The sequence below is a fragment of the Mya arenaria genome, chromosome 10 (genome assembly GCF_026914265.1).
Source record: "Mya arenaria isolate MELC-2E11 chromosome 10, ASM2691426v1".
In the NCBI taxonomy this organism is placed as follows: domain Eukaryota; kingdom Metazoa; phylum Mollusca; class Bivalvia; order Myida; family Myidae; genus Mya; species Mya arenaria.
The window spans coordinates 63,783,712-63,855,800 of record NC_069131.1 but is presented as its reverse complement, the minus strand read 5'-3'; the positions used below and the strand labels follow the sequence as shown (position 1 = coordinate 63,855,800).

At 34.2% G+C, this 72,089-nt stretch overlaps 5 protein-coding genes across 10 annotated transcripts; all 5 read left to right on the top strand.

Moving 5' to 3' along the window:
• The first annotated feature begins 11,788 nt into the window (after positions 1–11,788).
• On the top strand, positions 11,789–16,082 carry LOC128204067 (uncharacterized). Its single transcript, XM_052905404.1, has 7 exons — positions 11,789–12,264; positions 13,196–13,531; positions 13,796–14,128; positions 14,263–14,370; positions 14,867–14,917; positions 15,163–15,202; positions 15,314–16,082. Exons 1-7 carry the CDS (start codon positions 11,880–11,882, stop codon positions 15,411–15,413), a joined length of 1,353 nt encoding a protein of 450 aa, XP_052761364.1. The 5' UTR covers positions 11,789–11,879; the 3' UTR covers positions 15,414–16,082.
• Positions 16,083–23,442: 7,360 nt separating this feature from the next.
• LOC128204908 (uncharacterized) lies at positions 23,443–29,100 on the top strand. The gene is made up of 3 exons (XM_052906309.1): positions 23,443–24,126; positions 28,163–28,498; positions 28,739–29,100. The coding sequence occupies exons 1-3, from the start codon at positions 23,742–23,744 to the stop codon at positions 29,098–29,100; spliced, it is 1,083 nt and encodes a 360-aa protein (XP_052762269.1). The 5' UTR covers positions 23,443–23,741.
• A 125-nt stretch (positions 29,101–29,225) lies between these two features.
• Positions 29,226–31,263, top strand: LOC128206949 (uncharacterized). The gene is made up of 4 exons (XM_052909694.1): positions 29,226–29,360; positions 29,826–29,876; positions 30,111–30,150; positions 30,273–31,263. The coding sequence occupies exons 1-4, from the start codon at positions 29,234–29,236 to the stop codon at positions 30,370–30,372; spliced, it is 318 nt and encodes a 105-aa protein (XP_052765654.1). The 5' UTR covers positions 29,226–29,233; the 3' UTR covers positions 30,373–31,263.
• Positions 31,264–46,765: 15,502 nt separating this feature from the next.
• LOC128206136 (failed axon connections homolog) lies at positions 46,766–61,260 on the top strand. 2 transcript variants are annotated; one of them, XM_052908409.1, is made up of 7 exons: positions 46,766–47,064; positions 48,597–48,686; positions 52,957–53,089; positions 57,289–57,485; positions 58,072–58,268; positions 58,915–59,034; positions 60,074–61,260. In XM_052908409.1, the coding sequence occupies exons 2-7, from the start codon at positions 48,601–48,603 to the stop codon at positions 60,178–60,180; spliced, it is 840 nt and encodes a 279-aa protein (XP_052764369.1). In that variant the 5' UTR covers positions 46,766–47,064; positions 48,597–48,600; the 3' UTR covers positions 60,181–61,260. The 2 variants fall into 2 exon arrangements, with proteins under 2 accessions (XP_052764369.1, XP_052764370.1); XM_052908410.1 differs by lacking the exons at positions 46,766–47,064; positions 48,597–48,686 and adding an exon at positions 51,800–51,952.
• Positions 61,261–62,896: 1,636 nt separating this feature from the next.
• Positions 62,897–68,674, top strand: LOC128206135 (failed axon connections homolog). Of its 5 annotated transcripts, none has more exons than XM_052908406.1 (8): positions 62,897–63,004; positions 63,464–63,696; positions 65,398–65,530; positions 66,266–66,379; positions 66,748–66,830; positions 67,559–67,755; positions 67,960–68,079; positions 68,309–68,674. In XM_052908406.1, exons 2-8 carry the CDS (start codon positions 63,578–63,580, stop codon positions 68,398–68,400), a joined length of 858 nt encoding a protein of 285 aa, XP_052764366.1. In that variant the 5' UTR covers positions 62,897–63,004; positions 63,464–63,577; the 3' UTR covers positions 68,401–68,674. The 5 variants fall into 5 exon arrangements, with proteins under 5 accessions (XP_052764366.1, XP_052764365.1, XP_052764368.1 ...); XM_052908405.1 differs by having other exon boundaries at positions 62,975–63,000; positions 63,231–63,696; XM_052908408.1 differs by lacking the exon at positions 62,897–63,004 and adding an exon at positions 63,056–63,105 and having other exon boundaries at positions 63,460–63,696.
• Positions 68,675–72,089: the final 3,415 nt, after the last annotated feature.

Here is a 72,089-nt window from a genome sequence, read left to right as displayed (position 1 = left end):
TATAAAATCATTAAACGGGATAAGTAAAAACAATTCCTGCGCATACTTGTAAGGCTAGTTTTATCAAATGTCCTAAAACTTGTGAAACTTTTAGGTCTTGCATTGAAAACAAAAACGGCTCAAAAATGTCAAAAGGGCGTTTCTTCCGTGCGTATTGTGACTAATAAACAATCCCGCAGTAAGGTGGGGCAGAGGAATTTGGGGTTCGAAATTTTAAACTACCTTCACTCTTTAATTTTTGTGATACCAAATATTATTATTTTTTATTTTTTTCCCAGCCATTATTCAAAGCACTGAAAGTACTGCAGGGGTGGTTGGCAGGAAGGCTAAGGTCTTGTCATATTGTGTGGAATGGCAGACTCATGCGTTTCCATGGTAGTGAGAATAATTTAGAAATGACCTTGTTATGATACGGCGCAGACTACGATAATTTTTGTTCGGATTCATCCGGAAACAAACTATCTTTCTCTATAGGTTTTCACTCTCATCAACAGCTTTAAATATTGTGTTAACATAATCTCTATGTTTTCATATACATAAATATTACAGATATGTCAGTATTTAAACAACATTATGTCTATTATATTTACTAATGTAAAAAATGTATACAAAAGTTAATAAAAAAAAGCATCATAAATAACGCTAAAATGTTAGTAAAAAATTCGTAATGAGCAAGGACAGGTACCGGAAAAAAATAATAGATTTTAACAACGAGTCAATCCTAAAGAGTCAATAAAATAACACAATTGTTGCACGGCGCAAGTGTGCCTTCTGTCTATAATGGCGAAATACGGCATCAGTATGCCCCCTGTCTATAATGGTAAAACGAAATGGTGATGAAAACTCTCATCCCCCTCTCACATATCCAACCCCTTGCCCACAACGGCTGCAAGGTCATAAAACTAGCTGAATTATACGAACAAAAACTGTTTTAATGTAGTAGAACACGAGGGACCATACCATATCAACGAATACGTTACGTTAAATAAATCCTGATTCATGTTGCAGACGACAAACTGGATGTACTGTGATAATAATAGTTTATTGTTATTAATGGTTATCATTCTAAACCCCGTTCTGTACGCTTCATTTGCAATTGAAAATACATATTTGGACATGAATAAGGTCAAATATTTGTAAATTAGTTTTCACCCTCTGTTAACTTTTCTTTTCGCTGACCGTTCCACGTCGGTTACCCGAACTCTAATCAATATTTTAATGCATGCATGTGCAGTCTGTATTAATGGAGTTTCTGAAGTGACAAAGACACCATTTTCTTTAAAAAAAACAAAATTATCATAGTAACAATTAGCATAACAGAAATAACTTATTATTTAAATTATTTAATCTCTATTTTTTGGTAAATTTTGATAGAACGTTATCTTTGGACATGATGATAAATATTCAATGTATAATAATCAGGTCTTAAAAAATAGCATTATGGCTCTTTATTATATGACTGTTCATTGTACGAGTTTATGCTTGTTTTAGAGTACTTTTGTTACAAATTCATACTTGTTTGTCATACTGAGTTTTTTTTGTATTTAAATGAAATTAACATACATAATATTCGTGATATTATACCTTTTATATGCTTCAAAGTATCACTTAACCTACTTTCTAAAGGTTTAGGTGAGTAATCTTAAAATTAAAAGTAAAGTCAAATTAACGCATTTTAATTTCGAAAGCTATGTTGTTTTTACTATATCAACAAGGCCTTTTGCAGTATGTTAAATAACTTGCTTTCATGCACCGTACGTGGTAACATTACGTTACTTCACCCACTTTGTATGAACATTCAGCGAGGAGATCAATTTTTGTATACTGTTTAACACTAGGGTTTTTTGTAGTAATGGTTGAGTAACATATTTTGAAGCTTACCTTACAATAAGTAGCGTGTATTGAAATATCGTTGTAATTTGTCAGCTACTTATTGCATTATAAGGCGTTCGGCTTATACTACTTTTTGCACGGTAAAATCTCTGCCAACGCTACTTATTTCATTGCAAAAAGCTCTGCCTACGCTACTTTTTGCACGGTAAGAACTATGGCGTCGCTACTTATATCACGGTTATTTTTACCGTAAATGAGTTATGCATAAGCTACTCAATGTATGATAACAGTTCTAACTACTCTACTTATAACATGGAATAACGCTCTGCCTACGCTACTTATTGCATAATGAAAGCTGGGCTCATTCTAGTTAATACACGGTAAGAACTCTGCCTACGCTACTTATTACATTGTTAATAGCTCTGCTTACGTAACTTATTGCACTGTAAATAGCTTTGCTTACGCTCTCTATTGCACGGTGAATACCTATTCTTATGCTACTTATTGCACAGTAAATAGCTCCTCCTATACCCCTTATTGAACGGTAAAGAGCTCGGACTAATTATTGCACTGCTAAGAACTCTGCCTACGCTACTTAATGTAAGGTAAATTGCTTTTCCAGTACTACGAATAGCAGGGAAAAGAGCTCTGCCTTTGCTACTTATAGCACGGTAAAGAGTTATGCCTACCTACTTATTGCACGGTTAAGTGCTCAGCCTCCGCTACTAATTGCACAGAAAATATTGATGCCTACGCTACTTATTGCACGGTATAAAGCTCTCCCTACTATACTTATTGCACGGTAAAAAACTCTGCCTACGCTACTTATTGCACGGTAAGGAGCACTGCATATGCTACATATTGCACGGTAAGGAGCTCTGCCCACGCTACTTATTGCACGGTAAGGAGCTCTGCCTAAGCTACCTATTGCACGGTAAGGGGCTCTGCCTACGCTACTTATTGCACGGTAAGGAGCTCTGCCTAAGCTACGTATTGTACGGTAAGAATCTCTGCCTACGCTACTTATTGCACAGCAAGGAGCTCTGCCTAAGCTACCTATTGCACGGTAAGGAGTTCTGCCTACGCTACTTGTTGCACGGTAAGGAGCTCTGCCTAAGCTACATATTGCATGGTAAGGAGCTCTGCCTAAGCTACCTATTGCACGGTAAGGAGTTCTGCCTACACTACTTATTGCACGGTAAGGAAGTCTGCCTACGATACCTATTGCAAGGTTAAGAACTATGCCTATGCTATTTATTACACGGTAAAGAGCTACGCCTTCGCTAAGTATTACACGGTAAAAGCCCTGGAAATAATGATGATTGTCTCGTTAATAATGCTGGATTGAGATGGATGCATTGTTTTCAGGTAGTATCAGCAGTCTTGGAGCGTTCAAGGTTTTCTTGTAAAAAAAGGGATACATTTCATCATAACATAATGCTATAATTTTAAAAGACAAGTTTTTGGGGTGCGTATATGCTAAGATTCTTTGCAACACTGATGTTGCATTCATTCAGAAAAAAATGAATTATGAAGGTCTCTAAACAGGCTATAAAACCTTTAAACGAAGAAAATAGAACAATAAAAATAAAAAGAGATATGGTTAGAGTGAGAGGGAATTTATCCGGCTTGTACTTTCTTTTTAAAGTTCTTCTTAAGGGATCGTCTGATGAATTGTCGGGATGGTTTTCGGAGAGCATTAAATATTTATAAAGCTGAATAATAAATATGTGATATGTTCCACCCCGTTTAAGTAAATAAGTTTATTTTAATAGCAAACATTATCTTTCTCCAAAGATATAAATCTTGTTTCAAAACAATTCGCGATCATAAACGAGATTGTTTGTTTTTTCCACTGTCAAAAGGATTATCTGTTCAACGTAAGGCGTGATTACTGATAAGGAAAGAAGGAAGTGAAATTGCATCCAGATATCCAGGAATATATCTTTATGTGAAAATGAACTGATGCATTGTTTGTGTCAGTTTTGTTGTTATATCAATAGCCAATGGTCTTTCAAATGATTTGGTGCAATATGTCTTCATTAAAATCATTAGTATTGCTTTTTTGCTTACTCAGCATAAAAGGAAAGGAGCTTGTATTACGGAAATCTCAAGAAGAGGTGAACGAGTTTCAACCTTTGACACTGATATGCGATCTAGCAAGGCCTAAAATTAGGATGATAGACTGGATAAGCAACGGGAAAACTGAATTTAGCATGGAACGTCACTGCTCAACGGAGATTTATTCAACGAAGGACTACAACATAAGTTGTTTATCGAATCGGCAATATAACTTGACTATCAACAACGTTACAAGGATGAATCATGGTGATATATGGTACTGCCGTGAAGATCGTTACTTGAATGCTCAAAGCAACAATGTAGAAATTCAAGTCGAAGGTTTGTTGTATAAAACTTATTTTAAAATAAAACAACAACAAAATATTGCTTTCAATATCAGTTTCACCACTATCCATCAAATAGGTATGCATGGCTGTTAAGCTTTATTTAATATACTGTTGAAGGCATTGCCTGTAGGTTATAAAAAAGGTTAAAATATGTTAAGAACAATTGTGTTTTTTAATTAAATGGTGTGTTCTAGTTTAGTGTAGGAAGCACATGTTTAAAACGAAACAATTGACCAGAAAAATATAAAATAACAGAAAGAGGGATAGCTGCATATGCACGTATATTTTTTTGTTTAACATAACACTTTACATGAAGTCATCTATAAACCGAGTTGAAGGTGGCGTCTTTTGAATATTTAAATCGTATAAAACTCATAATATCACGGGGTACCTACTATGATATAAGAGCAATGGTTGAATGATGCGTTTGTGTCACGGAAGCTTGTAGATAGTGACTCAGATACAAGCGAGTACACTACAAAAAACAGATTATAACTGCATCAAACTGGTCAATGAACTAAGGTGCTGCTTTAAAGAGTCACTTTAGGGAGTTGATCTAATATAACACTGTTTTAATGTGAACAAAAAACTGTAAGTGATTATTCTTATGTTCACTGTACATGCAACTAAAACAAGCCCCAATTTAATATGATTTTGTAGTTCACATATTAATATTATATAAAAACAAACGATTAAAAAAGTTACCTGACAATATGCCAGAAATTAACCAACATAAAAAAGAAGTAGTGAGAACAAAATCTAAATGACATCCCAAACAATGCTCGGCAGTATTCTGAGACACTCCCTACATGCAGCTGTGATACTAACTCGCCATAAGACTTGTTCTCGTGTTACGGTGTTGGAACTTCGTGATTATTAATATCATATACATCTTCCTCTCTGTGCTCTCGTTTTTTTTAAGATAATGAATGGAGATATAACATCTGAACATTATTCCCTGAATAAATAAAACAGCCTTTAACTTTTCTCATTTCAGTTCCTATTTCCAACATCAGTCTATTTACCGAAAAACAATTTGTTGCAGTATCTGAAAATAGAAGTGCGTTAGTTCAATGTGTGAGTCACGGAGGGATCCCGGCTGGACAAATCACGTGTTTTATGACAACGGAACACCGGATGACGTCAGTGATGATGTCATTCTAACTGAGATGAACAATGAAACAATAACACAAACGGATAACACAGTAACAACACAGAGTTACGTGGTCCTCAAAGCAGCCACTGCGCTTATTGGAACTTCATTATACTGCAAGGCAACCAATGATAATGTCAACTGGCTTTTCAGTAATGGCACACTCATTGCCGTTTTATGTACGATTTTAAAGCATTTTTCTCGCATTTTCTAAATTGTTAAATTCTTCATTTAAAATAGTTAATACCTACATACATATGTTATTAAATGTAGTCCTGAAGCTAATTATTAAGTTAAAGTTACTTGTTATGCTGCTTATGCAACTAAATAGAAAACAAACATTTTACATACATGTTTACTTTATTCTATTATCTTATGATGCTTTCTTCAGAATTTGTACCGAAATTGTTTTTGTTTTGTTTCCATTTTCAGTATTACCATCTTACGTTGATGTAACGCACCCACGAACACAGTTTGTAACTGCTTACGAAGACAAAAGCGTGTACTTTGAATGCGTTACGTCACCTGGATACCCTGCGTCATCTATCACATGGTACAAGCTGACCAATGGAAGTGAGGTTATTATAAGCGCAGACGGTTCTTCAACTACAGAGATGAATGACCGGACAATCGTAACGAGAAGTTGGTTATCACTGACCTTCAGTATTTTAGACGATTGGACATTCATGTACTGCACAGCAAATAACATTGCTGGAACTTTGACTCCGAGAAATCGAGCTGCTGTTCATATTCATAAAGTGACAGGTTAGTGTAATAAAACATTAAAATGTATCAAATCTTCTTCTTTTTAAGAAATATCATTGTTTTATGCAAAATAATATAATATTGCGTTGTTGCCATGGATGTAAATATAATTACATTGGAATATTTAGCTATTCTTCATGTTCAGAAAACTTTAAAATGGACAGCAGTCATGACTATTCCACCTTAGCAAAGGCTGCAATTGGGCTGTCATCTATTACGGGAACAGCATTAGTCTTTGTTATTATCGGATGTTTAATATTCATGAAACTGCGTTCATCAAAAGGTAAGAAATAAGGCTATTTATTATTATCGATGTCATAGGATAACAATGATATCCGTTTTGCAAAACTTTACTTTTCAGAACTAGTTACTTTGTATTTGTCATTTAAACATTATGCTTGTATATAATTTTTATGTTTCGAGTGTCTTATCTCGCCGTATTAGCCATTTGCCTAGGTTAACGTTTGTTTGATAATATTTAAAATCTATTTGCATTGCATTATGATCAGTGGTAAACACTTTGAAGTGTTCAATATTGAATACTTATACTTATGTTTATAATATACAATCTTTTTAAGCTATGAATGCAATCTTAGATATGAATGCAAACTTTCGTTGATGCTTATATCGTTCATTTGTCGATTAAGGGTTTATAACGTTTATACTTTTACACGTTTGATAATACAGAAATGTAAAATTCCAGCAAATCCACGAGAGAATACACATGATTCAGGACACGTGAATGAATTAAATGGTAACAATTTTGTTCAAATAAAACAACTTTAAAGTGTTAAAACTAACGATTTTTTATATTTATCTGTTTCCTTGTAATTTCTGAAACAAAAATAAATATTAATATACAAGTTCAGTTATTTACATGAAAAGAGCATGTTTTCTGTGTAAGGTAATAATTACTGAATTTGAATTGATTAAAACAAAGTGTTGATGTGGTTTTTTTTTATAAATTTCTGTTTTTGATGTTTTTTCAGACCAAGGAAAAGAAAATATCAGTAGCAGAGTTAATTGGAAGTAAGTTTTGATAATCTTTTTCTTCATAGATGAAATGTTCAATTGTGTTTCTAACGGTTTATTTGATGATGTAATACCAGTTTTCTCTTGTGGCATTAAAAAATATACCGATATGATCAAAGCTGTTGATTTTAGGGCCAGCGCAGAAATCAGCAACTACACCACGTTACAAATGTATGAGAACACAACGCTAAGAGAGCCATACGAACCTATACAGATGGCGGGACATTTTTAAGCATGTAATATGAAGTCATTCATTTTAGTTGTTCAAAAGTGCTTCAAGAATAAGATTCTTCAGCTTCACAATGTTTCATGAAGGAACTTTTTCAACAAACTCCGAATTTCGCTCAGTTTCAGGATTATTTTTTTTAAAAACTAGGTCCATATCGGTATTAGTTTTAATAACAATGTACACAGAGGCATAAACTGAAATAATCTGAGTAATGCAATATATTTTAAAAACTGATAGATTGATACATAGATGCATTAACTTTTATCTTAAAAATGTACCTACACCAGCAGCCTCCCCCACCCTTACTCCAAAACATTGTATAATGAGGTGAATATAAACATCAATGCAATAACCTTTGGTTTATAGATGTAGAAAGATGGAAATATTTTTCACATTTGGCAAGTTTTCTCACAAAAACAGACAATTTCAAAAGAATCTATAAAATATTGTTTTTAAATAGTTGATTATAAATAAGAGTATGCATACGGAAGAGGAAGAGGGAAATGTTTTTGTTTCAATCAACATTGCGTGTTGTAGACATTTATTTCATTTACATTATTCATCATGTGTCAATGTATGTGTATTATAAACGACGTAAATGATATGTTTATAGCGGTAGATCAGTATTGTTATTCAAATTGGTTGTTTTGTTCCATGTTTCACTATAAAGAATACACAACTTTGCTTAAAGTGGAACGTTTTTTATCTTTAGACATACCTTACAAACAGAAATAAGCTTTTAGCAAATTTAGATGTTCAAATCATAAATTGCTAATTGAAACTGGTAGGCACAATTGTATCCCAAGAAAAGAACGTGTTTTCGGATTTGTCTAGATAATATTAACATTTTTGTTTTAGACTGTGAATACCATTCTTTCTTTATATGTTGTAAATATAATGATATACGAAGGCAAGATTTATTTAATTGGTATTTTAATGGTTCTGAGTTAGAAGATTTTTATAGGTTATTAATCAAAAATCAATCTGAACATTTGCAAAAACCAGTTTATTATGTATACCATCTCCTTCTGAACATTAATGGTTAAGATTTCATTATTTTTATTTACACTTTGGTTGAATCGATTAATTACTCTGGCACAACTCATGCCTTTCTTGTATGTTATGTATTTTGGGCCAGTGGCCTTTAATTACACAATACACTGTTGACTTGACTTGAAACAACTTTAGGCAATATTTGTAAAGTAAGTATCTTTTGTGAGTCCGGCAATGCCTTCATTGTACGCGTGTATATACTAATAAATTTCTCAAACAAATCGTTTTTACCTTGTAATTTAAGGGACAAATGATAGTTGTACAATTCCCATACTAAATATTACCGTTGATTTCCATCTATTTGAAGTAGTGCTGCTACTGTCCACTTAAAGATATCCCTGTTTTACACTCAAGAACCTTCAGAAATGAAAACTGAAGGGAACATGCCACCCTAAAGAAGACTACACGTCTCAAACCCACTTAGAGAAACGTCTCACTCGAGAAACTTTATGTCACGTGTTGCATCAAGGCTTCTAGGTCTAAGGTCAACGTCACAATCATTAGTACCGCTAATATCATTTCCGCTCTGTGACTGCAACCAAAGTCAATATAATTTGACACTTATATACGATATAACTTGACCCTGAAGTTTAATAAAGAAAACAGCAATTTTGTTGGAACAACGTTTTACGGTACTAAACGATATTTTGTCCCTGAAATCAGTTTTCGAGAGATATAAGCATATAAACGCAATTTATTAACATGATGCTTATTTGTACATTCCTTTAATATTATCCTGGACGAAAATGCTAGCATTGTTCCAGCATCTATCCTTCCCGGCTACTGATATATAAATATGCCAATGCTTTTTGTAAAGAATGATTGATAGTTAACCAAAAGGGAATTATTTTCACATCAGACTTCTTTTTGTCTACTTTATTATAGCTGGCCAGGTCAAGCGATGAATTAAAACAATATGATGCAAAATAAACAATGAACTTAGCTAGGATCGATAAAAAAGCACATTGGTCAGATCACGAGAGTCGAGTGTTGTCGTTCAATCTTATTTTCATAAGGACCGATGTTATGTTAAATAGCTCTTTCGGATTTCGGTCTTAAACAACGGCGATTGGAGGGGTTACAACGGTGAAAGAAATGGAATCGCCAGCAATTAGTTGTTATCAGCTGTTCATCGATAGAAACAACTCATTTGTCGATACAAACTCAAACCCCCAACAACGGACGACGCACTGCTCAAGTGTACGCCTTTGAATGTGCCTGGTGTACGTGATAACGCATCTAGCAGGGGTTGTTCAAGAGATGTGCATCCAGCAGGGATGGTGCAAGTGTTGTGCATCAAGCAGGGGTGGTGCAAGAGATGTGCATCTAGCAGGGATGGTACAAGAGATGTGCATCTAGCTGGTGTGGTGCAATATATTAGCGCATGACTGGGATGGTGAAAGAGATGTGTGCATGGCAGGGTAGTAGAAAGAGATGTGAGTCTAGCATGTGTGGTGAAAGAAATGTGCATCTAGCTGGTGTGGTGCAAGAGATGTGCGTCTAGCTGGTGCAGTGCAAGAGATGTGCATGTAGCACCGTTGGTCCAAGAAATGTTCGTCTACTAAGTGTTGTGCAAGAGGTGTGCTTCTAGCATTTGTAGAGCAAGAGATGTGCTTGTAGCAGGGTAGATGCAAGAGTTGTGCTTATAAAAGGGGTTGTGCAAGACATGTGCGTCTAGCAAGTGTGGTTCAAGAGATGTTCGTAAATCACCGTTCGTGCAGGGAATGCGCTTCTAGCAGCGTTGGTGCTAGGGACATGGACTTAAAAATGTGTGTGACCGTATGAGCCTATACTTGTGTTTGTGACCTTGACCTTGAAACTACCAGGTACAGGTGTCGGTTTTAAAGCTAAACATGATACGTATGTTACCTTTTCAGAATCGTTAGGGTGAAATATAATATCAGAACCAAATGTGTCACTATTGGACAATAATTACATAATGAAATACAGATTTGATTTAGAATGAAATTCTTGCACTGATACAATATGACTTTGCAATGAAATGGTGGATATAAGGTGGACTTTGTGATACCAATTATATGTACTTTATTAAATGCCAGGTGATAGCTTATATGATATCAAGTTTTTGCTTTATGATTTATTCCCTTCAGAATAATGCTGGCTCTGATCAAATTGAGTTTTCGATTTTAGACTTGATGATAATTGATGACGATATCTCGGTTGTGTTATTTAATGTGTTGTCTGTCTTGTAGATATGTGGCTTTTGCTTTATGTTAATATTTATATTCATTTACCTTGCCTTTACAACGCATCTGGGCTATTGGGAGTGTCCCTGTAGTTTCATTTGTTATTCAAATTACCATATAAATACTTGTTCTGCAAGTATGCATTTCCATGAATTTACTGAGTATGGGTGGGAGGGAGGCAGTAAGAGAGAGAGAGAGAGGGAGCGAGGGAGGGAGGGAATTCTGTAGCGGGCGAGGCAGTGAGTGAGGGAGGGAAGGGGCGGGGAAGTTAGTAAGTTAGTATATAGGTTAATTAATTGGTCAGTAAGTTAGTAAGTGAATTATTTCATAAGTTAATTAGTTAGTTAGCAAGTTTGTTAGTTAGGTTGTTAGGTAGTTAATTCGGTCGGTCGGTCGGTCGGTCGGTCGGTCGGTCGGTCAGTCAGTCAGTTAGTCATATAATAGGTTTATGTTAATGGTTTAATATATTATGGAATGTGAAGTTCACAAACACTAAAAGGCCAATGCTTGGTTGTGAACGATTAATCGTGTTAAGGTTGTCTTAAAACAGTCTCAAAGCGGTGTGAGGTCATCTTGTGAAAAAGGGTGTATATCAATTAATATGCTAACATTTTTAAAAGATATTAAAGTTCTTGAGGTTCTTATATACTATGATTCTTTGCTAAACTGATGTTGCACTTATTCAGAAAAAGACGACTCATAAAGGTATCTAAACAGGTTATGCAGCTTTATATACGAACGAAGAAGATGGAATAATAAACATGAAAAAACAAAATAATTCAAGATACTATGTAAGTTTATTCAGCTTGCTACGAAAGCAATCTTGGTGCGCTAAGGATCGCCAATATTTGGGTTCTCGCTCGCCAGATAAACACACTCCTCGTCGACACAAAACTATAAACATGTAATATTTTCAACCCTATTTATATTAGGGAAACACATAAAGCACATGAAGTTTAAATGATTACTTAACTTTACCCTAATTCCATTGATATAAACCTTGTTTTGAAACAAAAGTTTCTTTGTCACACTGACAAAAGGATGTTTTCAATGTAATGCTTAATGAATGATAAAGGAAGTAGGAAGTGAAAATAAATGCAGATGGGAATATATATTTTTGTTTAAACGTCTAAATTAATAGTTTGTATTAGGCAATTGTAGCAGTAATGTTGTAATATCAATATTAAATATTCTATCAAATGAAATGGTACAACATGTCTTCATTAAAATCATTGGTATTTCTTTTTTGCCTATTAAGCATAAAAGGAATGGATGTTGTATTACGGATGTCACAACAAGTGGTTAACGAATTTCAACCTTTGACGCTGATTTGCGATCTAGTGGTGCTGCATCCATTTTTAAGGATACACTGGATCAGCAACGGAAAAACTGAATTACGCATGGGACGTTACTGCTCATCGGAAATTGATTCCACAAAGGACTACAACATGAGTTGTCGAACGCATCGGCAATATAACTTGACTATCAACAACGTTACTAGGAAGAATCATGGTGATATATGGTACTGCAGTGAAGATCATTTCTTGGAAGCCCAAAGCAACGATGTAAAAGTTAAAGTCAAAGGTTTGTGAGATAGTTTTTGTTTTACAAAAAACAACAACGCCAGCGTATTACTCTCAAGATCAGTTACACCACATTCCATATTAAAGTGTGCATGGCTGTCGAGCTTAAAGATTATATTTCGAGATTTCGCCTGCATGTTCTATAATCAAAGGTAGAAACAGGTCACTAACAAATAAGATCTTCTTTTAACAAATTAGTTTTATTGGAAGGTTTTCATTGTACAAAACTGAACAGATGGATCATTTGTACATTATTTTAAGGAAACAGTTCCAATGGTTTAGAATGTTTTAATGATTTGTAAAGGATTACTTTACAAACGTATCAGCTATTTCCTGTAATTACCAAAATAACTTGAAACTACTTTTAAAAAACGTCAATAATTTGCCCGGTACATGGACAATGCTCGGCAGAATTCTGAGACACTATCTACACGCATACGTGACACAAACTTGTTATAGGATTTACTTTTTACGTTTTTACTTTATTCTGGATTGTTGGGATAGAATGAGGCATGTGCATGTAAACTGGTTTAAACCCTCAATAAATTTACATTTTACTGACCGTTCTAAGGCGGTACCTAACAATCTCTGGATAAACATACCTATATTTTATATAGTATATATGCACTGGGTTGTTTGTTGAGTTTTGTGCTGTTGTTCCATGTTTTTTGTTTGTGATTTTTTTTGAGTGTTCTATGCCTTTGGCGTTTACCCTGTGCCATTAAACAGGGTTCGTGATCAAACTTTTGGCTACTAAACTTGTTTCGGTATGAATATTATTCTCGTGTTACAGAGTTGGAACTCCGTGAATATATGTATTATAAACAGTTTCCTCTCTTTGCTCTCGTTTTTAAAAGGATTTGAATTATCATATCATATCTGAACAATATTCATTGAATTTATAAAACAGCTTTTAACTTTTCTCATTTCAGTTCCTATTTCCAACATCAGTCTATTTACTGAGAAACAACTCGTTACAGTATCTGTAAAAGTAAGTGCGTTAGTTCAATGTTTGTGTCACGGAGGGATTCCGGCTGGACAAATCACGTGGTTTTATGACAAAGGAACACCGGATGACGTCAGTGATGATGTCATTCTAACAGAGACGAAAAATGAAACAATCACACAATTGGATAACACAGTAACAACACAGAGTTACGTGGCCATCAAAGCAGTCACAGCGCTTATTGGAACTTCATTATACTGCAAAGCCACCAATGATAATGTCCACTGGCATATCAGTAATGGCACACTCATTGCCGTTTTATGTACGACTTTAAAGTATTTTCCTGCATTTACTAAATTGTAAAATCCTGCACTTAAAATAGTTAATACCTAAATGCATAAGTAATCGAAACATACCTTACCAAATGCAGTTCTGATGCGAATAAATACGGAACAGTTACTTTAGTTTCTGCTTATGCAACTGCATTAAAACAAAACATTGTATTGACACGTTTACTTTATTTTCTTATCTCATGATGCTACCTTCAGAATGGCTACAGAAATTATTTTTTGTTTTCATTTTTTAGTTTTACCATCTTTTGTCGAAGTAACGCACCCACGTACACAGTTTGTAACTGCTTACGAAGACAAAATCGTTTACTTTGAATGCGTTACGTCACCTGGATATCCTGCGTCATCTATCACATGGTATAAACTGACCAATGGAAGTGAGGTCATTACAAGCGCAGACGCTTCTTTAACTACAGAGATGAAGGACAGGACAATCGTAACAAGAAGTTGGGTATCACTATCATTCAGTATTTCAGACGATTGGACATTCGTGTACTGCACAGCAAATAACTCTGCTGAAACGTTGACTTCGAGAAATCGAGCTGCTGTTCATGTTCATCAAATAACAGGTTAGCGTAAATCATATCAAAATATTCTCCTTATATCATTGTTTTATGCAAAAGTATGTAATAATGAGTAGTGGCTATGGATGTTAATATAACAACAAAATATAATATATGAATATTAAGCTTTTCTGTTTCAGATTCCACCTTAGCAAAGGTTGCGATCGGGCTGTCATCTATAACTAGAACAGCATTAGTCTTTTTTATTCTCGGATGTTTTATATTCATGAAACTGCGTTCATCCAAAGGTAAGAAATAAGGCTATGTCATCATCGATGTCATAGAATAACTGATGTTTGTCTAAAATTGTCATCCATTTTGCTTTACTTGATTTGACTGAACTGTTAACTTCGGGACATATAATTGTCATCATAGCATTGTATTCGCATAACATTTCTATATTTCGAGTGTTTTCTCTCACTGTTACAGTCATTTGCTTAGGTGTGCGTTTTCTAGTGTTTTATAATATTTACAATATATTTTCGTTACATTATAATCAGTGGCAAACACTATAAAGTGTTCAATAATGATTGCTTTTTGTTTCTTCCGTTTAGTTATTTTTTGTAAACTTATAATCGCCATTTAAATATGTTTATTTTGTACAATCTTCATTTTAGACACGAATACAATCTAAGATATTAATTCAATCTGTTGTTACTGCTAGTATTGTTCATTTGTCGTTTAAGTATTTATTTCGGTACCTAATATAAATGTTTGATAATACATAAATAATGTATATTTCAGCCAATCCACGAGAGAATGCACATGATTCAGAACACGTGAATCAAGCAAACGGTAACTATTTTGTTCGAATAAAATAGCCTTGAAGTGTTTGATTTGACAAATTAACAAAATATTTTGTCTATTTACCTGTTTCCTTGTAGTTACTGAAAATTTAAATATTGATTGATATACATCGACAGTAATTTACGTCCAAAATCGTTTAAAATGTAGTGTAAGGTCATACATACTATATGTGAATTAATTAAAACAATATGTTGTTATTGTTTATTTATTTCTGTTTTTGTTTTGTTTTTCAGACCAAGGAAATGACAACCCCAGTTGCAGAGTTAATTTTAAGTAAGTATTAATCAAACTTTTTGTTCATAATAAAATGTTATATTGTGTCTCTAAAGGTCACTCACGTGACATTAACAATTATACCGATAAGATCATAGCTGTTGATTGTAGGGCCAGCGCAGAAAACAGCAGCTATTCGATGTTACAAATGTATCAGACCACAACGCTAAGAGAGCCATACGAACCTCTGCAGATGGCGAGAGATTTTTAAGCATGTACTTTGTAGCCATTGCTTTTAGTTGTTCAAATGTGTTGCAAACATATGTGTGTTCAGCTTCACTATGTTTCATGGTGAAACTTTTTCAACAAATTCTGAATCTTCCTCAGTTTCAGTTTTTTATTAAACAAACTAAGCCCATATTGTATTAGTTGTAAAGTAATGCAATATATTATATAAATTTTGGTTTACATATATAGAAAGATGGAAATAATTTACGCGTTGGACACGTTTTATCACAAAAACAGACGATTTCAAAAAGATTTCTGAAAGATTAGGATTTTAAATAATTTATTAAAATTTAGTGTATGCATACGTGAGAGGAAATGAGAATTGTATTTGTTTCAATCAACACATGGAAAACATAATGATAGCGATATCCCAAGAATTGTATATTGTTGGAAAGGGCTCTCATAAGTTGTTCATCTTCTCCAGCCCAATTCTTTAAATAATTATATTGTATTCTATTGCATATATTTGCTGTTTTGAAATAAAATATGTTTAAAACACGAAACGGACTTTGAATACGAGTATTTGGGTGTAATTGTCATCTATTCTCCTTGAGTAATTCATCATGTATCAATAAACGGATATTGTAAAATATATAAATGATATGTATATAGCGGTAGATTATTTCTTGTTACTCAAGTTGGTTGTCATGTTCCATACAACTAAAGGCAAAAGTTGTTTATAGAAGTAAATAGTCGGACAATGCCTTCATTTTACGCATGTTTATACAAATAAATTACTCAAATAAATCGCTTTTGCGTTGTGATTGAAGATAAAATGGATAATCGTACAATTTCCATAATAACAAATACCGTTGATTTCCATTTATTCAAAGTGGTCCCTGTTTTGTACTAAACAACCTTCAGAAATGTGAACTGAAGTAAGCTAATCATATAAACATGCCAACCTAAAGAAGATCATACTACACGTCTCAAACCCACTTAGATAAAAGGATTTACGCGAAAGCCTATCTGTCACGTTTTACATCAAGGGTTGTAGGTCTAAGGTCAGGGTCACAAACATAAGTACCGCTAATATCATTTTCGCTCTGTGACTGCAGTCAAAGTCAGTATAATTCGACACTTGTTTACGATAAAACTTGACTTTGATGCTTGCTACTTGAAAACAATTCGTCACGTTCCAAGTTTCACAACAAAATAGGCAATGTTCATTTAAACGTTAGGGTAAAAAGGTTTTCAAGTTCTAACTAGGCCCGAAATGAACGGTTAAATTTTTTGATTGTTTTGAGTCCAAAACAATGTTGTAGAATCAAGTGCTACATATTTTGACAGAATAATCCCGGGAATGTGTGTTTTTACAATGAATGTCAAGTTTCGTTTAGTTAACTTATACAAAATTAGCTTTCACTTCCGCTCTACATTCTGTTTCAAGGTCCAAAATGGAGCAACGATGTACTGAACTAAACATTATTTTGTCCCTTACAAGATTTCGAGAGATATGAGCCTAACCATGCAATTTATTAACAGTATGCTTATTTGTACATTCCTTTAATATTACTCTGGACGATAATGCCAGCATTGTTACAGCATCTATTGCTCCTGGCTAGTAGTATACAAATGACCCAATTCTTTGTAAAGAAAGATGAAAAGTAACTAAAACGGAATTATTTTCTTACCAGACTTATTTCTTCGTTTTGTTTTACCTTATTGCTGTTGGACAGCTCAAGCGATGATTATAAAATATGATGCAAAATGAACAATTGACTTGGTTAGGATCTATGGAAACGAACATTGGTCAGATCGAGAGAGTCGAATGTTCAATATTATTTTCAAAAGGACCGATGCCATGTTACGCAGCACTTTCCGACTTAAAAATAGTCAAACGAATGTCATAAACAACTGAGATGAGACGCGTCACAATAATAAGATAATTATAATCACCAGCTTCTAAAGTAGTAACAATACCGATGGAAGGGATAACAACAACATACTTTGTGAATGAAATTAGAAACCCAAATTTAATTTGAAATGAAAACAAGGACATACACAACTACACAGTCATTCTTTTGTGTTCAAATTGACTCATTTTGGCGTTACGCGCGCACAAATTTATAACACATGCCAAGGCAAGCTTTAAGGCAGACATGCTGAGTATGGGTATAATTGAAAACCCTGTATGGTCTTCATTTAAAAGTTTTTATTTGAAGTTCTAGAGGTCGCCAATTTCCTAAAATTGGTAACATGTTCAAAAAAAGATGAAATGTTTTAAAGTCTTTATCTTAAATACGTCAAAGAAACTCTGCCTAGTGCACACTGCAAATTTTTACCTATTAATGAACGGCCTTAAAAATCTGTGATAACCTACCAATGCTGTATTATGGATATGGATGAAGACAAGAGGGAATAAACTGATGATATAAAATGGATTTTGGAAATTTTCTTTAAACAGGGGCTCTTGGTATAGGTAACACAAATCTTATTAGACAATAGGGAATAAATTGATGATATGAAATGGAAATGGGCAATTTTCTTTCAACAGGGACACAAATCTTGTGAGACATCACATCAGAGAGCTTGCTCAGAAACTTGGTAAGGCCAAGCCAAATTGATGTTTCGTTCCGCGGATTTACCGCTCATATTTTTTTTGAAAATGTAAAAAAAATAAAAAAATTGTGTGCACCCGCACCTAAATTTTGATCGCCAACCAGATTTTTTCCGGTAAGTTTTTTTTAATAGGCTGAAACATAATCAATTATCATTTTTCTAAGCTAGTTTACGTGTATTTGTAAAGGGAAGTTACCGATGCGTGGTGTTTCTAAACTGTAAATCGATCGGTTTAGCATGGGTTTCAATACATTAGTCAAAATGGCGGCTTCCGGTATAAACAACGTGGCGCTAATTTTAGAAATTAAATCTTATTTTTGGCAACAATAAATATATTTTGAGCATGCATGAAGTCATTGCCCATTGTCTCATGCACTAAAGGATCATACCATGATTATTTAAAGCTATAATTATGCAAAAAAGCATGTGTACCTGAGACTGGTATCTATTATATTGCGTTGTTAGTGACTCGTTTGGATGGAAATCGATATGATCAACTAAGTATTATTTTATTCAAGTCATAATACAAGTGACCAAAATTTTACCATATATATATATATATATAGTATTTATGCACTGTGCTGCTTGTAGAGTTTTGTGCTGTTCTATGCTTTTTGTTTGTGATTTTGTGTTCTATCTCTTTGGCGTTTGCCCATTGCCACTAAACCGGGTTTATGTTTAAACGTTTTGCTACTGAGCATGTTTCTGTAGCTTTTTACATATATATTATAGCAGGAACATGAGTCATTGTTTGGTCCAAATTGATTTATCAAGCTAATTTTTTACCAAATTCGGACAAAAACAGTTTTGAACAAATATCTTTTCACAAATAGCAATATAAACACTGGTCAGGATAGATCAAAACATAAGTAAGGCTAAGTTTATCACCTTAAATTTTGCTTTCATTTGCATCATAATCCGGGATTATAATGCATCAGTCAATTGTAACCACCATCCCCGCCCCCGGATCTAAGGGTAGACCAGGGACAGCGGGGGAAATGGGCCCTGCTTTTACCTTTCAGGTGACGCCACAGTGCCGAATGAATGTGGGGTTGTATTTTTGTCTTCACATTGAAAATACCATAGAATGGGCCTTACCTAGGTATCACGGGGTGCGGGGGCATTTGGTAGGGATTTAAGCAGCAGTTTGTCCCTGCATGTCGGGTATTTTACCCAGGATTGGATGGACCGGAAGTCAAAGTCCCCGCAATTCCGGACTTAGGGGGGGGGGGGGCATATACAATTGGCTGGTGCATAAAAACATCTAAATGACCATAAAAGTACTCTGAACATACCCTTTTTCTTTTCGTTTTGATAAGCACATGCCATTGCATTTCTTGTTATAATAAAAACAAAACTTAGTCTAGAAATTTAAATGTATATGGAGTCTGATGTTTTATGATGCCTGTGCAAAAAGATTTTTTTTACAACTCCAAAATCAATCCTAAGTATGTCTTAATACAGTTGCAATTTTTTAATGATGTTAAATTGATTCAGGTAGATTTATACACATGCAACCCCAAACTTTTCTGCCTTTGAAACTAAAGGGACAAAGAGAAAACGTACTGTTAAAGATTATCTTGAGTATTTGAGGCCGTCTTTGGCTGTTGAGAGTGGACGAAAATCTAAAAATTGCAGAAGACATCAGCAATCCGCAGAATACTCTTTCAACTTGGTTTAAAAACAAAGACCAAATTAAAGCCAGAACAAAAGCTTGCTCTTCTCTTGCGTAGCAAATAACGAACGAGGTTAACAAGACTAACGAATCACATTCCGTAAGCAATCCCGCTTGGCTCGATATTTTCAAGGCTAGAAGTATTTTGGCCGGTCCCTAGAATATCGAGCCAACAGGTTTCGACTGTAAGTCGTTTCAAATGTTTCTTTAAAAGCAGGGTTTTTTATTATGCATGATCGTCATATTAAAATATGATTTAATTATATTAGAAATTTGATTTATCCATATAATGTTTGTACTTACCACGGATGAATAAGTAGTATGTATTCGACATTTTTCCTAATGCACATTAGAGGTTCAGTTCAAGATTGCATTTAAATGGGTTTAAGGTCAATTATATTGAACAATCTTTCTTATTTATATTGATGTTAAGGAAAAATATATATTTCGCTATTCGCTCGCTTCGGGTTTAATGAAAACTGACAAAAATGTATTTTATTTTCGCTCGCTCGCTCCATTTGTTTTGGCAAAATCCGAGGAACGAAACATTATTTGGTGTGGCCTAAATTAAGGTCTTACATGGAATACAACAAAAGACTCAAAATACTGTAAAACGCGTTTGCTTTGTACGTATACTTACAAATGTACATTCCCGCTGGAGGATAGGAGACATGGGTTGGGGGTTGTACTTCATAACTACCTGTACTACTTTGTTATACCAATCTTATTCTTTGTTTCATTTGTTTTCCGGTGTATATTGATTCACAAAGTCATTATGTGAATCAAAGTCAGTGGTCAAGATGGCCTACATTTTATCATGTTGCTTAGAGAGGCAGAATTAAATCTTCTCATGGTAGGGCAGACAATTTTTGAGCGTATCAAATTGCTAAGGTATGATAAGGTCGTGTTTTTCCATCCATAAACACAGGTTTAACAATATAGATCAACACAGGGGAGTTAAACACAAACACCAATTTTCGTTATGTGTAGGTATAGAAACGCAAGACAAACGTGCATAGGGTGAAACAGTATTTATTGCAGTGTCAAAAACGTCAACGATTCTAACTGGACAAACTGGTCTTCATAGGGGCTGAAGGGTTCTACCAAAATCAAACACAGTACAGCACCCTTCCATAACTCATTAGCGAAAATCTTGGTCATAATCGTAATCGTTTAGTGGGTGGAAAAAGTAAACAAAAAACGCTTGTTCTCAACTGATGTAGGTACTTAGTATTAAGACAAGAGATCTGCATCCAGCAGGGGTGGTGCAGGAATTGTGCATCTAGCAGGGGCGGTGCAAGAGGTATGCATCTACCAGGGATGGTGCAGCAGATGTGCATCTAGCAGGGGTGGTACAGGAGATGTGCGTCAAGCAGGGATGGTGCAAGAGGTGTGCATCTATCATCTAGCACGGGTGGATCCGATAATTTAACCATGCTAGAAATTCTTATCTTGCCCACTGGCGAAGATAAAATGCCAATATGGAACTCCTTTTTAATGGTCATGACGCTGTAATAACCTCCCTTGTTGGAGACTCTCGTCTGTAACATCATGGAAACCTTGTCTTGTGGCAATATTAAGAACGCTAATGAATTTCTCGCTTCAAATATCACCATAAAACAGTTTTCACGCAGCTTTCTTAAAATAATGATTCACTCACTTTATAACTATTTAAAGACCGATTTGACTATAAACGTAAGCTGAATCACTGCGTGCATATCCATGGCAACCATAAATTGTCACATATCCATACGAAATTATTTTCACTAAGCACAAAAGAGTTCCACCAAAAAAATACATTTTTACTTAATTTTGTTTATCTGAGATGGGAGAAAAAGCATTTACCATAGCCGCTCGTGTAATATAGGTTCATCCCGAACCTCTCGCCGTGTGTTTTGCGGAAACTCGGTGACCTCGTTTCCGCAAAACACCCTACGCTCGGGTCGGAATGAACCTATCTTACACTCTCGGCCATGGAGGATACTTATAATCTAGCAGGAGTGGTGCAAGAGATGCGCGTCTATCACGGATGGTGCAGGAGATGTGTATCAAGCAGGTGTGGTGCAAGATATGTTTATCTAGCAAGGGTGGTGCAAGAGATGCGCATCTAGCAGGAATGGTGCAGGTCATGTGCATCTAGCAGGGGTGATGCAAGAGATGTGCATCTAGCAGGGATGGTGCAAGAGGTGTGCATCTAGCAGGGGTGGTGCAAGGTATGTTTATCTAGCAGGACTGGTGCAAGAGATGTGCATCTAGCAGGGATGCTGCAAGAGATGAGCATCTAGTAGGCATGGTGCAAGAGATGTGCGTCTAGCATGGATGGTGCTAGAGATATGCATCTAGCAGGGGTGGTGCAAAAGATATGCATCAAACAGGGTTTATGAAAGACATATTCGTCTAGCTGTGGTTGTGGAAGAGATGTGCGTTTAGCAGGTGTGGATCAAGAGATGTTCGTCTAGCAGGGATGGTGCAAGAGATGTGCATCTAGCAGGGATGGTGCAAGAGGTGTGCATCTAGCAGGGATGGTGCAAGGTATGTTTATCTAGCAGGAGTGGTGCAAGAGATGTGCATCTAGCAGGGGGTGGTGCACGAGATATTCATCTAGCAGGTATGGTGCAAGATATGTCCGTCTAGCTTGGATGGTGCTAGAGATATGCATCTAGCAGGGCTGGTGCAAGATATATGCATCAAGCAGGGGTTATGCAAGACATATTGGTCTAGCTGTGGTTGTGGAAGAGATGTGCGTTTAGCAGGTGTGGATCAAGAGATGTTTGTCTAGCAGGGATGGGGCAATAGATGTGCATCTAGCAGGGGTGATGCAAGAAATGTCCGCCTAGCATGGATGGGGCAATAGATGTGCGTCTAGCAAGGGTGGTGCAAGCAATGTGCATCTAGCTGGGGTTGTGTAAGAGATGTGCGTCTAGCAGGGTTTGTGCAAGAGATGTGCGTCTCGCAGGGATTGTGCAAGAGATATGCGTCTAGCAGGGATTGTGCAAGAGATGTGCGTCTCGCAGGGGTTGTGCAAGAAATGTGCTTCTAGCATGTGTGGTGGAAGATATGTGCTTCTAGCTGGGTGGTACTAGAGATGTTAGTCTAACAGGTGTGGTACACGAGATGTGCGCCTGGCATAGCTGGTGTGAAATATGTGCTTCTTGCAGGTGTGGTGCTTGAGATGTCCGCCTAGCAGTTGTGGTTCAAGAGATTTGCGTCTGGCAGGGGTTGTACATGACATTTGCGTCTTACAGGTTTGGTGCAAGAGATGTGCATCTAACATGTGTGTTGCAAGACTGTATAATACTATACTTGAGGTTGTGACATTGAAATTGATTCCACCAGGTACAGGTTTGAAAGCTTAACATCACACATGTGTTACCTGTTTCAGATATGTTAATATAAAATAAAGTATCGGAATATATACAAAATGTGTCGCGATTGCATAATAAAGAGATGAAGATACGGATTAAACGGAGCCCTAGCACCTGCGTATAGATTTAACTTCCTGAATAATCATTTAATTAGGCTTATATGTATGTATAGTGTTTACTGTAGGGATTTCGTACACAATTTGTTCGTTCTAGTACGAATGCATTCCCTTTGATTTATCTGATTTACTTTCATATAACACTCGCAGGTTATTGAGTTTGCATGTCAATATACCAATGTGATCGTATTGATAATGATAAGCGTTAAAATTTAAATGTATTACATTGTAAAACAAATCTTTAGGAGGTATATCATTGAACAGATGGTGGCAATGACCTAACATGAAGTTTCAACTAAATGTTGGATATAAGGTGGACCATTAACATGTCAATTTGAAATAGGGAAGCAAATGAAGTTTAACTGAATACTTTACATTACCCTTATTGCATTGATATAAATTTCGTTTTAAAACTAAAGGTTCTTTTTCACCCTGACTAAAGGATTACATTTTCAATGTTACGCGTGATGACTGATAAAGGAAGAAGGAAGTAAAATCGGAGTCAGATGGATATATATTTTAATGTAAAAACGAAATAGTTAATTGTTTTGTGGCAGTAATGTGGTAATATCAATATTCAATGTGTTATAAAAATGAAATGGTACAACATGTGTTTATTAACATCATTTGTATTGTGTTTTTGCCTAGTAAGCACAGAAGGAAGGGGGCTTAAATTACGGAAGTCTCAAGTAGAGGTTGACGAGTTTCAACCTTTGACGCTGATTTGCGATCTAGTAAAGCCGTATCCTATTGATATGATAGACTGGATCAGCAACGGCAAAACCGAATTTAGCATGGAAGAACACTGCTTAACGCAGATTGATTCAACGAAGGGCTACAACATAAGTTGTTTATCGTATCGGCAATATAACTTGACTATCAACAACGTTACAAGGATGAATCATGGTGATATATGGTACTGCCGTGAAGATCATTACTTGAATGCTCAAAGCAACAATGTAGAAATTCAAGTAGAAGGTTTGTTGGATAAAATTTATTTTAAAATAAAACAACAACAAAATATTGCTTTCAATATCAGTTTCACCACCATCCATAAAAAGTGTGCATGGCTGTTGAGCTTTATTTAATATACCTTTGAAGGCATTGCCTGTAGGTTATAAAAAAAAAGATTAAAATATATTTAGATAAAAAAAATTTTTTTTTAAATTATATGGTGTGTTCTATGTTAATGTAGGAAGCACATGTTGAAAACGAAACAATTGAAGAGAAAAAAATATAAAATAACAGAAAGAGGTATAACGCAATATGCACGTGTATTATTTGTTTAACATAACACTTAACATGAAGTCATCTATCAACCGAGTTGAATGTGGCGTCTTTTGAATATTTAAATCGTATAAACCTCATAATATCACGGGGTACCTACTATGATATACGAGCAAAGGTTGAATGATGTGTTTGTTTCACGGAAGCTTGTAGATAGTGCCTCAGATACTGGCGAGTCCACAACAAAAAACTGATAATAACTGCATCAAACTGGTCAGAAAATACGAACTAAGGTGCTGCCTATACGGGCTTGAAGTGTTATTGTCGGAAACGTTATACATGTAGTAATAGTTTTCTAAATACATCAAGTTTGACATACCAGGAATGAAAGTGTCGTATTCTAATGTAACTTGTTTTAAATTTCAATTCATTCTGTTGCAGTTGACAATTTATTTATGTAATACACAAACAATACAGTATACATTTTAACACATGTATGACGCTTCAATTATGCTTCAAAAAGAATGGCAGTATTGTTTTATTGAAAACCTCATGTAGAATAATGATCCAAGTCATTACTAAATTTAACATCCGGTGAAAGACAAAATTGTATGAAAAGTGTATAAAACATTCAGATATAAACTCGATTTCTGATCAAATAAGTATCGAGTAAAGAGTCACTTTAGGAAGTTGATCTAATTAAACTCTGTTTTAATGTGAACAAAAAAACAGTCAGTGACTATTCGTATATACACTGTACATGCAAATAAAGCCAGCCCCAATTTAATATGTTTTTTAGTTAACATATACATATTATATGAAAACAAACACATTCGATGAGTCCAACGATTTAAAAAAGTTACCTGACAATATGTCAGAATTTAACCAACATATAAATGAAGTAGTGAGAACAAATATTAAATAGACACATTATTCAATCAGCCGTGACACAAACTCGTCATTGGAACCCCGGTTGGTGTCCTATGTTAACATTGGAAGTATATGTTTGAAACAAAATATTGACCCGAAAAATATTAAAATTACAGAAAGAAGGATTATTGCATACGCACGTTTATTTCCTTGTTTAACAAAACACTGTACATGAATTCATAAATAAACCGTCTTTTGCCAATATGTTGAATCGTATGAAACTCATTGCAATACCACGAGGTTCCAGCTCTGTAACAAAAGTCAAAAGTTATATGATAAAGTTGTGTCACAGAAGCCTGAAGTTAGTGTCTCAGATCTTAACGTGTCCACAGCAAACTACAATTATTAACTCCATCAAACTGGTAAGAAACATCGCAATTTAACACGAAATTTCATTAATCTACACATGAGTTTAATGTCTTGAATGCATTTGTTTCATATTATGAACTATGGAGGAAGAGGGCACTAATTGTAATGCAACTGGCACCCTTTTGATACTTTTTGCTTTGATTTTTAGGCAATCAATGTAGAAAAACTGAATAAATAATAAATATGTATTAATCAATACAATGTTTGAATGGTTAAATTTATTGTGATGCTCACTTGAAAAAAGCAAACAAAATATGTGAATAGATTCACAAAACAGCCCATTGATTAATACTAAGATTACATCTTCATCAGTTACATTTGCAAAAGTTATTAAAGTTGCAGCCACAAACAATCGACAAAGGGCATGTAAGAAAAACATATTAGAATAAATCAAACAGTATTTAACTTAAGGTTAGAGGTCTAGGGTTAATATAATAGGGTAAATAGCACTAAGTTTTGATCATGGGGGCTGTTACAAATTCCCCTCGAGTGGAGTTTTGCACATTCTAATTTCGCAATCTGAGTTATATCAAAATCTGAAAAATCCACGAGGTTGTGTAATACGACATTCCTGATCAAAACGCAGCAATATTGAACCTGTGTATAGCCAAATTGTGACTTTAATTATAAATGCTATTTAATGATACACTATTTTATTTATGACGTCACTACCGTATTTTGTGATATTTACTTCGCGTGGATTTATGATGGGTCTATAAATTATTTCCAAACCGTTGTCTTAGAATTCTTACCACAGGTTTGTTCAAAACAATTAGGTTATCATATATAAAGATAATACATAGATGCTCAATCACAAAATAAAACAATTTAAACACTGATGGCCTACTCAACAGACAAGTTACAAATCAATCAAGTTCAACTGATTGGGCTCAACACTAATGGGCTCCACCAGGACACAAAGTTGCTCATGGTACCTCTTAACATGGTTTTAAAGCCTGAACTTGGAGATAAACCTAGTATTTCAACCTGTGAAATGTAAATTATGCCACATGCCGTTTTCAAGAAACTTGGCTCTGATAAAGCATACGTTATAGGACCGCAAATTTATTTAAATATATGCTGCATTCATTGGCTTTTTGCCGTGATTATTCATCGATGAATTTAATTTCGTTTAAAGGAAATCCCTCCATTTTCACTTTGGATTTGAAAATTAGGCTTTCTTCCATTTGTTACAAGCCTGTGGACCTATTACGCAACATAAATTTGAAAGAAAAAGTAGACTTCTTTAACAAATATCAATACTATAGAAGAAAATTCTATATCATTAGTTTATACTCATGTAATAAACAATAAGCAATTATTACTCAATTCAAATCAATGTTCTATGGTAAAGCAATATCAACTGGCCAAATTTGAACCAGATACTAGATCTTCATAATTTAAGAAATCATTAAGATTTTTAACTGTTTATCACTCCACAATTCACTGCTATCTTTACTATCATTCACTGTTGCTTCTTCTGTGAATGTACTTAGGGTGTATTACTCTTGTTTGGCACATTTTCTTATGCTTGACTGGCTTAGATGTATTTGCACACTTCTGTGTTCTGCTTCTTGTGCCAATGCGTCCATGTTTGATTCTGAGAAATCAGTACAAAAATGTTTAAAGGAGAACTGATTATTTGCATTCCTTGTTTCTACTAAGCGCGTTCAAGATGTACATAGGAAGCGCGAATATCATTTTACGCTTTCTACTTCCGTTTCTCTGTTCTGCCCATTCTATTGCTGACAGTTGAATTAAAGCCGTTGAAATTATGGGACAGTTAGTTGCCTCATTTTGTTTTAAGTGCGCATACCCACCGAATACCACAATGCATCGCAACATTTACCACAATTTCGCGAATATGTTTGATATTTCATTTCTGATATTATCAAAATATTTATTAACGACTGAAACCTACAAACTCGAAGTATGTTTGAATGGGGCGGATGGCCTATTTGAAGTATGTCTGTATTCTTGCGATTACCAAACAAGTGTTACTTCCCTTGGATGAAAAAAAAAAGTTTTAAGACTTGTTTATGATAATAGTATTAAAAAGTAATTTAGTACTATTCGATTGTTGTCATTGTATAAAACTGCACAATCAGATGGACCATTTATGCATTATTTCAAGGAAACTGTTCCAATTGTTTCAATTTCTTAATGATTTGTAAAGAATGTTGTAACGAACTTATAAGCTATTTATATTCCTCTAATTACCAAGATAACATAAAACTTCTTAAATAAATACTCACTCAGTGGCCCGTTACATAGACAATGCTCAGCATATTTCTGATCTACAGACAGCCGTGACTAAAACTCGTCATTAGACTTGTTCTTGTGTTATAGAGTTGGAATCCCGTGAATATATGTATTATAAACATTTTCCTCTCTGTTCTGTCGTTTAAAATTGATTATCAATGAACATATAATATCTGAACAATATTTATCGAATAAATAAAACAGTCTTTAACTTTTCTCATTTCAGTTCCTATTTCCAACATAAGTCTATTTACGGAAAAACAATTTGTTACAGTATCTGAAAATGAAAGTGCGTTAGTTCAATGTGTGAGTCACGGAGGGATTCCGGCTGGACAAATCACGTGGTTTTATGACAAAGGAACACCGGATGACGCCAGTGATGATGTCATTCTAACTGAAATGAAAAATGAAACAATCACACAATTGGATAACACTGTAACAACACGGAGTTACGTGGACCTCAAAGCAAACACGGAGCTTATTGGAACTTCATTAAACTGCAAGGCAACCAATGATAAAGTCGACTGGCTTCTCAGTAATGGCACACTCATTGCCGTTTTATGTATGACTTTAAAGTATATTCTTGCATTGACTAAATTATAAATTCATGCACTTAAAATAGTAAGTAACTACATACATTTGTAAGAAGATACATATTGTACCAAATGCATTTTGTCGCTAATTAATACGTTAAAGATACTTGTTATGCTGCTTATGCAAATTAATTACAACCAGACATTGAATATGAATGTACCTTCAGAATTGCTATCGAAATTGTTCTTGTTTTGTTTTTAATTTTTAGTATTACCATCTTCTGTTGAAATATCGCACCCACGTACACAGTTTGTAACTGCTTACAAAGAAAAAAGCGTTTACTTTGAATGTGTTACCTCACCTGGATACCCTGCGTCATCTATCACATGGTATAAACTGACCAATGGAAGTGAGGTTATTATAAGCGCAGACGGTTCTTTAACTACAGAAAAGAAGGACAGGACAATCGTAACAAGAAGTTGGGTATCACTGATCTTCAGTATTTCAGACGATTGGACATCCGTGTACTGCACAGCAAATAACTTTGCTGGAACTTTGACTTCGAAAACTCGAGCTGATGTTCATGTCCATCAAGTATCAGGTTGGCGTAAATCACTTATGAACCTATAAATGTACTATACAAACTTGTCCTTATAAGAAAAATCAGTGTCTTATGCAAAAGTATATAATAATGAGTAGTTGCTGTGTATAATAATATAATAGCATTTGACTATTTAGCTTTTCTGTTTCAGAAAACTTTAAAATGGACAGCAGACATGACGATTCAACATTAACAAATGCTATGATTGGGCTATCATCTACGACTGGAACAGCATTTGTCTCTTTTGTTGTCGGATGTTTTATATTCATGAAACTGCGTTCACCCAAAGGTAAGAAATAAGGCTTAATCATCATCGATGTCATAGAATAACTGATATTTGTCTAAAACTAGTATCCGCTTTGCTAAACATGATTTGTTCAGAACTGTTTACTTCGGGACATGTGACTGTCATTATTGCATTGTGATTGTATATTGTATCAATATTTCGAATGATTTGTCTCGCCGTTTTAGCCATTTGCCTAGGTGTAAGTTTGTTTTTTAATATTTAAAATATATTTGCACTGCATTATGATCAGTGCCAAACACTATGAAGCTTTTCTTCGTCCATTTAGTTGTGCATGTTAATTTGAAATCGCCATTTAAAGTCTATTTTGTACAATCTTCATTTTACATCTCAATGCAATTTTAGATATGAATGCACTATTTTGTTGATGCTAGTATTGTTCACTTGTCGTCAAGTGTTTATATCGTTAATACTTATAAACGTATGATAATACGAAAATGCAAATTTCAGCCAATCCACGCAAGAATGCAAATCATTCTGAACACGTGAATCAAGCAAACGGTAACTATTTTGTTCGAATAAAACATGTTGAAGTGATTAAATCAAAGATTTAGAATATTCTTATTTCCATTTACCTGTTTCTTTATGGTTTTTGAAAAAATAAATATTGTAATACATGTTCAGTAATTTTCATGCCAAAAGCATGTTTTGTGAGGTTATAAATATTAGATTTGAATTGATTAAAATAAAGTGTTATTGTCGTTGATCGATTTTTGTTTTTGATTTGTTTTTCAGACCAAGGAAACGACATTTCCAGTAGCAGAGTCAATTTGAAGTAAGTATTAATCATCTTTTCAGTTCATATATAAAATGTGTTATGGTGTTTCTATCGGTTTATTTAATGGTTTATTTCCAGATTTCTCACGTGACATAAAAATACGATCATGTTGATTTTAGGGCCAGCGCAGAAATCAGCAGCTACTCCACGTTACAAATATATGAGAACACAACCCTTAGAGAGCCATACAAACCTGTGCAGATTGCGGGAGATTCTTAAGCATGTAATATGTAGTCATTGTTTTGAATTGATTAACTTTGTTGCAAACATATGATTGTTCAGCTTTACAATGTTTATTCATGAAACTGTTTTACAAATCAAGGATTCTTGCTCAGTTTCAGGTGTGTTTTTTTTGTTTTGTTTTTAAGAACCTAGATCCATATGGCATAGACACAAGAATTATGAGAAATACGATATATTTTGTAAACTAATAAATGGATACATATTTGCATATATAATATGTAATACATTGTTCTTCGTTGTTCCACGGTACTCTTAGCTAATGATGAGTGTGCAGTTTTACTATGTTTCATCATAGAATTGTTCCAACAAACTCGGAATCTTGCCCAGTTTCAGTATAATTCAAGAACTATACCCATATGGGTATCAGTTGTAATGACAAGGAACAAAAGGACATACAAGACAAACAAATCATTAGTACAATATACTAGTTTAAAACTGATAGATGGATACATATTAACTTAAATCAATAAAATGTCCACACACCCCGCATCCACCTTGCTCAAACACATGATACGGTGAAATGGATATAAACATCACTGCAATAACCTTGGGATTACAGATATAGACAGATGGAAATGATTTACGCATTGAACAAAAAAGAAAATTTCAAACGGATATCTAAGAGATTGTTCTTTTTTTAATATTTTATTATCATTTAGGGTATTCATACGTGAGAATGAATTGGGAAATGTATTTGTTTCAATCAACACATGGACAATATAAAGATAGCTATATCCCAAAAATTGGGCTTCGAATACAAGTATTTGGGTGTTGTTGACATTAATTATATTTACGTAATTCATCAATAGTATCCATATAGGTGTATTGTAAACGATGCAAATGATATGAATAAAGCGTTAGATTTTTCATGTTATTCAAATGTATATATGCTCAGTACAATATCTGTTTTTAAAGTGAGTTGTTTTTGTAAGTCCGGCAATGCCTTTATTGTTCTCGTTTATACAGTAATACATCTCTCAAATAAACCGCTCTTATGTTGCAATTTAATAAATGATAAAATCGATAAGTAAACAATTTACATACTAAAAAATACCGTTGATTTCTATCTATTCCCTTCCGTCGATTTTAAGATTTCCGTATTTTTGCACTGAATAACCATCAAAAATGTAAACCGAAGGGAGCCAATTATGTGAACATGCTACCCTAAAGAAGACGATACTAAACGTCTCAGACCCACTTAGAGAAACGTCTCACGCGAAAGCCTATCCGTCACGTTTTACATCAAGGCCTGTAGGTCTAAGGTCAAGGCCTCAAACATAAGTATAGTTCCCTACAGTTATATATATACCGCTAATATCATTTCCGCTCTGTGACTGCAGCCAAAGCCAGTATAACTTGACAATTATATAGAATAACTTGAACTAAATGTTCGCTACATGAAAACAATTCGTCACTTTAAAGTTACACATAACTTGAATAAGTATATGTTACTTACTTCAATAAATAACTCTAATTTCTAATGTCCTCAAATATACTGTTATACTTAAGAAAAGGTAAACAGTCGAAAACAGAATGTGATCCAAATTCGTTTTGTTTCATGTAAAATTACAGGTTAAAACTAAGGTTTTAAGGTTCTGGCTAGGCCTGAAAGGAGCTGTTTGAATGTAAGATGGTTTTGGGTGTAAACCATGGTGGAAGAATCAACTGCTACATCCGTATACAGAACATATCTCGGGAATTACAAACTTAGCACTGTTTTCTTACCGCACTGGCGTATGCAGCATTATGTTTTTCAATAATCGTTTATTGAAACTTGAACTTCATGATGTGGAGGGCGTGCATAAAACTTTTGATTTAACTTCAGCACATAAAATTATTTATAATTATTAGCATATAAAATATTCGTCTGTGACCATGACGCTGAAAAGGTTGAATGGCGTTGGTGTTTCATAAAGAAAACAGCATTTTGTATAAAGCAACGTCGTACCGTTCTGTAACATATCGATACAACAGTCATGTTATATTATTTACAGGCAATTTGGTAAACAACATGACGAAATACAAACTGATTCAATTTGCGAATTTAACCATCGGGTACAGTGACAAAATATTAACAGGCATCATAAAGAAAGTCATTTTTATACAAAGTTTTAAAGGTTAAAATGTTTGCATGTATATTGCTCGTTAATTTTTTAACAGTTTTGTAAGAAAGCCGGTCCATTAACTTTGGAAATTTTAAGCTTGGAAAATCGTCAGTTTTTATTGGGTAACGGTACAAAAAGCACGTGCATGACTTTATGAATGGTATGCATGATCTTGGTTTTGTTACAAATTTAATCCTCTCCCAGAGATTGAACTAGTTATGAATAATATACTTTGTTGAGATAATGATCGCTGCGTGATTTGGAATATCTGCCTAGAGATGAGAAAAAGAAAAGGTTAAAACCTGACCTGATTCATCAAATATCTGGAAAATTTTGACGAATTAACAAGAGTGTTTTACTACTAGTGTTTAGGAGCTTACTATACCTAATCATATTTGGAGGCGGTCAATAATATCATCTGACTGACAGAGCGAACACCGCCTGTGTGCGTATTCTATACCTTGTCATGCTAAAGTTTCAATTGGAAATTTAAAGTTACATGATCTTACTTTATATAATTTTAAAAGGACTGCCTCACAGATGATAAAATAGCAACAAAAATAAAATTGTCGAATAATGACATAAACTTGGCATCGATGTGTACAATGCATTGTAACTTACTAATTGAAGTACCACATAGTTTACAATCTGTTTAAGTTTAGCAGTTATTCCGTATTTTTCCATTATTAAAGATTACTGGGTATGTCTACCATGTAGAATTCATTCCTTATGCGTGATTGGCTAGTCGGTGTTATCACGTGATATTACCGAGGTAGGTTTATAGCTTAATTATGTCACCGTTTAGTGTTAGCCTTGATAGCTCATTAAGGAAGACACAGGTCTTCAATTTTGGCGACGCGGGTTCGAACCCGGTCTCCGACACAATGTGTTTGTTTTTTTACATTTACTTTCTTGTCAGAATTATTTCATTTTGTCTTCCTTAAAAGAGTTGGCCAGGTCAAGCAATGAATAAATATGATATGATGCAAATAAACAATGAACTTGTTTAGGATCGATGAAAACTTGCGAGAGTCGAGTATTGTAGCTCAATATTCTTCTCATGGTGACCGATCTGATATTACACAGCACTTTCGAATTCAAGTATTGTCAACGGAATATCTTAACGTTGTTAGGAGGTTTTGCAACGGTGGGAGAAGTGTAATCACCGGCGACTGGAGGAGTTACAATAGCAATGGAAGGGGTAAGAACAACATATTAACATTCTTGCGTAATGAAATTTATATGAACTTAGAATCCTAACAATGTTTTGAAGTATAAACTAAGACAAATACATACAAAACTACACGTTCATTTTTTTTTTGGGGGGAGGGGGGTCAAATTGACTCATATTGGCATTACACGTTAACAAATGCATTTAGAATACCCAAAACATCGTTCAAATCAGACATGGAATTTTGCAAAATTGCTGATGCATGTTGCAATGTACAGCAATGTACTGTCTTCGTTGAAATGTTTATTTTGAAGTTCAAGACGTGGCCAATGGGGCGGCCTTACATTCCTGACATTTGTAAGTACTCCAGGGGCGATTGTCAAACTGGCTTACATCTTTGACATTTGTAAGTACTCCAGGGGAGATTGTCAAACTGGCCTACATTTTGTCATGTTGCCGTGAAGGGACCTATTCAAATGTTCTCATAGTTTGGCAGACAATTTTTATTATATAAAGTTGTAGAAACGCAAGACACAGGTGTATAGGGTGAAACAGTAATTATTGCAGTATTATAAAGTTTGCTAAAACGTCAACGATTCTAACTGGACAAGCTGGTCATTATAGGGGAATAAGGGTTCTACCGAAAAAGGACACGGTTCAGCATCCTTCCAAAACTCGTTAGCAAAATTCTTAGTCATAATTGCAATCGTTTAGTGGATGTTAAACAAAATTACGGTTGTTCTCAACTGGTGTAGGTACTTAGTATTTAGACATTTTTGGATACTCTAAATGAACAATTATTCGTAAGAAATGTCCAAACTAATTGACTTAAATGCGTTACTCGCAGCGACGTGACGCGTATAAATTGCATAACAGAAGGTGACTTGATGACGTCAACCACAAAAGTGAACAAAATTACTTACATCATTTCCTGAAATATTTACATTAACACTTCATTCCTTAACGATGGTTGTTGTTTATCAAATTTAACATTATTTCTGTATAAAGTGCAATGGCATTTTCCATCGATATCGTGTGCGTTTATTCGACAATTCTGTCCTGTCATTGGGCGCAATAATACTAATGGGCGGGGCATATTTACTACGGAACTATTTTTTCTGTAATTTGCAGTAAAGCAGTTAAAAGAAAATAAGCAACGATAAATTGATTGATTTTTAATGTAGATGATTTCATGATGGATGGAACAGTTGAAGAAATATTAAAGTACAATGATGACTACTTATTTCGGAATTTGGAATAGACATTTAGTTAAAATAAATCATCTGACAAGACATGAAATCGAGGAAATGACACAAGAACATATTGTATTGCACCCAGCAACGTCCATAAGAAAGAGCTCAGTTCAATACTAATACTGTTCGCGTCCTCCGGCTTTCCTTCCGCGAAAGGTGCACGTTACCCCACCCACCGCCACTGTCGTTTACACAAAGACGTTTCATCCTCATTGAATGTTTACTTCCAAAGAAATGACAATGCACTTGCTGATTTGTCCAACACCGTATTCCAACATGATTCATACACCAACTGATTCTTCAAAATAACACTCGACAAGAAAATTGACTGGAATTTCTCTCCAATTTGAAAACTCGATCGTGACTTAACAAACGCTAGTATCGAGTATTATCTAGATATAATGAGAACTTTGTAGGTTGCGATATTTTTGTTGTTTTCTTGTATTTGTTAATTTTTCATAACCCAATTTGTATTTTTCTAGTTGCAATGCAGTTATAATACGTATTTATAAAACACTTGATCTTGTAAATATAGAAAATAAACATATAAATAAGGAACTATTTTATCTGTGCATTCTTTTTGTATAAAATTAGGTTACGACAGCTGTTCTAATTTACCCACCGTTAAGAACAACAAGAGAAAGAAAAAAGAGAAAATGCTCTTGAATAATCTATTTATTTTAGCAGAAATGTTAATTTAAATAAATGTAAATATCAGTATTAAAATTCGACATTCGGACTCCACCCATTTTGAACAGCCCCATTGCAAACCATACCCTAATAAAATGCAACATGTCGAATTTTAATCCTTAAATGGTGTCGTAAGAGAAGTTGTTTTCTGTGTTTACCAGTGGTGCAAGAGATAAGCGTCCAGAGGAGTAGGTACTAGAGATGTGCATCAAGCATCTGTTTGCATTCTTTTTTTTGTATTGCAAGACGTTCGTGCTACTTCAAGAGTTCTTACATTGATGTAACCAAATTGCATAAAAAATCAATGAAAATAAGCTAGAATGGGTACAAGAATGGTGCAATTTAACTAAATATACAATTTTAAGTCACGCATTTTTCTACATTCACTCTGTATCGTACAGGGATGGTGCTAAATAGTTGTGTCTAGCAAAGTTGATGCAAGATATCTGTGTCTAGTAGGGGTGGTACAAAGAGTATGCGTCTAGCAGATGTGTTGCGGTCAGTCGGTTGGTCGGTCGGACGGTCGGTAGGTCTGTCAGTGTAATTATGGAATGAGAACCTTACGAAAACTAACAGGCTGATGCTGTGTGGAGAAAGATCAATCGTTTAAAGTTAGTATAAACAGTCTCGGAGCGTTTGAGTTCATATTAAAGGGCATACATCTGATCATTTACTTTTAATTTTAAAGATGCGTTTATAAGTTACTTATATACTCTGAATCATTCATAAACTGATGTTGCACTTAATTAAGGAAATATACTTATGAAGATCTCTAAACAGTTAATAAAACTGTTAAACGAAGAGGGTTGAATAATGAACATAAAAATGTTTACTTTAACATTACCCTAATTCATTTGATACAAATCTTGTTTCGAAACATTCCACAATCATTAAGGAGATTATTTGTTTTTCACTCTGACAGAGGCTTAAGCTTTCAATGTTAAGCCTTATTAAAGTATTGATAAAGGAAGTAGGAAGTGCAATTGCATTTAGATGGGAATATATCCTTATGTGAAAAAGTATAATTATTTGCTTTGTGGTAGTAATGTGGTAATGTTAATATTCAATGTTCTATAAATGAAATGGTACAATATGTGTTCATTTAAAGCATTGGTATTGCTTTTATGTGTATTACGCACAAAAGGAGTGTTGCTCCAAATGCTTAAGTCTCAAGAAGAGGTTGACGAGTTTCAACCATTGACACTCATTTGCAATGTAGCATATAGGCTTCCAATTAATGTGATACGCTGGATCCGTAACGGCAAAACAGAATTTAATATGGTATCTCACTGCTCACCGGAGACGGATCATCCGAGTGTCTACAGCATAACTTGTGAATCGTATAATCAATATACGTTGACTATTAACAACGTTACAAGGATGAATCATGGTGATCTATGGCACTGTCGTGAAGATCATTTCATAAAACCCGAAAGCAACGATGTAGAAGTTCAAGTCAAAGGTTTGTTGGATGAAACTTATTTAACGAAAACAAACAAAATGTTGCTTTTAAGATCAGTTTTACAACCATAGATTTAAAACATTGCATGGCTGTTGAGCTCTATAAGTATTTAGTTTGGAAAGTTTGCCTGTAGGTTCTGAAATCAAAGGTGAATTATGTAACGAAAAAAATAGATTTTTTTTTAATTTCGTTTTTCTGTTTTAACATGGGAAGCATTTGTCTAAAATAAAATTGACCCCAAAAATATAAATAAACAGAAAGAGGAATAACTGCATATGTACGTTTATTTTTAGTTTAACATAACGCTATTCATGAAGTCGTCTATAAAACGAGTTAAAATGTATTTTGCAAATATTTTGAATCGTATAAAACTCATTGTAACTTCACGGGGTCCCAACTTTGTAACAATAACAAATGTCGAGTCTTTGTCTCGTTAGCCTGTAGAAAGTGACTCGGAACTGACCGAGTCCACAACAAACAACAATTATTAACTTCATCAAACTGTAAGAAAAATCGAAATTTGCATTACTTTACACATGAGTTTAATACCATGATTATGTTGTACATGATACCGTTATAGTTATTGTTTACTAAATACATCAAGTTTGACATACCAGGAATAAAAGTGTCGTATGCAAATGTAACTTGTTTTAAATTTCAATCAGTTCCGCTGCAGTTGACAAATAATTGAATTAATACAACGACAATAGTGTATATATAATAACACAATTATGCTCCATAAAGAATATCAGTATCTATTTATTGTAAAACTCGTGAAGAATAATGGTCAAAGTCATCAGTAAATTTTACCTCTAGTGGGAGACAAAAATATATGGAAATATTCAAGACAAGTATGAACCGGATTTTCTATCAAATAAGAATCGAGTAAAAAGACACTTTAGGGAGGTGATCTAATGTTTACTGTTTAAATGTGAACAGATAACTGTAAGTGTCTATTCTTATATACACTGGACATGCAAAGAAAGCAAGCCCCAATTTAATATGATTTGTTAGTTAATATATACATGTTATATTAAACCAATCATTCATTTTCTCTTTTCAGTTCCAATTTCTAACATAAGTCTCTTTACCGAAAAACAATGTGTTACTGTATTTGAAAAGGAAAGTGCGGTTGATAAATGTGTGAGTCACGGAGGTATCCCGGCTGGACAAATCATGTGGTTTTATGACAAAGGAACACCGGATAACGTCAGTGATGATGTCATTCTAACTGAAATATACAATGAAACAATCACACAATTGGATAACACAGTAACAACACAGAGTTACGTGGCCATCAAAGCAACCACAGCGCTTATTGGAACTTCATTATACTGCAAGGCCAGCAATGATAATGTCAACTGGCTTTTCAGTAATGGCACACTCATTGCTGTTTTATGTACGACTTTTAAGTATTTTCTTGCATTGCTTAATTATAAAATCGTGCACTTTAAATAGTTGGTGCCTACATACATTTGTAATCGATACATACTGTACCAAATGCATTCTGACGCTAAATAATACGTTGCATATACACGTTCACATTATTTTCTTATCTCATGATGCCACTATCATAATTGCTACCGAAATTGTTTATGTTTTGTTTTCAATTTTCAGTATTTCCATCTTCAGTCGAATTAACGCACCCACGTACAAAGTTTATAACAGTTTATGAAGAAAACGTTGTGTACTTTGAATGTGTTACGTCACCTGCATACCCTGCGTCATCTATCACATGGTATAAACTGACCAATGGAAGTGAGGTCATTACAAGCGCAGACGGTTCTTCAACTACAGAGATGAATGACCGGACAATCGTAACAAGAAGTTGGTTATCACTGACCTTTAGTATTTCAGACGATTGGACATTCGTGTACTGCACAGCCAATAACTCTGCGGGAACTTTGACTTCGAGCAATCGAGCTACTGTTCGTGTTCCTAAAGTAACAAGTTAGTGTAAATCATATATAAAGCTATAAATGTGTAACAGCTTCTCCTTATAAGAAACATCATTGTTTTAAACAGACGTACATAATAATAAGTAGTTTCTGTGTGAGTTAATATAATAACATTTGAATATTTAGCTTTTTTTTCAGAAAACTTTAAAATGGACAACAGTCATGACGAGTCTACGTTAGCAAAGGTTGCGATTGTGCTGTCATCTATTACTGGAACAGCATTTGTCTTTTTTATTGTCGGATTGTTTATATTCAAGAGGCTGCGTTCATCCAAAGGTAAGAAATAAGTCAATATTATTGTCAAAGGATATTGATGTTTGCCTAAAACTGGTATCCGTACTGCTAACTTTGATTTTTCAGAACTGTTTACTTAGGGACATGTAATTGTCATTATTGCATTGACATTGTAAACTATTTCTATGTTTGAGTGTTTCGAACCGCCGTTTCAATAGTTTGGTGATTTATAATATTTACAACATATTTGCATTGCATTATGATCAGTGCAAAACACTATAAAGTGTTAACTACTGACTGCTTTTCTTCGCCCGTTTAGTTGTGTACGTTAATTTTAAATCGCAATTCAAATATGTTTCTTTTGAAAAATCTTCATTTTAGATATGAATGTAATCCTTTGTTAATGCCAATATCGTTAATTTGTCGTTTAAACGCTTTTCTCGGTAACTCTTATAAACGTTTGATGGTACATAAATATAAACTTTCAGCCAATCCTCGAGAGAATACACCTGATTCAGGACACGTGAATCAAGCAGACGGTAACTTTTTTTGTTCGAATAAAACAGTTTTTAAGTCTTCAAATAAATGATTTTTTTCGATTTTTTCTATTTATGTGTTTTCTTGTGGTTTCTGAACATATAAATATATCGTACATGTACAGTAATTTACATGCCAAAAACAGTTGTTTTTATTGATTTCTGTTTTTGTTTTGTTTTATAAACCAAGGACAAGACATTACCAGTAGCACAGTTAATTGGAGGTTAGTAATTATCATTTTTTTTTGTTCATAGATCAAATGTTTTTTGTTTATTTCTATCGGTTTATTTCATGATATACTAACAGATTTCTCACGTGACATACACATAAACCGATAATAACACAACTGTTGATTTTAGGGCTAGCGCAGAAGACAGCAGCTACTCGACATTACATATGTCTGAGGACACAAAGCAAAGAGAGCCATACGAATGATGCAGATGGCGGGAGATTCTTTAGCAAGTCATCTGTAGGCATTTGTTTTAGTTGTTCAACTGTATTGCAAACAAGTGATTGCTCAACTTTACTATGTTTCATCAAGAAACTGTTTAAAAATCTCCGAATCTTGCTCACTTTCAGTTTTTTTGTGTTTTTTTAAACATATGTCTATATGGGTATCTAGAATATGCATGAGGAAATGGGAAATGCATTTGTTTCAATCAACACATGGAAAGTATAATGATAGCAATATCTCTAAAATTGGACTTCAATTACGAGTATTTCGACGTTGTTGCCATATTTTATTTACGTAATTCATCATGTATTAAAATAAGTGTATTATTAACAACGCAAATGATCTGTATAAGGCGGTTTATTTTTCTTGTTATTCGTATTGATTATGTTCAATACAACTTTAGGCAATATTTGTGTCTAAAGTGGGTAGTCTTTGAAAGTCCGGCATTGCCGTCATTGTTCTCGTGTATAAATTTGTAATTAAACAAACATTTTACATGCTAAAAAATACCGTTGATTTATTAATGTTAAATATGTCATGCTGCCGTCAACTTAAAGGTTTTCGTGTTTTTGTACTCAAGAACCATCAGAAAAGTTAACTTAAGGGAGCCAAGCATGATAACATGCCATCCTACAGAAGACGATAAAACACAAAACCACTAAGAGAAACGTCTCGAGCGAAAACTCATACGTCACGTTTAAAATCAAGGCCAGGTCACAAACATAAGTATAGATAATTACATTTATATATACCGCTAATATCATTTCCGCCCTGTGACTGCGGCCAGAGTCAATATAACTTGACACTTAAATACGAAATAACCTGACCTTAACGTTCAAAGTTACACAAAATAACTTGATTAAGTATATTTTACTTACTTCAATAACTAACTCATCTAATTTCTAATGTCCTCAAATGTATTGTTATACAAAATAAAAACGACAGTCGAAAATAGAATGCGATCCAAATTCGTTATGTCTCATGTGAGATTTCAGGTTAAAAACTAAGGTTTTCAAGTCCTGACTAGGCCCGAAAAGAACTGTTTGAATGTTCGATGGTTTTGAGTGCAAACCATTGTGGAAAAATCACGTGCTGCAAATCCCGGGTAGTACAAACTTAGCTCTGATTTCAGACATAGTGTTTCATTTCCTGGATGTTCGGTTTCTGGTTATTAGATTTAAAGATATGAACGTAGTATTGCCAGTATACACTGACATGCATTTGCTTTCTTGCTGCACCGGCGTATGCAGCATTATGTTTTTCTAAACTCGTTTATTGAGACTTGTACTTAATTATGTGGATGGCGTTTGCGATTCGTGCATAAAACGTTTGGTTAAACACTTCAGCGCGTATTTATATTTATAAGCATAAAGTAGAAAATATTCAAAGTGACAATGACGGTGAGGAGGTTGGATGACGTATGCGTATGAAGCAACGTCGTACGGTACCAGTTTTTGTGACATATGCGACTATAAATGCAATAAAGACTCAGTTATCACACGCACACACACACACACACACACACACACACACACACACACACATTCTCTTTTTTGTCACGGTTCAATATCGTTAGAACAGACATGTTATAACATATACAGGCAATTTGGTAAACAAACGACGGAAAAATACCAATTGATGCAATTTTACCACCGGGTACAGTGAAAAGATACGATCGGGCATGATAAAGAAAATCAATGTAATACAAAGTTTTACAGCTTAAAAGTATGCATGTATAATACATGTTGATTTGCTGACAGATTTGCAGTAAAAACAAGCCCCTTAAACTTACCTCGGTATATTTTAAGAATGGAAAATCGTCCATTTTTATTGGCTAACGGTACAAAAAGCACGTGCGGAAATTTATGAATGGTGTTGATGATCTTGGACTTGTTACAATTCAATCCTCTCCCACAAATTATGTAGTTAACTAGTTATGATGATGGTGTTTGTTGAGATAATTATCACTGCATGATTTGGAATATATGCCAGGAGGTAAGAAAAAAAGAATAATTGTTAAACTTCACATGATTTATCAAACATCTGGAAAATTTTGACGAATTAACAAGAGATTTTTATTACTAGTATTTAGGAGCTCGCTATACTTTATAATATTTGGATGCTGGAAAAATATCGTTATGAAGATTTTTTCGATCCTGGATTCTTTTGCACGATATGTTATGGTAGCTGTCGCCAATGTCTCTGACTTACAAAGCGGACACCGCCTGAGTGCGTATTCTATACCTTGCAAGACTTAAGTTTGAATTTGAAATTTAAAGTAACATGATCTTAGTTTGTATAAATTTAAATCAGATTTAGTTGAATGATAGTTAAATACTTCTCTAGTCTAATGGTTTGCTTAAAACTATTGAAAAATATTCCTTTATTAGATTATATCTCAATTGAAATAGATATGAAATAAATTAACCTTGTGCTTATTTGTACATTCCTTTCATAATTTACACTAATACTATCATTGTTCCAGCATCTATTGTTCCCGGCTATTTATATACATATGTTCAAATGTCTTCTGTTAAAGATGTATAATAATTAAACGGAATTATTTTCTCGTCAGACTTATTTCTTTTTTGTCTACCTTATAAGTGTAGGCCAGGTAAAGCGATAAATAACAATGATATGATGCGAAATAATAAACAATGAACTAGGCTAGGCTACATGAAAACGCAAATCGCAATCGCGAGAGTCGAGTGTTGTCGTTCAAAATTCGTTTTAAAAGGATCGATGTGATGCTTCACTGCAAGTCCGGATTCAAAAATTGTCAAAGGAATAACTTAAACAACGGCGTTAGGAGGGTTTGTAACAAGGGAGTTAAACACCAACTGAGCGCACAAAAAATCAGTTTTCGTTATGTAATGTAAAAGAAACGCATGAATAATGTGTATAGGGTGAAACATTATTTATTGCAGTATTATAAATAGCGCTGAAAATGACAACGATTTAAACGGGACATGCCTGTCTCCATAAGGGCAGAAGGGATCTATCAAAAAAGGGCACGGTCCAGCACCTTTCCATACCTCCTAAGCAAATTTCTAAATCATTATTGCAAACGTTCAGTGGGTTTTATAAGAAAACTAGTGTAGGTACTTAGTGCTAAGTCATTGTTGGATGCTTATAGAATAACCATCATTCTTAGGAAATGTCCGAACGTAATGACTTCAATGCTTTACTCACAGTGGCGTGACGCATATAACTTACATTACAAAAGGTGCCTCGATGACGTCAACCACTTGATAGGTCAACACGATCACTTACGTCATTTCCTGAAACGACCCACAAGCGACCTAACCGTGTTTATAACATAACCTACGGTGCAGGAGTGATATAAACACACGTCCGAACCTGATTAAAACTAAAGAACAAGTGAGAAAGGCGCAAAAATAAAGAAGGGCGGACAATTGAACATTCGGCAATGAGAAAGAGTTCCCTCCCTTAATAATCATTAAATCTCCTCAAAATTATTTTTATGTAACTAGTTTGTAAACTATGCAAATTAGGTAAACGAATCACAAAATATATAAAGAATTATATGCATACCCGTTTTCGAAAAACCTCGTCTTAATCGTTGTAAATATTTACTTGTTAATAATATTGATACAAAATAAATACTTTTTTGAGATCCTCTACTTACAAGACTTGATAAATACAGCTGTAATGTCTAATAAATACAACTGTGACATCTTATAAATACAACCATAATTCTATATGCACCTCTATTTATGTCGGTTAAAGGGACTGTACACCAGATTGGCACCAAAAAAGATTTTTCAAGACAATTATCTAATAGAATGTGTTACACTTTGATATCATAATTGTAAAATAAAAGTACCAAAATGTAAAAAAAAAAAATGTGTCGGAGACAGGGTTCGAACCAGTGTCGCCAAAATTGCAGTCCAGGGTCGTATCCACTGAGCGAGCTACGACGTCTTAGTCTAATTGGGTGACATAATTAAGCTATACACCTACCTCGGTAATATCACGTGAATAGCCAATCACGCATAAGGACTGAATTCTACCTGGTAGACATACCCAGTAACCTTTTTTAATGGAAAAATACGAAATAACTGCTATACTTAAATAAATTGTAAACTATGTGGAAATTCAGTTAGCAAGTTTCAATGCATTGTACACATCGATGCCAAGTTTATGTCAGTTTTCGACAATTTTCTTTTTTTTTCGCTATTTTATCATATGGAGTACAGCCCCTTTAATGCCACCTGACAAAAAACACTATATGTTATTCGAACACACGGTGTATCTAAAATACCTCTTATGCTACATACTGCACAGTTAATAACTCGACATTCGCTACTTATTGCATAGTAATAGCTCTGCTTACGCTACTTATTGCACGGTAAATAGCTCTGATGTGGTAATTCAGTTAGCAAGTTTTAATGCATTGTACACATCGATGCCAAGTTTATGTTTGTTTTCGACAATTTTCTTCTTTTTTTTTCGCTATTTTATCATACGGAGTACAGCCCCTGTAAGGCCATCTGACAAAAAACACTATATGCGATTCGAACAGACGGTATATCTAAAATACCTCTTATGCTACATACTGCACAGTTAATAACTCGACATTCGCTACTTATTGCATGGTAATAGCTCTGCTTACGATACTTATTGCACGGTAAATAGCTCTGCCTACGTTTCTTATTGCACGGTTAATATGTAAGAGCTCTGCTTACGCTACTTATTGCATGGTAAGAGCTCTATCTATGCTACTTATTACGCGGTTAAGAGTTCTGCCTGCACTGCTTATTGCACGGTAATAGTTCTGCCTACATTACTTATTGCACGGTATATAACTCTAAATACCTTCTTATTGCGCTGTAATAGTTCTGTCTACGCTACTTATTGCACGGTAATAGCTCTGCTAAGCGCTGTGCTTATGCTAAGTATTGCTCGGACAGAGATCTGCCTACGCTTCTGAAAGCTCTGTCTGCGATACTTATTGTAGGTAATAGCTAGGCTTGCGCTACTTATTGCACAGTAAGACTTCTGTCTACTCTACTTATTGCACGGTTAGAGCTCTGCCTGCGTTACTTTTTGCATGGTAAGAGCTCTGCTTATGCTACTTATTGCATGGACAGAGCTCAGTCTACGCTACTTATTGCACGATAAAAAGCTCTGTTTACGCTATTTTTTGTACGGTAACAGCTCTGCATACTGGTTTCCCTTTTGATATGAGAATTGGCATTTTCAAAGTGTGTGCTGTGCTGATATACTTAAATAAAGCAAGCATCAGATATGTCAATATTTGTCAAAAGTATAACATGTGTGGCTTTATTGTTTTAGTAATAATAATAATGATTAAAGGGACTTTATAAGCTTTTCGGTGGTTTATATATATTTATCAGTGAAATCAAGTTGATATTTCACTTCTTCAAATACTGAAAGTATCATTTTGATAGTTTTCACTAATCTGAAATTTAAGCTCGCCCTCGGATCCTAATAAAGCGTGAGTGCGCACAGGGCTGGGACACAATATCAACGACGTCATTTCCGACGTTCGCATACATTTTGGCGTTTTTTTTTTAATGAAATGCAGTTAACTGTCTTTTAATACTCATCTAGGCATACGATAAAAATAAAAAAAGTTGTTTTAGTATAAGATAGCAATATATTTCACCTCGTGAACACCAAATAAATACAGTATATGCACTCAATTTAAACAGAATTTGAAACTATTGTAAGTCAGAAATAAACCTTTGCAGGGCCAATAAGCTGCATTTGATGTACAATTTAAAAGAAACATAAAGTGGTGAGTTAAAAATGAAATGGATTGTATACATTCAATGAAAATTATGTAAGCAAATGAAAATAATACCCCGGCGGAAGGATTCAATCATGTGCGGATTTCGTGGCGCCCGCGACCCCTTATACTAAATACTGGACCCGCCCCTGCTAGATTTTCTCGGACTGCAGTCAGTGACCATATCCACTAAAACCCTATTTTTTATTATGCAGAGTATTTACAAGAAGCATTTAAGTGGCCCATTGCAAACAGTTTTTTAATCGTAAATATAAACAAAATAAACAGGCAAAAACATAGAGCTGCGCTTTATAGAATTTTAATCCATCCCTTTAAACGCATGAATTGCAAATAAAAATGATGTGTTATTGTAATATTGCTGACTTTAAAACTAGTTTACGAACGGTTCGTGTTTTGTTTTTTTAGTTTAGAAGAAGGGGCATTAATGGGAAACGAGAAAAAAGGATAAAAAATAAAGAACAAGTAAGAGCAAATGTCAGTAGTGAAAAAAGCTAACAATAAACAAAACATCGATAATTATAAAAACAGATCAATCTTACTTAAAAGCCTTCGGTGAAAAAACAATATATTCCTTTCAACGGAGCAAATGGCAAATTAAATCAATTTTATTCAACCATGCGAGGAAATTATTGCATTTATATGCCTTTGCTTTATATGGTTGAATAAACAAGAAAACGTAGGCTTGTCATGTTAATGTATGACCTTAATTTGTTTTTGGTATGTTTATATTTAATGCTGTAAAATGTGGTTTAAGTGAAAAGATTACTAGTGTTAGAAAGTGTTTCGTACTTTTATGTTAATGGCTACATTTTACCAAATTCCATAATTGCTATATAAACGGACAAGTCTTAATATTAAATGTTAATTTACGATAGTTGAATGGCAATCAAAAGTGTTAAACAACCTTGCGGCGAGTGACGGTCGATGCACAGTGGCACATTAAATGTGATGTATCATTAAGTTAAATAACATTCAAAAAGAAGGATCTATTTGGACTAGCTGTTGTGGTAAGATCTAATAAACACAATGTATCTAACATAAACAGGATTGAGCTAAGCGTATTTTTTGGACGTTAAAGAAAATCATCTTTTTTGAAAATCACGATTAATTACTTTTTCAAGACGAAGAAATTAAGATACTGAAGCTCGTTACGCTTCAAACGACACACTCTTATTTAAAATCAATACATACACTTGTAAACCTAACATAGACTTTGAGTGATAAACGTTTAACTGCTTACTAAATAATGCATTAACGAAAAATATTAATTACTGATAATAAGATTGCAACCGGGTGTTTAATAGCTAAAAACGCACAAATATTCAATGAGAGATGGGTCTTAAAATATTTACAGTGATCAACTATACACATGCTCTTTAGGTTACACACCACCATTGTCATTTCCTCTATAATTCAATGTGAAATGATTATTTTTAGACAACATTTAAAAGCATTTCGAGCGAATGCAGACTATGATAAACATATATATTCTTAAAGTACAAGCTTTAAATAACCTTTTAAGCCAATAAAAAAGGGGGGTCAAGTTATTCCTAAGAAAACTTTCTCCACTTGAAATACAAAATCTAAAAATTGCACAGACCGCCATGACAGTTCTTCCAAAATGACCTTTCAACTATAGGGCAGCAGTTTATGCTTAAATATTTATTCTAAATGATAAATCAAGCAATAATAGATACTCAAGGTATAAATGTTTCAGGAATAATGAGATTTTTTATTTAAAGTGTATTGAGCATGTGAAAACATGTCATCAGTCATAAAACATTACTTTTTTATTGAGACTTTTCCACAAAACGGAAGTATGGTGACTTCATACCTTTAAGCGGCATAGACTGCCCTTTGTTTCATTTCAAATGGTGTAGAAAAAGAAAAGTTATCTTTGTTTAAAGTCTTCATTTTAAACAAAATGTTGCCTTCCTGAGTACCGTATATGATGTAATTTATCACGTGGTTTACACACACTGTGTTCGTTTATATACTCCGTTTTAAATATAACAAAATCCTAAATTACATTGAATGCCAAAACTAAACTTAAAACGTAATAAATAAAGAAATGATCACATTCTTGACAAATACACCCCTCTTTAGCGGCCCATCTACTATGGATAAAATTTACTACAATATTTCATTAAAGGACATTTACCATGTACAATCATATTGAACGTTCGCATATTAAAATCGTAATAAATATATTGAAGAAATCTGTGATTCTAAATATTGATTGACAATTTTTCACTATTATTACTATCTTATTATTATAGAATGGTCATCGGTGAACAGAACACTCAATTTTTTTAGTACAACGATAGCGCAGTATTTGCAAAAATGAAATACCATCAATGTTTATTAAGTCAATATTATTGTCAATGTTATTAAATTGGATTGGCCGCTTTATACTTTGCATGGATGCATTGCCATTTTTGTAGTTGCTAAACAGTCTTAATCAAGCCGAGACTCCTATTGTGTATACTTGGATGATGTGGCTACTTTTCCACAATGTTTAGACCACCTCATATTGTAGAAGCATGGAGCTGATCACTGCTGTCCTGTCGGGCTTGGTCATTGCGGCGTTTATTCTTATCTACAAGAAACGGAAACAAACGCCTGAAAGGTACGACTTCTGTTGGAGAAACATCAAGATATAAAGTATTAAAGTTTTACTGGTATATGTATGCTATGACCAATATAAACATGTGTAAATGCGACATGCAACACAAGCTCAAATACAGATGTAAAAACAAGGAAAATTGTAAAAAGAAGTGATTAAAACATCTTAAACAAAGTTTATAAAATCCAACATATTGGCAATATGGCAAATGCGCGATTGGCCATAATAAAATCAACAAGGTCAGGGCCACATTTAAAAAAATACACTAACCAATAGAGACAAAGAAATAACAACTTACAACTAAGTGATACATTTTCATCGTAGTACAAAAAACATTGGATCAATGATTGCATCTCTTCTAATCGAAATTTTGCACCGGTAAATATCAGACACCGAAAAAAACAATCAGGGTAAATGACTTTAATTTTGTTCTTAACAGTAAGCCCGTATGTGTGTAAGTTTCTTTCATTCATTTTTTTCGATGAAAAATGGAGTTTTATCAGTAAAATAACAACAGTGAAGCCGAAGGAGTGAAAGTATCAACTTTCAGAACTACGTTTAAAATCCATTGTAGTTACATCCCCTTGATCAAAACAGAACATTTTACTTTTGAAACAGAAAATGTTTGCTATTATAAAATATTTGACATTTAAAGAAATGTTACATAAGTGTAAATAAAGATTAATTTGGAAATAAAAAAAACTTACCGTTTATTAGAAAAATGGTTATCCCGTTTTTTTAAACGTTTTCTTGATCTTGAAGCTTAATGTTCGAGTTTTAAACCAAGCAATTTACAGACGAAAACAACTACGTAATACGTAATACGAACTTTCCGGAAAATTCACACAACAATATACAGATTTACTGATTCTATTTACCCCACCCACGCTTCATAATTTGTCAACAAACTAGTGTGGTCCTCATTACCTGGAAATCGACCCGTCCTCAAGCAAAACAGACTGGTCTCTGACAGAAAGATGACTGAATATCCATGTATCATGAAACACACTCTTAAACTATGAAAAATGGTTTATATCCAATGATTATCCGCAATTGTTTTGCCAACACATTCGACCTTTCAATTTTTTATTAAAAAATGGCGGCATAGTAATTTGGTTATATATTCATACCACGCTTAAAATAAAGTGTTTTCGTTATTTTTCGGAACATGGATGCCCTTATAAAACTTCATTGATTACTGTTCAAATCTTTCACTAAAAAACGAGCGAATAATAGACTATAAAAATGAATATCAGAGAACTCTTTCTCAACAATCCGGAAATAGAACATTGACAGGTATAATTATGCATGAGGGGCGCTCCGCGGGTAGCGGCGTGAATAATACCCTTTTCAAAAAGGGAGTTATTATGAAAATAAACTAAAATTCTTTAAAACTCGGAAAATAAGCACAAAGGAAACAGAAAATCGCCACTCGTGAAAATATGTTTTTCTATGACACTCCTGAAATAAAATACGATCTTACACTGAAATAAACAAATACCCTTTATTTATTCTCGGGTAAAGTCCGATTCGGCGAGTGCTCAGATTAGATGTGTTGTCATATTAGGTTCGTTGGAGCATAATACACAGGCAGATTGCAACCCTGGTTAGAACTACCCTGGTTCTTTAACTTGCACCAGTGTATAGCACCGTCACACGTGACCCCAATTTAACGTCCTCCAGAAAGACAATTTGTATTTTTTATTGGTGCGGTGGTGAATCGAACCTGCGACCCCTGGAATGAAATTCAAGTGTTAACACTAAACCACGGATCCGCCGCAACTAAAACTTATATGTATTTTCATTTACATAATAGTTTACAACCCTAAAACAAGTCATTCAGAGCTAAGTATTTCATGCACTGAATTTCAATAGATGCTCTTTTTTATTTATTTGATTTTATATTTAGCCGAGACGTCAAATTTAATGATCACCTTACATGATATTGAACGATCACATTCGGAACACCTCGGCCAGTTTCCAGCTACACGATTTATGACCTACACATTACTGTATTTAGTATTTTAAAGGGATAACATATTAGTTGATGCCAAAAAATAATATTATTTTAATGCATTATCATGTTTAACACATTCGACTTTATTGATCGAAGCAAAAAGCATATAATTTGTGAACAGATAAAACATTATCAGCGAAATTTGGGGAATGTGTGGCTATTAATTAAAAAAAAAACATGCATAACGAATTAAAGTGTGCCCCTTGCAAGCATAAACAACAGAGCATTCATTACATAAAGAACAATACTATACAAATTAATGAGTATGTTTGCGAAAAACTTCATTTAGCGTCATTAAAGATAAAACCATAAGACAAGAATACATTTTTCTATTTTAACAATAGGCCGATTGTTCAGAAAGTTAACAACGTTGTTATCAGCATGGTTGTTAACGTAAAAAGTTAAACTACTTCTGTGATATGGTCGAATATTTAAATAAAACACACTATTCTGAAACAGGTGTCTCAATCATTGTTTGTAAGATACATTAAACAATCGGCCCAATGCCGTCATAACGCATGCTTACATTTGATATAATCCCAGATGCCAGTACACACTCGTACATTTACTATTTATTAAATAGCTAATCTAGTATCATTATGCTCGTTTCCGGGCTCATTAAACGTGGTATTTGTTACAAGTGGCTGAAATGGGCCACAACAAGCGAAAACGAGTTCAACTTGACTGGTTTTATTATTCGAACAGCACTTTACTACAGCCCAAAAAGAAACTCTGAGAGGTAGTAGTTTGTGTAATCAATAAGCAATCGTATTTTTCTCGAATGCTCCAATCCATAAAAAACATTGTTTGTCAGCAGGCAGATTCTGTTCTCTTGTCAGTTATATTGTATAACCAGTCTTTATGTACATTATGTATGGTGAAGACGATCAAGTAGGCGATGTTCTAAGATATTTATAAAAACAAATAATAATAAAGTAAAAAATAAGATGTAACACTTGCTTTCTATACTCGATGTCGATGGGTCATATTTATTTTTCATTTTTTTTAAAGTAAACTTTTTCATAAGGTTTGTTTTACCTAGGCGCGGCTTGATTTCAGGTTTATGTCTGGTATTTTCCGATAGTTCATACCACTTACGCCTGGAAAATTCGGATTATCGTATGTTTATCTTCTGGACAATAATTCATGATTGTTGTAGTTCGGCGAATGGAATGTAAATTGGGAAGTATAGTAGTTTAAGATTGGATTACTTTTATCTTGCAAAAGTGAAAATGCCGATTTTCAGACAAAGGTATGACAATTATAAAATTGTATTCAAATCTAAAACAAAATTAATAACCAGTCGTTTCAAGTTGATACAGTTCTACTCTGTAGTTAAACAGCAATATCATGTAAGTGCGATATTTATAAATATTGTTTCTTATTCTTAAAGCAAATATCAGTTATAATATATCATGTCACACACCATATCATCTAAGCCCTATGATTCAAAGTCGAACATGACTTTAATGTATTGAATAAATATTATTCCTCGAGCAGAAATATGCACAATCCAAACAACTAAATACCTTGGTAACCTTCCCTACAATAATATTCAGTATTTTAGAGTTGTTTTTGTTGTTGTTGTTGTTGTTTTAACATTTTGTTAGCTTTTATCGTATATTTTAAGCCAATAGTTATGTTCCCAAGCGTTACATAATAATACCTTTATATTATATGAACAATGATAATATTGTTAAATGATAACTTGAGTTCTGTTATGTTAAGATTTAAAAAATGCCTCCCTACAATTGCCAATCACCCTCAGCTTATATGTTGTAAACGCCAAGAGGTAAGTTATCGACTGTAAAAACATGTTTCTCAAAGAATAATTCCCAGATGTTTTATCAATAAACTCAACGATATTGGTGAATCATGAAAACAGTTTACAGCTGGTTTAAAGTTAATTCCTAGCGTTTCTAATCTTTTGCATCAATTACTTAGCTAAACCATGTAAAATAAATAATTCAAGCATTTTTATATGGCTTTATTCCCGTTCTTTGTTCATTTGGGTTCGCTAAAACAATTTTGTTGATTTTATTGCACATTTTTGCTAGTATATTATAATAATAATAGTCTTTGTAATTTGAGAACTTTTAATCTATTATTTATAACCTGGCTATTTAATTAAATATTTCATATAATGTGCTTAACTATGTCCTTACCAACAGCATTTAAGTTCAAGATGCGACTTAACGGAGAAAGCAAAGTATAATCATTAAGCATAATGTAAGGTTGCAGTCCACAATTTTTCAGACAGTGTGGGCGAGACTATCCGGCCGACACGGTTATACTCCACCAATTTCCTCGAGGACCGTTCGCCCCGAGTATGTCCCCTTTCTGTATTAAAATAGAGACGTTTCTGAGGATGGCAAAAATACCGTACCAGGTAAGCCATAAGGGGTCCTTAAGTACAATAAAGCATGTTATAACATCGGGTCATTGTCAATTATGTCAAAAATTGATAGCATTCTAGTAGTGTTAAAATAATTAAATGATATATGACCGATAAAACATTACTGAAAAGGTAATGCAGTATATTATTCTTAACTTTAACTGAAATTGGACGTGAAATGAATGATTTTGAAATATTCTGAGGCCAAAACTTTTGTCTGTAATATCGTATTCTCTATTATTGAAACGCTTCACTTGAAAGTTAAGTTTAATCATATTTTATTGTTGACTTGTGTTCTTGTATCCGCAATAAAATGAAAAGTACAGAGACAAACCCATTAGTCGAAAATGTCTAACATAACCCTTGATAAGGGGTACAAGGCAAGGGCCCAAACGGCGATCAACTATAGACACAAACATATTAACATCACATACACAAATGCAAACACAACAGACAAACTATACTCGCATAAAAATGCTTGAACGTTAAGTGATGGGATTATCTCCTTCGAACGGTCGATGAAACAAGAGTTCACTGGACCCGAGTCTACTGGGGGCTTAAACTAGTTCGAATGACCATAACCTCACATTTGTCCCCTCATTTATCGATAACTACCAAACTCTATATAAGCCTCACCAAAGCACGCATAAATTTGAAAGCAATGAAGAATAACGCAGGTCATAACGTATAAATTGATATGTAAAATTCAAGTATTCAACGACCGGATAACAATTTCTCCCACCTCAGATAAGTAGATCAAATATTTTAACCATGCTAGAAATTCTTATCTTGCCCACGGGCGAAGATAAAATGCCCGTATGGAACTCCTTTATAATGGTCACCACATTGTAATTATCTCCCTTGTTGAAGACTGTCGTCTGTAGCATCATGGAAACCGTGTCTTGTGGTAATATTTAGAACGCTAATTAATTATTTCTCGCTTCAAATGTCACCATAAACAGATTTCACGCACCTATCAAGAAATAATGCTTCACTCTCCTTAGAAATATTTAAAGACCGATTTGACTTTTAACATAATCTGAATCACTGCGCGCATATCAATGACAACAACGAATTATCGCATATCCATACGCAATTGTTTTCACCAAGCACAAAAGAGTTCCAGCAAAAAATACATGTTTACTTAATTTTGTTTAACTGAGGTGGGAGAAAAAGCATCTACCATAACCGGTCGTGTAAGATAGGTTCATCCCGACCCTCGCGCAGGGTGTTTTGCGGAAACTTGGTAACCTCGTTTCCGCAAAACACCTTACGCTCGGGTCGGAATGAACCTATCTTACACTCTCGGCCATGGAAGATACTTATAATGACATGTAAACGAAATAACGAAGCCGGAGCAACAGTGCTAGTTCTTAGGAGGTACGATAAAGTAATTTAAAGACAACTAACAGACATAGCTCGTCTTAACAAGGCTCATAAACTAGGAGGAAACCACAATGCAAAAAAAATAAAACAACAAATATATAAATGCTGTGTAATATTCTTTAAGACGTATCAACAAATTACGAACAATCTTTTATATATGACGCAAAAGCGAGAGCCAACAACGATTTTTAAAGATAACTTTCACCTTCCAAGAAAAACCATTTGTGGACTGCAATGCTCAACTCATACAAAACAACCGTACACTTACAAACAAATCACGAAAATAACAAATGGGATGTGCTACAAGTTACAACAACATAAGTATCAGTTATTCCCATTGGCTACAAGTGACAACAGCATAAGTATCAGTCATTCCAATTGGCTACATGTTACAACAGCATAAGTATCAGTCATTCCCATTGGCTACAAAATACAACAGCATAAGTATCAGTCATTCCCATTGAACGACCAATGCCATATAAGATTAAACATAATCATGTAGATAATATAGATTTGAACCATGTATCAAACATATTGACTTAATTAGAGAAAAACAATAATTTGTAACCTCCAAAAATATATTTTTAATCATTCTACTAGCTTTCCATACCTTGAAGTTAATAATTATAATAAGCGCTTGGTTACGTTTATATGCCGTTGGCCTCCAGCAAAAAGCATGCTATTTCTACATCTGCTTTATTTACGTTCTGAATTAGAGTTTGTTTGTACTTAGGGTGTAGCATGAAATTTGCGAGTCATTCGGACAAATATTAGGCACCCAGTACATTTAGAAAATAGTGTTCTTGTCCATTATCACAATCAAAGCTATCACGAAGGAAATGTATATGAAGATGTTCATTTCGATTACTGCAAGCGTTTCTGATAATTGCATGATGGATACAGGACATTCTGCTTCCGGCAGAATAATACTCTGGAGCAATTAAGCCTTTATAATTATGTTTCAGACGTGCCATGCAATCATTTAGCGTGTGACTGTTACGAACATGAAGATCAAGTAGGTTCTACAAATTTATCGAAGACGGAATTGTATAAATCGAATACATACTCAAGCGTCTAGACAAGTTAACATTCATAGTTATGCCAATTTTTGAAGCGGATAGTTGTTCGTTTATTCCATTTTTTTAAGGTATCGGTTTATGAAGATAATAAGACAAACCATCATTGTTTAGGCGATAAACTGTATTTACTTTTGCATTTCTTAGCGATCGGTAAGTGGTACCCAACAAATTTCAATCAAAAGTCTATGAATTAAAACTGAAATGGTCAACTCGGTTAAAACTCTAGCTGCTTCATAAATAAAAGTTTGTATTTTAACATCTTCATTGAGCCAATGACTTAAGAGGCTGATTTAATAATTTGGTAAATCATGTCATTTTACATTCGCAGTAAATCAAAGTCCTAAAAGTGAGTAAAGTTAAACAAAGGTCAACATAATGTTAAGCTCAATAGTGTAAAGAAAACTTTTATTTTCAGAGTATCAAAATGTACAACTCATTGTTAAGCCAAATTTGAACTAGTTAAAGCTCATTAGGGTACATTCAATGACACTGTTATCTGCCGATAAAACTGCTATTGAGATGTCATCTGCAAAAAGTCGCATTGTACTTACAAGAGAATCGGCCTTATCATTTACATAAATAAGAAATAAAAGTAATGGACCAAGTAATGGTACCCTTGAGGAACACCTGCATTGAGATTGCGGACTTAAGATAATGACTGTCTAACAATGACTGTTTGTGACCTTTTCGACAAATATTGAGAAATCAGTCTTATGCTTCAATATTATACTGTTGTATTTTAAAAATAAAATCTATATGTCACACTCTGTCAAAAGCTGTTGGAATATCACAGACAAACTATCCATGTTGATTTCTTCTCATCAATTGCCTTATTCATTTGATTGTTCATGTATATACCAATAAACTGATAAAGTGTGACGTGACCAGGAAAAAACCAAGATTGTAACTTGTATTATAAGTTTATGAACACAACAGTTGAGACATAATATGTGTTTACATATTTAAAGACTTTAAGTTTGATTACGTTCTTACACAGCTTATTGGTGAAACTGGTTTTACATACCCAAGACTTACAAGTTGTATATTTCAATATAGAAATCCAACTAATACGGTCCAAAATTAATGATAAAGCATACTGTCAGTTATTCTCCCAGTAATGAAGTACTTACTAAACCAAAAGCAGGTTACCGGAGCCCATATGTTCCATTATCCTAGGATATATTTCATACTTTTCATATTTTCAAATATGTATACCCCTCTCCAAGGAACTAAACTGCTTCTTGGTTATAATTATAAAACGACTTCGACACGGATGCATAATGTCTATCAAAGGCGAAAATGTGTTTAATATTTTCCCATGATAAATTTACACGGAATACATATCGCAAAATAGGTAGTCATAATTCCACTCCAGTGCAATACGGCCGCATTCTACTCTGCTGGCGTCACACCATGAACGTATTACTGGCGCGTTGTTAAAATGACGTCATAAAACAAAATAGTGCGTCATTAAGTTGAGATTATTATAAAAGCATGTGTCCATAATGATTTAACCAGTCATGCATATAATAAAAGCATTATTAGTTCTTCGTTTTGATCCTGAGTGTCGTACTCGATTCTCTTTAAATCCAAATCTGTAAAATTCCACACGAGACGAATACATCCCGGGTCGGTGTTTCAGGCATCATATAAGGACTATTTAAATACATTGAACACATGTCGATATACACTCGATGATTCATAATGATTAATACTTACTATTTTCAGAGCGTTCACAGTTACACAATGGGGCCAAAAGGGAAGTCGCCGTGGGTCGAGTACAACGGTGAGACCCTTGGAGACAGCGAGTTGATTATGTCCTACCTGGTTGAGAAATGTGGGGTGAGCCTCAGTATGGGCCTAACAGAGGAAAAGAAGGCCATAGGCCGGGCCTTCCAGACCCTCGTAGACGAACACATGTATTGGTAAGCACTAAACAATAATTGTAACGCAACGTGTTTCTGTTGACTATAATAAGTTCGAAAACATGGGTAAAATCACCTATGCCGTGCTACAGATAATAAAATCAATACCATAAAGGTACCAAATTTTACAATCATACCATGAACACGGCCAAGCCAAATAGTGAAATTATCTTATATTCACTTTGTTTCAATGCTCAAGGCAAGCGGTCAAACGACACTGAAGGAAAGGCACATACGTACAAATAACACAAACAGACAGCAAAAACATTAGAATAGTGTTATCACTAAAAAAATTTGAATTACCACCTTAACGGTTAAGTAAAACTGGCATTTACTGGAACTCGAGATTACTGTGGGTTTAAACTAGTTGATATGCACATTACCTCACAGTGTCACCCTTCATCTTCTTAAATGCGGAACAGCGTTGAAATATAACACGTTTTATATTTTTTTTCAAAAACACTATTAATTTTGTTAATATTAAAAAGTTTGAAAAGTCGGTACATTCTAATATTGTTCCCGGGTAATCAGTTCAAGGCGTTTAATTGAGATCTTTCTTTAGATTTCATTGTTTAAACTGTTTCAGGCTTGTTTTGTTAGAAAGATGGGTGTTCCACAAATCAGAGATGTCTGGCACTCTCACCAAACTTCCCGCCATTTTAATATGGCATATCAGCCGGAAAACTAAGAATATGGCGTATGCACAGGGCCTTGGCAGACATACGCAATCCGAAATTGAAACATTGCTTGAGAAAGATTTGAAAGCATTATCGGATTATTTAGGTATGTATTTTAATGTTGATAAATAAGCTCCAGGGTTAGTAAAGCGTATTAAACAGGGATGCATCAAAACACAGAGTGTACAAACATACGGTCCTTCAGGAGGGCGAATTGTATATTACCAAACTTAGGTTGTCAACATGTTATATTTGGCTAGTTTGTATATTAAATTTTATTTTTGATATCAGATTAATTATGACTAATTAAAAATAAAATTCGCAAACCCTAACCTAAGATTTCAAACTTTAGGTCCAGTCATTTCAATGCGGTTATTACAAAATTAACAAATGACGACATTTCTGGTAATATGTGTATTTTGATCTCTTAGATGGTGTTTGTTTAGCCATGTTCGTTGTGCTTTTAACAGGTTAAATTGCATCTACGGAGTTTTCTCTCTTCTAGCAATTCAATTCTTATACGAGCAAGAACCAGTTTTCAGTGTTTTAGCCTGTTATGTTTTTTATTTATTATGGGTCGCCGTTTCATTGCATTACAAAACGAGATGATTAAATATCAAAAAAGTATCAGAATCATTTAAACATATCCGAAATGGCCAACATGACTCTTGAATAAATCCTTACAATTTTGCATCCATCTGAGTATAAAACAAGTTGTTCTTGTGCAATTCTACATTGGTACCGTATTTAAGGTGACAAGAAATATTTTGTCGGCGAAGAACCTAAAGGGGTCGATTGCGCGGTGTTTGGGCAGCTGTGTCAAGTCCGTTACCATGTGCCAAACACTGTTAAAGGAAGAACATATTTACAAGGTATATTTTAGTTTAAATAAATGTCTAAATCTAAAGAATGGTTTGGTTAAAAATGTTTTCAAATGTATTATGTCGTAGAAAAGGGGGGACTTGATTGCTCTATAAGTCCATAAGAATTTGTCACATAATGCCAAAGCTAGGACATGTTTACTAGGAAAATTTTCATTTTAGTAAATGTCAAAGTCCAAAGGGTAAGGGTAAGGGTAACAAATGTTTCGAATTGTATCATGTGTAGAGAAATGGGGGATTTATTGCTCTATAGCAGGTCCGTTAGCATTAGGACATATTACCAAGGTGACACAGTATTCATTGAACTCATTTGGACAGAAATACTAAAAAATAAGTGTTGATTTATATAAATTGTTGCGTGTTGTTATTTGTAAGTGAGTGATTTACACTGGTACATACACCTAAATATTTGCTAATTACGGTATCCGATACACAAAAATGTCCACTGTGGATGCCTTGTGAATCCATATTATTTTGGAATCATAAAGAAGGGTTTTGTTTGCAGAAACAGTCAATGAAATTGTTCTTATCGGACATACCAATAAAAAAAATATTTTGACTTTTTAAGATTTCAATATAGGTCATTTTACGTCCAATTTCAGTTGAAATAAGGGGTAGTTTTACGAACTTTAACTATATGCTTTTTCGTTCAATTAGTTGACATGTTTAAATCAGCAATTAAATTCCATTTAAATGATGACAAAATGTCATGATTCACCAGGCTTCAAAACTTATTATCGTATATCAGAGAGCTAGCTTATTCGTGGTCGGATTCCAAGAATTGTTGTAAATTAACAAATCGGCATCAATTCAGAAATAGTTTGAATGCCATTTCATGAACAACTCAATAAAATACCCGCGAACTGATATATTTTAGTTGATCATTATTTTACATATTGTCATTTACGGTAGTTTACTTTATGGAAACAAACAACAACAAAAAGGTTCGTACCTGCCCACAACCAAAAATGTGGGACAAAAACTTCAAAAAATCACCTTATTTACTGTGGTCTTGTATTTATTTTTACAGAATCCCTTCCCAATCTCATTTCTTTTATGGACAGAATGACTGAGAAGCTGTGGCCGGATTGGGAGGAATGTATGACGAATGGATTCACAAAAGAGGCAACAAAATAGAAAGATACTTATATCTGAAAGGGACCACTTTTGGGACATACCTACAACATTTTTTTGTGCGCGCTTGCCTTTAAAAAGCTGGAATCAATCATTCCTAGTGTCAGTCAAACAACGACAGGGATTGATTTCAATATTGCTTTATTCAGCACCCAGAACTTACTGGCTATTGGTATATCGAACCCCATTCGCATATTTCGACTGTTGAGGCAAACTGGTACAATGTTTATACGCTAATTTTTATCGGGATTTGTGGGTAGAAAAATAATGCAAATAGTTTTATGGTATAATTTTACGCTCGATTCCATTTTTTCCGATTTCCAAGATCAAAATGCGAGGTATAAATGAACATTTAATACTTTAATAGGCACCAACGTGTTTGTTTACAGTATAATTAATCTGCTTTATCCATTTTGTAATATTTTACAGATTGAAAAACACAATACTACAGTTCAACTTTAAAGTGACGCAAATATATGTATAAAATGCAGGTCTACTTTGTGATCAACACATAGTGTTGCAGTATAAACTGTACATATGTTAATTATATGTAATTAACGTGCTTTGTGGTGCAACAACTTCACACCGTAGATAATGAAGTTCAGTTGTTACTCGTAGTTCACATTAGTGAGCTACAAGTATTAAGTGAGTTGTTTTGTATTGGTGTGTCAAGCAAGGAAGAGAACCCAGATTTTTGCAATCTGTTTTACTATAACAGTTGTTATTCCTTACAGAATGTTCCATTTCATGATCTGTAGGCTACTCTTACAATTGTGCCTCTTATCAAAATGTTGTTAATTGTTCTTTTTGAGATCGTTATGGTACTGTAATAGTCAATTTCATCGTGGCATTGTGAAAGATATTTAATGTGTTTGGTATTTTATTAAACAGAATGCCTTTAAAGATTTATATCTAAATAATGAATATAGTTATCCAGGTTAAGATAAATAGTTTTGATAGTTAAGTTTTGTAAGTAGAATGTATCTCAACAAAATAATTTTATCAAATATTAAAGATATATTAAGGTTTTAATTATTTTCTTTCTGTTGTACCATAATTGCTTCGAATATTAATAAATTTATTTAAACACTTGTTTTCAGTATATACTCATTTTGTAGCAAGAGTCAATCTGGATGGTTATCGAACCAAGCGTCCGTATCATGACCATTAGCATTGTAAATAAGTCGAGTAGGGAATCGTTAAGATATTCCAAACTATTAATTGTTCATGAAATTCGTGTTCATGGAGTGTTAGGCCATACAAATGGGCTGTTTGACTAAATGCTGGTTTAAGTTTTTTAACGTTTTGCTTTATCGAATAATGTAAATTCTAATTTGTAAAATCATAACAATGTCGGAAATGCACACGTTATATTATTATTAACCACCTACGATCAACTATTAACCAACTTTGTTAACGCTGCTCCTACACTGTACGTGCTTTATGGGCTGGACTTTGATCTATGACCTTAAGTCAACCCTCGGATACTATTATGTTAATTCTCTCACATAATCCATACTAACATAACACTTCGGCTATAAAGTCAAATCAGCACATTGAAATGTGATTTTAAGGTAAATTAACAACAACCATACAATTTTTGAAAAAGCATGCCTGCCGCAGGCGCTTAGTGTTCCGTAAATGGTATTAATACCAATACAATGATAGATTCATGTTCATGTAAAATTTCAGGAGCTCCTAAGGTTCTCTGCTACTGCTTCAAACAATTATCAACAAAATTATCTACATTCCAAAGGTTCCCCGAACAAACAAAATCTGCATTCAAAAGTACAAAATATACAACCAATACAATGTATTGTAATGAAAGTAATAACATTTTTGTATTTTATTTTGTACATAGGTAAACATTTTGCCAAGAATGAGTTAAACAATATAAACCAAACTTGTGCCAAATTATCAAACTAAGCCTTATATCAGTTTGCTATCATAAAATATTGGGGTTATATAAGAGGTTAGATTAAACTGAATGTTGAAATATTGCAGAGACACACAATCTCATTACAAAACTCCATAAAGACGTTGCGTTCAAGCCAAGGGTGAAACAGTTGCAAGATAAAGGAGAACATTATTGTTTATCAGATATACTGACGTGTGTGAATTTTGTGCAGTTTTAATGAAAATTTGATAATAAAATATAGTTATGTTAAATACAGTCAGATGATACTATTCCAGTTCGATTTTTAAATCAGACACTCTCAATTCCGTTTACTGGTAGAATTACTTAAACGTAAAGTAAATGGAGAGCATAAACACTTAGACATTCAGATGCTGGAATAAATCAGTATTCGTTCGTGTAACCTGAATAATTCCAACCTGCACTTTTGTTTCAGAAAATATATCGAAAATAAAAATGTTTTGTTACCATTCCTCATAAGAAATATCGATAAATATTTCGAAAGCAAAGGAATATCCGGAATCATGAAAATAAAAAAATAGAACTCTCTCGGGCGTTTATACTAGCTAAAGCTTCACTATACAGGTAACATGTTTGTAAATAGAAGGCAGGTAATTAAGAACTGGCAATAACGTTAAGCCGTGTAAATCATTCTTTGTTTCATGCGTGCTAGCGAGTGGTCTTAATTAATTATTTTCGTTTAAACAGACATTTGTGATTGATTTATGATATGATTGCAATTTTAAAACATTTGGGCGGTATATCTGTATTATGCACGTGTTATGGGAATCCGGAAGAAGAAGGCGAGTGTGCATAATAGTATTTGCAAACTGCAAAATGTTGATTTAAAGTGAATATTAAAGTGAAAGATTATACGCTGAATGAATTCTGCTTAATGTCATATTTAAGTAGGTGGTTATATACTAAAGTTATGAATTGGAAAATTGTTGAGCTTAAATAGATATTTTAGAGTTTAATTTTGACAAGCTGAATTGGTGCATTATCAAGTTACAGTATAATATTTATACTCCTATGTGAATTTCATATTTTGAGTATTTAGCTGAAAATTTCAGTTTTTGTAAACATAATGAATTTGCGTTTCAACTTAATTTGTGTACTTCATATATTTTCTATTCAGGATTTTGGGATAACTGGAAGTTGAATATTTGCAAGGGTTTTTAATGATAGTAAATAATATACAATTATATATAATCGACAGTTTTGATCAATGTTATATATAAACGATGCATTGTTTAATGTACGGTTGTTAATAGCTTCTGTATTGGAATACATTATTGTAAAAAGGTAAATAAACAAAGATCGGTTTAATTTAAATATAGCAGTGTTCATTGAATAATATATTACAGGTAGTTGTTTTTAAAAAAAACTACTATGAAAGAAGAATAAGTGGCGCTTAGGATCAAACATCGCACAAGTGACTGTAACTTCAGGCATAACGGTTTGTTAGATTTAACAAGTAGAACTATGGAAACATTACGTGGTTTTCTACAAGACAACGGGAAGTGTTTTCTCACAGTAGCAGTGGTTTTGGGATCAGCCTGGTTCCTATACAAGAAAAAGACGAGACCATCTTACAAGCCAAGGTAAGGCAATTAACCCAGAATGTTTTCATACACTAAATACTTCAAAACATCCGTCTGGCGAAATCACTCTCGCTGATCTTATGTTTTCTTACATGTAGTATGTTATCATAAGTCTTAGTTCAAAGAGGCTTATCAGCATATAACTGAATTAAACAGATCTAACCCTCAGATTTAACATGGTAGGAAAAAAAAACATGGCAATGCGTGACATCAAGCTAACGGACTGTGCAGTCGGACAGATTTTACCGAGGCTGCGTTCTATAACCGAATTATGTATGCCTATCACGCTTACACACATGTTGTCGTTTAACGCAAATAATACAGCATTTCAAACTTGATGACATTTTATTTGTTGGTAATGATTATGAATTAAATTTAATTTCTAGTGAATATTTTCAGTATTGCGACACAAAAGAAAATTTGAATAACGTGATTGGCATAAACTAACATTATCAACTATTACTCGAAGTTTAAAGTCCCCACTATTGATCAAATCTATATTGATGACACTTTCGCAATTTAAAATGAAAAATCGGAGAAAGATTATACATATAATAGATGTTTCTAGTAATACATACCAAACAAGTGCATGTATTTGCGTAAAGCATATATCATATTTTAAAATAATGAACCTCAAATTTATATATTTAAGGTAACGGTCTAATAATTAATTTGCTTATACATTTAGTTGTAAATAGCAACACTTTCGGCTTGAAAAAATGTAATTTCTTGTATTTCATGTATATGCCATTCATTTCGTTAAAATTCATTTTAAATCCAATTGATTGAAAAATAACAAGCTTTGTCTTGTTTCTCCATGGAAATTTTACTTTCTTTCGAAGTTAAGCACCGTTAACTGTACATGTAATTTATTTGATTTAGGCCGTTAGTAAGAAAAATAATAATCCAGCAGAATTTGTATATCAATATCTGGGATATGCATGTATTTTTCTGTCTGATTGCAGGTATATTACTCTCTAAGATATTCATATATGTGTATTTTTTGAATCCAGGTATTGGACTGAAACCAAAGTATAACAACTATAAAAACTTTGCATAGTTCAGACAAAACAAACAAAATAAAAACATATGGTAACATTCTCACTCTTAAATATAGAGGGTGCATCCTGAATCACATTCCGGCACCTGTGATTTAGTTATAACGTACCATCAGCTTTTTAAGCATGGATGTGACATATTAAGACTAAGACTAGGACATTAAATGGACCTTTAAATGTAGGTGTTTTATGGTCGGTCAGCGTTCTTAGACCTTGCGTATAAATCGACGTTTATACAAAAACACGTTCGGAAAAGCAATGAAGCTATGTGAAACTTTAAACCAAAGCAGTATACTTTGAAGTTGATAAGTTTTTAAAAGCAATTTATTTTTATGGTTAGTAAACACGTTTTAACTTGTTTCATGATATAAGATCGATATATGCGTTTTTCCTTTTCATTTCGTTTGAAAATGATTTTTTTTTAGTTGTTGTTTTTTGAAGACCCAAAACCTACAAATCAGCTCGTGCTAAGCATGCAATTCATTTTGGATGGTCTAACTTTGAAACGCCAAGTATGAAGCTTCCAACTTGCTACAATTTAATGAAATTTAAAGTCATAAGATCTATTAGATCAATTATTTACTTAATGGGTATACAGTGCTGAAGTATTTTTCCATTCATATATAAGATTGTACATTTACAGAGTATGTGGCGTGGACTACCCACGTGACGTGGTCATCCTTCATGCGCTACGGCGGGACCGACTCGCCCCGAACCTTGGCCATTTCTGTATAAAACTAGAGACCTATCTCCGGATCAACAAAATACCGTACCAGGTAAGACGCCTGAAGGAACCAATGCATTCAGGTTATATGTTCATATGACTGACTTACTCTGAACTCACCATGCAATGGTAAAATACTGCGTTATACACGCCTATTCATATGACTGACTCATCATTCTTCACCCAACAAGGTAGCCCAAGGCAAAAGTAATATACTACGTTATTAGCGCATGTGTATATGACTGACTCATCATTCTTCACCCAACAAGGTAGCCCAGGCAATGGTAGAATACTACGTTATTAGCGCATGTGTATATGACTGACTCATCATTCTTCACCCAACAAGGTAGCCCAAGGCAATAGTAGAATACTGCGTTATTAGCGCATGTGTACATGACTGACTCATCATTCTTCATCCAACAAGGTAGCCCAAGGCAATATTAGAATACTACGTTATTAGCGCCTGTTCATATGACTGATTCATCATTCTTTACCCAACAAGGTGGCCCAGGCAATAGTAGAATACTACGTTACTAGCGCATGTGTATATGACTGACTCATCATTCTTCACCCAACAAGGTAGCCCAAGGCAATAGTAGAATACTACGTTATTAGCGCATATGTAAATGCAAATTAAGAAAAAAGGGCATTTGCTTGTCTGATGCTTTCATATCTTGTATTACTATGTTGTTTTCTTAGTTTTCCTCAAATTATAGAAAAATACTGCTGACAGTGAAACTGAATCTTATTTTATTAATCAAAATACTTGTAAAACCACTGTTTTCAGTTTGACGGTACTTCAATGCCTCGACCAAAAGAGAAAGTCCCCTGGATTGAATACAACGGCGTGACGATGGGAGACTCCCAACTGATCATACAATACCTGGAGCAAGAGTTTAAGGTAAGCTTTTATAACACCGTGTGTAACTCTCTGAAAAGGCACTGTTGGACTCACAATTGATCATTCAATACCTTGAGCAAATGTCCAAAGTCAGCCATATTCCACCATTCCACCTTAACGTAATGTACACACTGTATCAAGAGTTTAAGCTCAGCGCTTATAACACCGTCACTTATCTCCTGAGTAAGGCACTGTAGCACTCACAACTAATTATACAGCACCTTGATCAGTCAGCTTGTATTACATTGTGGGTTAGCTCTATGTAGACACTCTAGGCCCTTGTATTGGATCGTTTGTATGTTTAAATTTTAAAGTGTTCACGCATTTAATTGTTTGAGAAAACATATTATAAATGTGCTTATCTGCAGGTAAACCTAAATGCCCATCTTACCTCGAAAGAGCGAGCAATAGCCTGGGCTATACAGAAGTGGATCGAAGAGTTCACGTATTGGTGAGTAGGGATATGTCTTATAAATATCATTAATGAATGTCATAGTAATACAATTGAAAATAAACAACAAGCTCAGTAACAAAAGATCAAAATAGACTACAAATAATCAAGACTTGATATTTTCTCTGATTTTCAAATGTAATGGTGTCACAGAGTGATTTTTTCTTAATTTTCATTTTATTTTCATAACGTTAAATGCCAAATGCGATAAGAACTTGAAGGCTAAAATGTTTTGATCTCTTCATACTAACGTTAAAAACGACAAAGACATATACAATTCATTTTTAAATAAGATTTAAAAAAATAGAAGTCAAAAATAAAGAAAACAAGCCAACAGTAGCATCAAACTTTTAAGGAGGAGAACATGTCGTTTTCAGAACAAATCATGTTTAACTACACGAACAAAAATAGAAAATGACATTTCCTTTGATTTAAAATTTAATCATACATACAAATGCATTATTTCTCTCCCAACATTATGTAAAACGTTTTGTACTACATGAGTCATTTACAATGACGCCATATTTAAAATGAAGTAATGTTTTTCTCTTCAAAGGTTGAGTGTTTCCACTTTTAATAACGTCATATTTGTAATGTTGTATATCTTCTTTCCTAACAGGTCGGATTTTAACATTTTTAATAATGTCGTATTTATATATCTTAACATGTTGAATGTTTACAAAGACGTCATATTCAAAATGAGATATAGGAGCTATAATCTTTCACAGGTTGAATGTTTACACAAGATGGGTGATTTTCAATGATGACATGTTCAAAATCCAGTCAACCTGCCCCAAGTACATGAAGATACCAATGCGTAGGAAGGTTCAAAGCATGCTGCATGCGGTCGGCGTTGGTCGTCATAGCAAGGAAGAAGTTCACGCGATGATGGTGAACGATTTAAAACAGTTTTCAGCAATTTTAGGTAAGAGCTTTCATTTCAATTTCAGTGGCTTTGAATGCCTCTTCAAAATTATTATCTATGTTTTACACGACGATTAATAGTAGACACTATTTTTGTCCAAATGTTTCTTAATGCTTCTCTTAAGAAGTTTTGTTCGCAACCTGTGTAAAAGGCGACAACCTATACAACTAGACCCCCTCTGACCCTTGAAATTTCTGCGCATAGGCGATTTGAAGTACGTTATGGGAGACCGGATATGCGATGTAGATTGTGCCGCGTTCGGCATTCTGTCCCAAGTCTACTGGTGTACACCGTCCGCCTGTCCAGGAAACGCCCTGCTGCAAGGTATGATTACCATTTCCAGTCAGGACGGCGAATAATAAAGCACCCAATCAAGGCACACATCCGGTGCATTCCCGATTAAATCACTGCTTGTACACACACTATAAGTAGTTAAAAGGAAAGACTCACGCAGAATTTGTTTAAAAGAGGTATTATACTACTAGTACACAAGTTCTAGTGTAATCCATTCGCTCTGAAGCTGTTTCGATATTGATTTTTTCTTATCTTTTAGGAGGTGAATTAAGAAATGTCACAGACTACATGGACATAATACGAAACGAGATTTGGCCGGATTGGGGAGACATGATAAGCAAGGCTACCTAGAAAACAATGATCATGTGGATTAATATTGGTATTGAGACAACGCATATCACCGTTATTAAAATATTGCCATATGTATGTGTATTAGTTCTTTAAATGTGTATAGTAGTTTAATGTTTGCAAATAAATTATACTCCAAGTTCAATAAAGGTTACATTTGTAAAGTCAATGAATTTAATGCCTTGAAATACGAAGGCAAGTAACTAATACATTTCCGGATTCTGAGCTCGCTCGCAAGAGCTTATATTTTAGTAAATTTACCATCCATAAAGTTGTGTTGTGACATCGTCAAAGACAAACATACCAAACATTGTTTTAGTTATGGTGGTGAGCTGTGTCCTTGCCATAAAGTGAATGCAAACTAATATTTAAGCAACATAGTATTGATCCATTAGCGATCATTGGGTTTTTATCATATGAATCTGATGTGCTGCGTTAAGTACAATGACAGTCTTTTTACAGCACTTTCTTGATGAAATTGTCCAATAGTGATTCAATTGAGAGGGGACGCTACAAGAAGTTGTTGTTCGATCCCCATCATCTTAAGTTTAGCTTAAGATCACAAAACAATTCACTTCACGAACACCAAAAACGAGTACTACACTCGTGAACAACTCATGTTGCTCACTCTGTGAAAAAACCTTGTTCATCCGTGAAAACTCGGTAAACATTGTTTCCGACTCGGATTTGGATCAACCTAACTTACTCTCTCGACCATGAAAGATGGTCGAATCTCGTTATGTCGAAGTCGTTGTGAAGGAAGAAAGTTTGAGATAAAGAACCTTCGACACATCCGAAATACAAATATATAACACCAAACCAACACATGTGAGTCCGAATTATGTTTAATGTTTACATCCGCTATTGAATCGGTCTTGTAATATAGTCCCGTCGTGAAAATAGCAAACTTATTATTGGAAAACAAATTAATTATTTCTGTCAATTTTATTTAATTCACGTTTTTTGATAACACGAACATTTTACGCCTGGTTCTTCTTTTAATAGGTCGACACGAGCAGTGGAACTATCATCTGACATTTAAAAGTTATTATTTTGGTGCCTATATGAGATTGTCATCGAACTAATTAAATCTCCATGTTTTATACATAAACAAAAAACATGAGCTTGAGTAAGGAATGTCTCTTTTTCTTAAAAAAACATAAGCAAACAACTTTAATTTTTTTCACACTTACCAATTATACTCCAAATCATGACAGTTTGTTCGTCATGTGTTTTTATTCGCACTTACAGCTCGATCTGCAGTTCGACATAAAAACACAGAAAATGTTTGAAATTCGACCGCAGGGACTGAAATATGACTTCGATATAGCGAAAACAATCGGGATTGAACAATCGACATATGCGAAATCATTTTATATAGAAAAAGAAGGAATAAATTCGGGACCTGAGAAGGAGTTCGACATAACCGAACAATGGAGATATCAGAGATTGACATAGCATGATCATAGTATCAACAATTTGAACGCCCATTAGAGGAAGAGGAATACTTCCGTTCCTTATATGACTAACTCTGTGAACGCCCCCTACTTCGGATTCGAATATGATCAACACTGTTAACGTCTCCTTGAGGTAGAGCAGTACTTCCATTCTATAAATGATCAAAACTGCCAACGGCTCAAGCATCAGCGTAAGTTGTATTTCTTTCCAAGAGCCGTGAAGCCCAACTGATCGCGAAATATCAGAAAATAAATAACTATAATGTGGTTTAAGTATGGTAGGACTGTTTACAGCCGCCACACAATACCAAACACCATATGTAGACAAAGTTTAACATTTTCTAAAAGCAATATCTTCGGATGCACAAACGTCATCAAAAGTATGAAATTAAATTGGCAAATCTTAATCTTTATTCCAATATTTTGGATTGTTTTGAGTTTTTATGCATTTTAAAACAATTAAACAACCATATTTAAAACCTTATAGGAATAGCATACCACCCCAACCCCTCAACCCCAAGACATAAAAACACAGATGAAATTGGTTAATTGAAATTTCCATGTCAATATTGTAGATAAATATGATCACCAAAGCAAAAAAACTAGCTGAAAAGCTCTTCTAATCCCCACCCCACCAACCCTGACTTTGATTAAGCCCAGATTTGTTTTCTTGTGAAAGTGGCCACATACTCTAAATTGTGCACCCTCTCTTTCGTCAAAATAAAAACCTTGATCTGCCCATCAAAACAAAGTGATATTCCCGTGTTTTATATCCCTCCGTGTCAATTTGTTCAAACTATTTCATTAATTATCTTCTAATGCAAATATAATACATAGATGGCACACTTTTCGTTCATATGTCAACATTTGGTTCGTTAACGATGCAAAAATGAGTCGCGGTGAACCTAGACATTAAACTAAATATTAAACTGAATAAGCATTTAAGTTTCAATGTAGCCTTATCAAAGACATGTCTTATCATATTTCAATTTTGAAATCCTTACGTCTTTGCGAGTATTATTCATAAAATTTGGCTTGATTAAATATTCTGTTTTGCTGATAAAATTTGGCACGATTACGGGACATCTCGAGTTAAAATTGCTGTGCATTTAAGGTATAAATTTTCATAAGATGTAGAGCAATTTAAGAGCGCTATCTAGGGTGTTGTATATTACAACTTCCTGGACTCAAGGTCAGATATTTAAGTGTCTCAAAATAAGATCGTCAGTATTAAGTTTGGATTATGGAATCCGTACGCGATTTTCTGCTGGACAACCGGATGTACTTTCTCACAGGAGCCACCATATGTGGTTCCGCTTTGTTAGTGTATAGGAAAATTAGCAACACGGGACACAAACCAAGGTAAAAGCACTTGTTTTCAATTTGAAATAGCTATTTTCTCTACGATTTACTTTTTTCCAAGGCCCACTTAGGGCCGACTTACAAACAAATTGTATAGATGATTTATGTCAAATGACGACAAAGAAATCGATATGCATAAGCATGTTCAAAGAGTACATCACAAAATATAGAAACACGCGACTTCCTGATGCAATTTCTCAAAACTACCTAAGCATTATACACTAAAGCTAAAATACATTTATGAATTTAACTTAAAAAAAAGATAGTTTAGCGTGATAATCCAATTTTGTTTTTCTTTCTTGTTAATTGGAGAATACTGAACTAGGTAAAATAGAACGAATATAGTTTTTCGCTTGATCCAGTTAAATGGAGCACATGAATTCCTGAGAAATCGGGACTTGCCGCCATGATCATGACCAGGTACAAGTCTAAGAAATCGGGACTTGCCGCCATGATCATGAACAGGTGCAAGTCTGAGAAATCGGGACTTGCCGCCATGATCATGACCAGGTATTAGTCTGAGAAATCGGGACTTGCCGCCATGATCATGAACAGGTGCAAGTCTGAGAAATCGGGACTTGCCGCCATGATCATGAACAGGTGCAAGTCTGGGAAATCGGGACTTGACGCCATGATCATGAACATGTGCATGTCTGAGAAATCGGGACTTGCCGCCATGATCATGACCAGGTATTAGTCTGAGTTCATACTTTACAATGCACATTTTAATAATAACAGTTATTCTTGATAATGACCTTTAATTTTTAAAATTTTTAACACTTAAGATATAAAACACACCACTTAGAGTCAAATGATGTTATATGACCTGGTCAGTCACCCATTTATATTACCACTCGATATTTTAAAATTGCC

Coding starts and splice junctions, on each gene's coding strand:
- LOC128204067 (XM_052905404.1), top strand. CDS start 11,880: ATGAAATGGTACAACATGTCTTCATTAAAATCATTGGTATTTCTTTTT. Junction 12,265..13,195: donor TGTAAAAGTTAAAGTCAAAG/GTTTGTGAGATA, acceptor TTCTCATTTCAG/TTCCTATTTCCAACATCAGT. Junction 15,203..15,313: donor AGTTGCAGAGTTAATTTTAA/GTAAGTATTAAT, acceptor TGTTGATTGTAG/GGCCAGCGCAGAAAACAGCA.
- LOC128204908 (XM_052906309.1), top strand. CDS start 23,742: ATGAAATGGTACAACATGTGTTTATTAACATCATTTGTATTGTGTTTT. Junction 24,127..28,162: donor TGTAGAAATTCAAGTAGAAG/GTTTGTTGGATA, acceptor TTCTCATTTCAG/TTCCTATTTCCAACATAAGT. Junction 28,499..28,738: donor CACACTCATTGCCGTTTTAT/GTATGACTTTAA, acceptor TTTAATTTTTAG/TATTACCATCTTCTGTTGAA.
- LOC128206949 (XM_052909694.1), top strand. CDS start 29,234: ATGGACAGCAGACATGACGATTCAACATTAACAAATGCTATGATTGGG. Junction 29,361..29,825: donor GAAACTGCGTTCACCCAAAG/GTAAGAAATAAG, acceptor TGCAAATTTCAG/CCAATCCACGCAAGAATGCA. Junction 30,151..30,272: donor AGTAGCAGAGTCAATTTGAA/GTAAGTATTAAT, acceptor TGTTGATTTTAG/GGCCAGCGCAGAAATCAGCA.
- LOC128206136 (XM_052908409.1), top strand. CDS start 48,601: ATGGAGCTGATCACTGCTGTCCTGTCGGGCTTGGTCATTGCGGCGTTT. Junction 48,687..52,956: donor CGGAAACAAACGCCTGAAAG/GTACGACTTCTG, acceptor ACAATTTTTCAG/ACAGTGTGGGCGAGACTATC. Junction 53,090..57,288: donor TGGCAAAAATACCGTACCAG/GTAAGCCATAAG, acceptor TACTATTTTCAG/AGCGTTCACAGTTACACAAT.
- LOC128206135 (XM_052908406.1), top strand. CDS start 63,578: ATGGAAACATTACGTGGTTTTCTACAAGACAACGGGAAGTGTTTTCTC. Junction 66,380..66,747: donor ACCTGGAGCAAGAGTTTAAG/GTAAGCTTTTAT, acceptor GCTTATCTGCAG/GTAAACCTAAATGCCCATCT. Junction 68,080..68,308: donor AGGAAACGCCCTGCTGCAAG/GTATGATTACCA, acceptor CTTATCTTTTAG/GAGGTGAATTAAGAAATGTC.